The 72,089-nt window shown below is 40.8% G+C and overlaps 2 protein-coding genes and 2 gene segments (V, D, J or C); all 4 read right to left on the reverse strand.

The window, feature by feature from the left end:
- Positions 1-2,721: 2,721 nt before the first annotated feature.
- Positions 2,722-7,971, reverse strand: LOC133119546 (immunoglobulin lambda-1 light chain-like). The gene is made up of 4 exons (XM_061230056.1): positions 7,953-7,971; positions 5,794-6,153; positions 4,411-4,764; positions 2,722-2,732 (listed from the first exon to the last, which is right to left on the reverse strand). The coding sequence occupies exons 1-4, from the start codon at positions 7,969-7,971 to the stop codon at positions 2,722-2,724; spliced, it is 744 nt and encodes a 247-aa protein (XP_061086040.1).
- Positions 7,972-24,792: 16,821 nt separating this feature from the next.
- LOC133119547 (Ig kappa chain V-III region MOPC 63-like) lies at positions 24,793-28,576 on the reverse strand. The segment is given in 4 exon segments: positions 24,793-24,803; positions 26,445-26,795; positions 28,121-28,384; positions 28,552-28,576. Coding segments are annotated over 4 exon segments (651 nt in total).
- A 5,556-nt stretch (positions 28,577-34,132) lies between these two features.
- Positions 34,133-38,704, reverse strand: LOC133119548 (immunoglobulin lambda-1 light chain-like). The gene is made up of 5 exons (XM_061230057.1): positions 38,668-38,704; positions 38,441-38,553; positions 36,352-36,694; positions 34,652-35,005; positions 34,133-34,158 (listed from the first exon to the last, which is right to left on the reverse strand). Exons 1-5 carry the CDS (start codon positions 38,702-38,704, stop codon positions 34,133-34,135), a joined length of 873 nt encoding a protein of 290 aa, XP_061086041.1.
- A 6,607-nt stretch (positions 38,705-45,311) lies between these two features.
- Positions 45,312-47,896, reverse strand: LOC133119549 (Ig kappa chain V region K29-213-like). The segment is given in 3 exon segments: positions 45,312-45,337; positions 45,908-46,261; positions 47,659-47,896. Coding segments are annotated over 3 exon segments (618 nt in total).
- Between the last annotated feature and the right edge of the window lie 24,193 nt (positions 47,897-72,089).

Raw genomic sequence — 72,089 nt, forward strand, 5'->3', positions numbered from 1 at the left:
TTTATTGTTACGTTAACTGGTCGTTGTTATGCATACACTTTTACATGTTTTTCCGCAAACCTTGCGTTCCGCCTTTTCTCTCTCTCTCTCTCATCTCTCTCATCTCGTCTCTCTCTCCTCTCTCTCTCTCTCTCTCTCCTCTCTCTCTCTCTCTCTCGTTCTGTCCTTCACTCCCCTAATGTTTATATTTGTCTATTTACTAAAACTACTAACGCTAGATCAGGATGGGGAGAAACTAACAAGACTAATCATGTGTTCATGTTACCTTACGTTTCTCGTGCATGTCATTTACTAATTTACTAATGCTAGGGCCAGGATAGGTTTATTACTAACGATTACTAATCTCCTTGTTAAACTTGTCATCCATCGCACCTGTTTTCCATTTCCTTGCTACGCTCTAACTAATTGTCTACACCTGTCCACACCTGCATTCATAGCCCAGTCGCGCAACTGTTCACTGCGAAATTGTCTGCCTCTGTTTTCCACGCAACTCTTGAGCATTAGTTACTGTTTGATTACACGTTACGATCCACGCCTGTTACTGACCATCGATTATTGATTTCTGTTTTGTGACCTTCGTTTTGTTTATTGACTACGTCTCCCCGCCTACCGTTTTTGTACTTTTGCCCCGCTGATTGTTTCATGGTTTCGACTCCCGCTTCGCCCACGACTACGCCTCTGCCTGCCGTCCGCCTGTTCATCTGCCCCGCTGACAGCTCTCCTGCTACCGGACCTCCCTGCACGCCTACCGACTACGAGATTGCCTCTTCCCTCGGCACCGTGCTTTTTGTTTGTTTTGTATTTGTTTGGCTGGATCTTCGTGTATGGACTTTGCTTGTATTGGACTACGCTCCTGGGACTCGTCCCGAATAAAGCCCTAACGGGACTTTATTTTACTATTGTTTCTGAGTCGTGCATTTTGGGTCCAACCCCCACGCACCCGTCTCACAATCAAGAGTACACTTGATCTCAACACAGTCAGTGTATCAGCAATAGGTATGTCCATGGCATCTGGCATTTAGTCAAAAAGTCAGATTTTCTCTCCAGATCATCCTAAAACCACAAAAATGTACTTTGTATTTTTGGCAGATTTTCTGAAAATAATATGAATTTAGGTCATGAGAAGACAGTCAGCAGAAGGACTGAGGAGGATGGGCTCCCCCTTCAGTCTGGATCCATCCAAGCAACCAGAATCAAGTTCCTTGGAATGAATTTCTGTCAGCAGGGAGTTTTGTCTTGCCACTGGTGCCCTAGGTTTGCTCTCATGCGGCTTTAGGTCAGTTTTTTAAATGTGTGAATATAAATGCTTTGTTGCAGTTTCTATGAGCTACCTAGAAGCAGGATTTATTTTTAAAGTGTCGCACACATCTGGAATCAAAGTTACCCCAATGGCAGAGACACTCTTTCACAATCTCGCAAAGCACTGGTAGAAGTTAACCTGGAGTGAAAGACCAATTGGCTTAGCTGAGTACAGTATGTGCTTGTTTATTCAGTCTAATGAGTTTGACTCTGTGACATTTCTTTATGTGTTATAGTTCAATCTATGAAATGCAATCAAGAGTATGTTCAAAAACATAGAGAAATGTATTAACACTAAAATAACATGCAATTGAAATGTTTCCCATCTTATTTATGTGTGATGGCCATTATACCAGTCTTATACCAGTTATTTTGCACATGTAGAGTAAGAGTCAAAGGATGCTATAATCATGCTCAGCTCTATAAGGTAAATACTTTACTAAAGTCCATTCTGGCTAAGGGCGTTACTCTCTCCTTGTTCTCTAGATTATAAGCCCCTGTGAACACAGGACGTTATCTGCCACTGAGTCATTCAGTCAGAAAATGCGTCCAGTTCTTCTAGAACACACTGCGCAGCATCGATAACTGAGAACACAAGAAAGCTGTCGCTGTGCATACAGGAAGTGCTTTGGCGATTGAAGGTACAGAGAGGGCTCTGGCTGCAGGAGGCTTTAACTTCAGAAAGCATTAAACAAATATCAAACAAAAAAGCATGAACAATATTGAGCATAACAAATAATTATCCATTGAACTTCATAGAAATATATCATATTTTATTTCTAGAGAGTACTTTACAGAGGCATTTTCATAAAGATGCTTTCCAGTGGAGCCAGAAAAGGCCTTCTCAAAGGTATAAACGCAGTACATGACCTGAATGAGAGTCAGCTCCTCTTCCCTAATCACTGCAATACACTGCCGCCCTTAACTGTGTCAGATTTAGTAACATTGAACGACATTTAAACCTTGTGTTTTCTTTAGGGTGAAAAAAATTTGTGATGAGTGACAGATTGTTTCTTCATGCAAAATACATTTGGGGTTGAGGAGTTGAGTGAAAGTGGGCCATTTTTGCCTTAGGACAAGGGGAGTATGCAGAATCTAAAGACTGCACTAGGGTTAAAATGCAAGCACATCAGTGTACAATTTTTGAAGTTTTCATTTGTTTATTTGAAAAAACATTTAAGAATAAGCACCGCTCCAAGAGACTCTTTTAGTTTCTTATGGCAAATTTACAGTTTACAGATACTGCGAAGGAGGACATAAATTGTGATCATTCTTGTGACGAAGATTAATTCTGATGGAAAGCTTCACTCATGGTCTTTAAATGTCACACCTGAATAAACCATTTCTTTCTCTTCCTCCCTCTTCTTCCTCCTCACTTTGGGTTTCTTGGTGGTGAAAGTCAAAGCAGCGTAATTCATCGCTTCATCTTGATGCTAAAAGGAAACATGAGACACATACAGTTACTCCTCATTCCGATGATCATTTTACCAGGATATTCAACACAGAAATTGCTTTAGTTCATTAAAAATATGAAATATAATATTTGTACCTGTTCGCCCGACAAGGACACTTGGTTGTTTGATGCAGCCCCTGTTTGAGTAAAATTATTAATTCATTTATTTATTATTCATTTATTTTATTTAATCTATATTTAACCAGGATAGGCTCATTGAGATTAAGAATCACTATTTTCAAGAGCAACCTGACCAAAATAGGCAGCAGCAAGTCAAAAGTTACTGAAACAAATGCTAAAACAAATTACAATACATGACAACAAATTAAAAATAAGTATAAACCACTAGAGTCTGAAAATAATTGTTCAACTAATGCAACTACTTTAATTATGTGTAATCAACTATGTAAGCAATATTTCCTCTTATTTTTATTATTATTATTATTATTATTATTATTATTATGATTATTATTATTATTGTTATTATTGTAGGGGTGGCCTGTAGCGTAGTCGTTAAGATACATGACTAGGACACGCAAGGTCGGTGGTTCGATCCCCGGTGTAGCCACAATAAGATCCTCACAGCCGTTGGGCCCTTGAGCAAGGTCCTTAACCCTGCATTGCTCCAGGGGAGGATTGTCTCCTGCTTAGTCTAATCAATGGTACATCGCTCTGGATAAGAGCGTCAGCCAAATGCAATTAATGTAATGCAATGATTATTTTAACTGACAATATGTTATTTTATTCATGACAATAAGAGCTGTTTGTTTTCATATAGAGCATCATATTCACCACAGTAGGGATTAAAACTTTTGGTGGTCAGAATAATCTGCACTGTCTTCATACCTTTCGCTCAAGAGCCATTTTATTTTCACAATGAGGGACTGTCACATCACAGCTGCCTCACATATCAAGTGGCTATACTTTAGTTCATGCCAGCTGGTATATATTGGGGCCCATATCAGAAGCTGAAGTTTCATAAATTCAAGTGAGATTTGGCTTTTACATTACATGTGACACTGTATGACTAGATGTGCACATACCTACAGCACAAGTAGTGTGAGACAGTAATCTGTACCGATGGAGTAGCTTTACCTGTTGTTTTGCAGAACTGTACAGGAACTGCAGATAAATATTACTGCATGCTATTCACAAAATGGCCTGACAATATTGTACTCAATTTTCTTAAACTATTTTACACAATCACTTAACATACTGTATTTTCTAAATTCTCTCTTATTGAGTATTTGTAATATTGTCTATGCATCATACTTTTTGATGCAACACAAATTTCATTGTGTATAAGCTGTGAAATAATACATATTACATGTACCACACATTGATACCTTGGTCTCTTACCTTTGCAGTTCTCACAGTTTTTTCTCCTGCTCAGAGCGAGGACAATATGTAGGATCACACTCAACGCCAAAGCTCCCGCCAAGCAATAAAGGAACGCTTCATTTCCTGACGATTTAGAGGCAAAATTCAATTTTAGAATTCTTCACAAGTTGCATTAACCTTTCAAGATCGGAGATCACAAATACGTGATTAGAATGTCCTTAAGTGAACATTGTAATGTACAGTAGATGCACAATAACTCCTTTGTCTTCAATGTCTTTTAAAAACAAAATTTCCCAATGTGCCTGTTTTGTTCCTACCCTTGAAGTCCAGCTTGGTCCCGTTCCCAAACAGGATCTCCCCACAAGTGGCCACAGCACAGTAGTAAGTCCCAGCATCAGAGAGGCTGAGGTTCCTCTTGGGGAAGTTGTAGACACAGCTCTGTGTGGGAGACACAGTCCCAGAGCTCCTCTGGCACTCATCACTCCTGTGTCCATGGGTGTGAATGATTCCTGGAGGGGACTCTCCTGAGCCCGGTCTGAACCAGTGCACACTGTGTTCTCCTGCACAGGTCTCAGAGTGTACTGTACACTGCAGAGTCACAGAGTCTCCTGGCTGCACTGACTCAGACTCGGGCTGCTGCAGCACTACTGTCCTGCTCTGGGACTCTGGCCCTGTCAAAAGTTAGCACTCATTACACTCAATACAGAATTGTCCTTTGGATTCCACTGTGTAAGGTTTACATTTAAATGCAGTCTGGCTGTGTATTATTGTAGGTTATACAGAGAGCTGAAGATGACTCCACCAATTATAATATAAAGTGCAGCATGTTTTTGCACATATGTGTGATTCAGATGCAGTTTGTGCACTAGAAATGATCACGTCTATAAGCAATGTTATGTGAAAAAGGCTATTGATTAACTACATGCATTTTAGTATACTAGAAACTAAAACCATTGCATTAAATACATTTTTAAAATTATATTCAAATGAAGCAATTCATTTTTAATGCTTCAATGTTTTCCACTAATATCTCTACAAAAGATTACAGGGATACACTGCACACACTGAAACTTAATAAGATAAACAAGAAAGAAATGCAATTTCTTCAATCAGTTTTGAATGCTTTCTTTTTTATTCAAAAAATGTAAAAGCTATTAAATTTTCTAAAACTTCTTTGTAATATACAGCATGCAAACCATCATACATCATCAAACAATGTACATCACAAAATAAGAGTAATCAGTCCGATTCTATATTAGTCACAATAATTAATCCCACAAATCTTCAACATCTTCATCACTAGGGCAATTTCAGTGAATGCGTTTTGAGTGATTGATTTCATGTTCAAAGAAACAATGGGCTACAGCTGATGCGCCAGCAAAGAACAATGAGGAGAACCAACAGGACCCGACCGGACCCGGGTAGATTTTATATTTTTACTTTTTTATTCTTATTTTTCATATTTTCTCATTGTGACGTGTCATGGATTCATAGCTGAACGATAGATGAGTATTTCAATTTTCCAAATCTGCGCTTATCTCATTTTTGACCAAAATCGAATCAAACACAGGTTTTTTGTCAGATAAATTGAACCGATACTGAAGTATTGGAAAAAAGAAGCATAACTTCAATTTATAACGTAGAATGACAAATTACAATTTCGACAAGTTAAGCTAAGGAAAAATATAATTGATACTTACCCGTCACTATTAATGTACTTCCATTTCCAAAGCTGATTTCACCGAAGAAGTGAATAAAAGTGCAGTAGTATGTTGCTGAATCTGATGGCTCTACATTTGAGACAGTCAGGTTAAAGCTTCCCTCTGCTGTCTTAGCACTGAGACGTGGACTGTTTTTAAACTCATTGAAAAACACAGCATCTGTATCATAGTTCACCATCTTTGTGACATGCTGAGGCTTCTGTCCAAGTGGGTGCTTTATCCAGCTGATCACGGCTGCTCCTCTTCTATCAGAACAGAAACACGGGAGAGTCACGGTGTCTCCAAGCTGAGCTGTCACCACAGCGTTGGGCTGAACTACACTCTGCCCAAGCAGACCACCTGGAATCCAACAGAAAGCAATATTTCAACTTCACTGACAATGGGGGGAAAAAACAAAGCAGAAACACCCACCATTCTCTGTGTACTCTCTGTACACTGCTTAAAATGATTGTAAAATTATTTTTGTCAATAAGTCAGAAACAAGTATACACTTACGCAGTTTGCTGAAAAACATCAGAATAACACAGAGGGCTGCCATCGCTGTATCTGAGCTCTTCTGTCCTTGAGTCTCTCCTCTGGTTGAGACCCTGTTGTACCCTGCACTGTAAAACTCAAAGTGTACAGAGTAGGAGGACTTGAGCTGATCATTTTCCAGTAGGAGGTCACAAGTCAGGGGCAGATATAATTGGCTGTTAAAACATGTTTTGGGTGACAAAGTTTATGTGTGTATGTGTGTGTGTAAATATATGTGTGTGTGAAAGTTTGTGTGTGTGTTTGTGTGTGTGTGTGTGCGTATATGTGTTTATGTGTGTGTGTGTGTGTGTGTGTGTGCCTGTGTAGAGGTTCAAGAATGTATGTGTATGTGTGTGCACATTTGTGCGTTAGTGCGTGTTTATAGGTGTGTCTATGTGTGTGCATGTTTGTGCATGTGTGTGTGTATGTGTGTGTGTGCACATTTGTGCGTGTGTTTGTGCACATTTGTGCAGGTGTGTGTGTGTGTGTGTGTGTGTGTGTGTGTGCACATTTGTGCTTGTGTGTGTGCATATGTGTGTGTGTGCACAGTTGTGCATGTGTGTGTGTGTGTGCACGTTTGTGCATGTGTGTGTGTATATGTGTGTGTGTGCAAGTTTGTGCATGTGTTTGTGTGGGTGTGTGTGTGTGTGTCTGTGTGTGTGTGTGTGTGTGTGTGTGTGTGTTTATGTCATGCAGCACTATGGGCACGTGGCACAGATGAGGGAAGAGGTCGTGCGGTTGTAGTGGGAAAAAACGTTTAATTTTACAACAAAGGTAAAAAGTGGAAACAGTTGTGGTAGAAAGGTATACAGAGAGGTGTGCTGCATGGTGGAAGCAGAGCCAGCGTGCTGTCATGCCCATGAGTCTGTTAGTCCTCTCTGTCTGTGAGGGGGAGGCAAGTTCTGAAACTGAGTTCAAGAACTGCCTCTCTGGGAGGCAAACTGGTATTATCTCATACCTCTTTCACACTAAAGCAATGAATGAGGAACCTGTGTTTGCTATTGCTGTGAATGAGAAAAACCTGTGTCATTTGACCTGGGAGCCTAACCCTAGTCATGACCTGAGATTTATGTGGGTGCATAAGGCACATGACTGGGCTTTGGCATGAAAGGGGGGACATGGGTTGGGCTACTATACTAGGTAAAGTCAGTTAGTTGAACTGATCCTCAATCTTCTCGTGTTTAACTTGGGCAGAAATGATGTTCTGAAGCCTAAACATAATTTCTTCAGCAGTGACATGTTCAGTGGCGGCAGCTAGTTAAGATGAGCCCCAGTGCCCATGGACCCTCCCAAACCAGGGGCCCCAGTGCCCATGGACCATCCCAAACAAGGGGCCCCAGTGCCAATGGGCGCTCCCAAACCACGGTCCCCAGTGCCCACGGGCCCTCCCAAACCAGGGGCGCCAGTGCTTATGGCCCCTCCCAAACCAGGGGCCCCAGTGCCCATTGGCCCTCCCAAACCAGGGGCCCCAGTGCCCATGGCCCCTCCCAAACCAGGGGCCCTGGTGCCCATGGGCCCTCCCAAACCAGGGGCCCCAGTGCTTATGGCCCCTCCCAAACCAGGGCCCCCAGTGCCCATGGCCCCTCCCAAACCAGGGGCCCCTGTGCCCATGGCCCCTCCCAAACCGGGGGCCCCGGTGCCCATGGCCCCTCCCAAACCAGGGGCCCTTGTGGCGCTGCACCTTTATCACCACCACTGGACATGTATGAAAGTACACTTTGGGCACCTGGGTCTTGACTGAATGGTAAGGACCCCATTCTTTCCCAAGAACACAAGAGTTTAAATGGGCCAAACGCATGTTTCGGTACCTCATGTGATCCCTGGCTTTTGTGTCTGAAAGTGGGCTGTCCCGGCTTGAGGAGCAGGGTGCTGAAGTTTCTCCTGGTCCTGCAGGCACTATCCGTGGTTCTGAATGTCCCTGCTGTGGAAAGGAAGAGGAGGAAGCCATATGTGTTGTTGGCACCTCTTTAATCAGATGCCTTTGAAAAACCTACTGATTTAAAAGAAGAGTTTCATAGGAAATATTGATCCTGTCTCACGGTTGATGGCTGAGGACAAAAAAGGCCTTGCAGAGCATGTTGGCCCTAGTAGACCTACTTTGCTGGAACAGGAAGTGAGGTTTTCGAGGGTATTTAATTTCACATCCTGCTGCAGTTGCCCAGGGGTGAATTTTCTAGCATTTCTGAATAAGAGTAGATCAGAGTAATGTTCATCACAGTTTTGATCCTACTCACTGTAAAGGATCATGCAGGATGTCATGAGTTAGGTTTAGGTGTATTTTTAGTCTGCGTCGAAATAGGGGGAGGGATTCAGAGAGAGAGAGAGAGAGAGAGATAGAGAGAGAGAGAGGTATTGATATGATGAGTGATATTCATCATTGCAAGCAGTATATCTGAAGGATGCACACAAGCTTAAAACATTTCTCTAAAACAGCATAATCAGACAAAAATAGTGTCATTCTGAAAAGTTTTACATTGCACACATTTTAGAAGAAAACATATGAATGATGATGAATACAGAATATCAAAGTTAAAAGCCCTCTTTAATTATAGAGGGCAATACCAATCTATTGTCACTAGAATTTAAGCACGGTTTATGCAGGAACAGATTTTTCATTATTTGTATTTTGAAATGTTGTTTGTGCAATGTTTTAAAGCCACTCTTTTCTGGACAGTTGAAAAATGGAAAGGTGTGGTGCCAGTGTGGTTCCAGTGCTGAGAGAGGGAGGTGTGAACACAGCTCTGTAATGCAGGTCAGTCTTCCTGTGTAGCTCTGGTCTGAGTAAAGCTGAATATATAAGGCTGTGGGTGGAAAATAACTGAATCTCCCCTGTCACCACAACAGAACAGTCTGAAACAGACAAACACATTGTGCTACTGATGAAAAAGAGAGCTGTGTGTAAAAGATTTCTGTCAGTTTCTATGAGCTTTTTAGAAACAAGTAAATTTTTGCCTACAACCTAACCCCAATGTCTGCTTGACCCCCATGCTCTTTCTTGATAGCATAGTCTCTTATAACTGCTTGTGCTGGTACTTTTTTGAAGCATTTTTATGCTTCAATGTATCAAATTTAATCAAGAGTACACTTGATCTCAACACAGGCAGTGTATCAGCAAGATGTATCTCCATGTGACATTTACTGCCTGCCTTTTTTACTGTCACCATTTTTCTAGGGTGGTATTAATCAAATAGTCAGATTTTCTCTCCAGATCATCCTTAAAACCACAAAAATGTACTGTGTATTTTTGGGAGATTTTCTGAAAATTATATGAATTTAGGTCATGAGAAGACAGTCAGCAGAAGGACTGAGGAGGATGGGCTCCCCCTTCAGTCTGGATCCATCCAAGCATCAAGTTCCTTGGGATGAACTTCTGTCACCAGGGAGTTTTTTTCTTGCCACTGGTGCCCTAGGCTTGCTCTTATGGGGGTTTAGGTCAGAGTTTTTATAAATGTGTGAATATAAATGCTTTGTTGCAGTTTCTATGAGCTACCTAGAAGCAGGATTAATTTTTAAAGTGTCGGACACATCTGGAATCAAAGTTATCGCAATGGCAGACACACTCTTTCACAATCTCCTATAGCACTGGTATAAGTTAACCTGGAGTGAAAGACCAGTTGGCTTAGCTGAGTACAGTTTCTGCAGTCTAATGAGTTTGACTCTGTGACATTTCTTTATGTGTTATAGTTCAATGTATGAAATGCAATCAAGAGTATGTTCAAAAACATGTAGAAATGTATTAACACTAAAATAACATGCAATTGAAATGTTTGCCATCTTATTTATGTGTGATGGCCATTATACCAGTCTTATACCAGTAATTTTGCACATGAAGAGTAAGACTCAAAGGATGTTATAATCATGCTCAGCTCTCTAAGGTAAATACTTTACTAAAGTCCATTCTGGGTAAGGGCATTACTCTCTTTTTTCTCTAGATTATAAGACCCGGTGAACACAGGAAGGTATATGCCACTGACTCATTCAGTCAGAAAATGCGTCCAGTTCTCTGTGCAGCATCGATAACTGAGAGCACAAGAAAGCTGTCGCTGTGCATACAGGAAGTGCTTTGGCTATTGAAGGTACAGAGAGGGCTCTGGCTGCAGGAGGCCTTGTCTTCAGAAAGCATGTTCAGTAAAACATGCAGAAGAGTACACAGATTCACAGTGACCCTGGCTTAGAAGTGGCAGATTTTGTACTGTATGCCAGACGTGCTGGTGTGGATGTGCAAAGATACATTATCTCCACATGCCTCTCTGCTGTATGTGGAGTAAATATCCCTGTAAAACTTAAAATGAGTGGTATTTATACATTAAGGTGGATTGTGATAGGAATTATGTATGTACCCTGACTGTCTGATCTATGGAAATATCAAAGAAAAAAGCATGAACAATATTTACCATTACAAATAATTCTGCATTAAACTTCATAGAAATATATCATATTTTATTTGTATAGACTATTTTACAGAGGCATTTTCATAAAGATGCTTGGCAGTGGAGCCAGAAAAAGACCACCCCCACCAACAAAAACCTTCCCAGCAGGAATAAAAACACTCAAGTAGTACATGGCTGGGCATTGGCATGAAAGGGGGGACATGGGTTGAGCTACTATACCCGGTAAAGTTAGTTAGTTGAACCGATCCTCAATCTTTGAATGTTTGCACACCACTGTATTTCATGTCTATGATATTATATGAAAAGAGGTCAGGGCAGAATTTGACCTTTCATAAAGAGTTGTGAAATGACACTACTGTCCCCAGCAGAAACTAGGCATATTAACCCTAAAATAAATGGCTCTAGAACAGAATGTATTTTTATCATCGACTCTTTCCAACCCTCAAAAACTACATTCCTTTCTAATCAGTGAATCACTGATGACACATTAGCAGTCTGATCTTGTTTTGTCGTCCTAATGTTTCACTTTTCCATCTCTGTTTAAGATCACATTACTGGCGTTTAGTAGGCTCTTTTACCCAGAGTGACTTCCACAATTCAACATGTGTACAGTTTCATATTAAATATACACTGAAGTCATTCACGTTAACAGCCTTCTCAAAGGTACAAACGCAGTACATGACCTGAATGAGACTCACCTCCTCTTCCCTAACCACTGCACTACACTGCCGCCCTAAACTGTGTAAGATTTAGCAACATTGAACGACATTTAAACCTTGTGTTGTCTTAAGGGTGAAAAATGACCAACCACTATGTTTAATAGCAAATAAAACTCCCTAACTGTTCTTTTTTCAACTTAAAATTTGATGACAAAGTTTGTGATGAGTGACAGATTGTTTCTTCATTCAAAATACATTCGGGGTTGAGGGGTTGAGTGAAAGTGGGCCATTTTTTACCCTTAGGCAAGGGGAGTATGCAGAATCTTAAGACTACACAATGTTTAAAATGTAAGCACATCATTGTACAATTTTTGAAGTTTTAATTTGTTTCTTTGAAAAAACATTTAAGAATAAGCACAGCTCCAAGAGACTCTTTTTGTTTTTAAAGGAAAATTTACAGTTTACAGCTCATATACTGTAATGTGCACCGATGTGAAGGAGGACATGTTTGATAAATTGTGATCATCCTTGTGATGAAGATGAATTTTGATGGAAAGCTTCACTCGTGGTCTTTAAACGTCACACCTGAATAAACCGTGTCTCTCTCCTCCTCCCTCTTCTTCCTCCTCACTTTGGGTTTCTTGGTGGTGAAAGTCAAAGCAGCGTAATTCATGGCTTCATCTTGATGCTGAAAGGAAACGCACTTATGATTTCAGCACATATGATTACAGTATATTCACAGGAGAAATTTTTAATTTTAGGTTTTGATGCAGCCCCTGTTTGAGTAAAATAAAAAGTAAAAATACAAAATAATTAATGCAGTGATTTTTTAAATGAGAAATGATGATGATGAGTATAATTATTATAATAATAATAATAATTATTATTATTATTAGTTTTATTATTTTCCTTTTGTAATTGTTAGGCGTGAAAATGTGTGTAAATGGGGTCAATATTACTCAATGTTACTCAAATCAAGTCAAAATCTGAGAATGGAGTTGATTTAACAGTCCATACTACTGTGCAGAGGTCCCCAAGGCAAATGTTGAACACAGGAATATCATACAGCCTGACCATACTGTGTTAGCCCCTTGTAATACAATGCAGTATGCACTAAAAACAGTTCATGGGCATGCAGTTGTACAGTGTTTAAGTATGTATGCAGCTTACGTTCTGATCTTAGCTTGGCCTTCTGAAACGGTAGATGATGACACATATCATCACAGCGCCAAAAAGAACCCCGGTCCTCAGGATGGACAGCCAGGAAAGGATGGTCACACCTCCTGGGTGAAATAGCATTAACCAATGCATATGCACTTTTTGAAGTAGGATTGCTGTAAAAACTGTATACTGGATTTAAATACTGTATATTTAAAGCTGGGCGGCACGGATGGTGCCGTGGGCAGCACTGCCACCACACAGCAAGGATGTCTTGGGTTCGAATCCCGGTTGGTCGGGGCCTCTCTGTGTGGAGTTTACATGTTCTCCCCGTGTTTGTGTGGGTTTGCTCCGGGTACTCCGGTTTCCTCCCACAGTCCAAAGACATGCAGGTCTAGCTGATGGGAGAGTCTAAATTGCCCGTAGGTATGAGTGTGTGAGTGAATGTTGTATGTGCCCTGCAACGGACTCGCGACCTGTCCAGTGTGTATTGCTGCCTTTCGCCCAATGTATGCTGGGATAGGCTCCAGCCCCCCTGCAACCCTGTTCAGGATAAGCGGGTTAGGATAATGAATGAATTAATTAATTAATATTTAAGGCTTACCCTCAACATCCAGCTTGGTCCCGTTCCCAAACAGGATCTCCCCACAGGTGGCCACAGCACAGTAGTAAGTCCCAGCATCAGAGAGGCTGAGGTTCCTCTTGGGGAAGTTGTAGACACAGCTCTGTGTGGGAGACACAGTCCCAGAGCTCCTCTGGCACTCATCACTCCTGTGTCCATGGGTGTGAATGATTCCTGGAGGGGACTCTCCTGAGCCCGGTCTGAACCAGTGCACACTGTGTTCTCCTGCACAGGTCTCAGTGTGTACTGTACACTGCAGAGTCACAGAGTCTCCTGGCTGCACTGACTCAGACTCGGGCTGCTGCAGCACTACTGTCCTGCTCTGGGACTCTGGCCCTGTCAAAAGTTAGCACTCATTACACTCAATACAGAATTGTCCTTTGGATTCCACTGTGTAAGGTTTACATATAAATGCAGTATGGCTTTGTATTATTGCAGGTTATACAGAGAGCTGAAGATGACTGCACCTATTATAATATAAAGTGCAGCATGTTTTTGCACATATGTGTGATTCAGATGCAGTTTGTGCACTAGAAATTTTACTATACTAGAAACTAAAACCATTGTATTAAATACATTTTAAAAATTATATTCAAATGTGTTGTGTTCTGAATACTCGCCAGTAGGTGGCGAGAACGCAATATGCATCGTAAATATGTAATGCGCAGAAGGAGAGTGAGAGTTGGAGAATAGATAAAATGGAGAATGAATTACCCGTGTAAATTAACCGTGTCTGCATACTACGAAGCATGGCTCTTTCTACACCTTTTTTACACCGTTTTTGCAATGCCCTGGAGAACCTGCTCTGCCTTTCGATACATGGATGAAAATGTTCAACAACTACTTGCTAGTGGTAACAACTAATACAAAGGCATGGCCGGACATTCGTAAACGTGCACTTCTTCTACACTGCCTTGGGACAGCGGGACAGAGAATCTTTTACACACTGCCTGATCAAGGTGAGACATTGGAACAGGCTGTTGCTAGAAACATACTTTATTCCACGTCGGAACATAGTGGCTGAGCGCCATGCTTTCCGAAAACGTGCACAAGCTCCACATGAATCAGCGCTACAGTACATTGCAGCTACATATGAGTTTGCATCCAACTTCGATGAAATGCTGCGTGATCAGTTAGTGGAAAACGTAAACAATCCTCGCATACGTGAGCGACTTCTTTTTGAAACAGACTTAACCTTGCAGAGAGCCATCACATTAGCTACACAGATAGAAGCTGCTAGTGAGCAAGCTAGGTTCATTGCTAGCGATCGCTCAGCGCCTGTGCAAGCTGTGTCTGCTGCAACATCTACACGCCGCAACCCGCTTTTTTCGTCTGCACCGTCTTCATTACCGTCTACCGCTCCTTCTCGTCATACATCCAGCCGAACCTGCTACCGCTACGGAACTGAAAGACATCTTGCAAATGACCCATCCTGCCCTGCTGCCTCAGCTAAGTGTAAGAACTGTAATAAGATTGGACACTTTGCCAGAGTGTGCCGTTCAACACAGACTCGCTCTGTGCGCGAAATGGACGTGCCAGAGGTTCAGATTCTTTACTTACATGATTACAATGCGTCTGATAAAATTCGATGCACAGTTAACATTAAGGCTGCAACTGCTACTACAGTGCCAGAGGAGCTGACTGTGGACTCAGGCTCCTCAGTGTCTATTCTGCCCAAATGCCTTTCCCAAAAGCACTTAAAAGGTGGAGAACTACTACCTCCAACTGCTAAGTTAGTGACCTACTCCCATGCTCCTATTCCAGGTATTGGCTGTTTACCTGTTACTGTGTTCTGGAATAATGCTACATGCAAAACATCCTTCTTCATTGTGGAGTCTGGGACTCCTCTGCTTGGCATGGACTTGACCAATGGCCTGAGTCTGTGCATTAAAGGCTCTACTGTCCAACCTGCCACCCTGATGACCTCTGCTTCTGTGATGGCCACTGCTCCTCTGTCTGCGGCCACTCTTGGCTGCGCGAAAAGGTTTGTGCATGAAGTGAAAGTATCACAGACTGTCACACCTGTACGTCAGAAATTACGTCGCTTGCCCCTATCTGTGTGGAATGCTGTGAGTAGTGAAATCCAGCGTCTGATTGAGAGAGTAGATGCTTCTCCCTGGGTCTCCCCGATAGTGGTTGCACAAAAGAAATCAGGTAATATTCAAACGTGTGTGGACCTGCGTGAGCCCAACAAGGCTGTGATTGTGGACTCCTTTCCTCTTCCACACATAGACAAAATGCTGGGCCTGCTGCACTTAGCTACAGTGTTCTCCACCATTGACTTGGTGCCTACTTCCAGTTGCCATTGCACGAGGAAAGCCGTGACATGACCGCCTTCATTACTCACAAAGGACTTTTCAGATTTTGCCGCGTCCCATATGGACTGGCCTCTGCACCCTCTGCCTTTCAGAAGATGCTGGCCACCATTCTTAAAGGCCTGCCTGACGTTGCTAATTACTTGGATGATGTGATTCTGTGGGGTCATACACCAGCCAGTCATGATGAGACACTGGAAGCTGTGCTACAACAGATTAAAGATGCCGGGCTACAACTGAATACATCAAAGTGCCACTTCAACAGGTCAAGCCTGCGTCTCCTTGGACATACAGTGACTGCTCAAGGCATTCAGCCAGACGAGGACCACATCAAGGCTGTTCTACATGCCCCAGCTCCTACTGATGCAGGCAAGTTAAGGTCATTTTTGGGACTTTTATCATGGTACAACAAGTTTATTCCCAACTTTTCTACTGCTGTGGAGCCACTGCATAACTGCATTCGTCAGGACAGTGGGTTTCATTCATGAAACGTGAGCAGAACGAATTTGTGTGTAAAATGTAGAGGGAAATTTACGGGTTTTTGGCATTCATCAATATTTTAGTAGCTCCGATCTTTTCGTAGCTACTAACAAAATCTACACCTGCTGCTGACCACGCGTAGTGCTAATGTAAATTCAAGAATGCACATAAATAATGCTTGTCACTATTGGAAATTTACATTTTAATTCATATTGCGCTCTGTTATGTAAACAATACGCAGATGCCTTTGAAATACGTGATATGAACATGACAAACAATTAAAAATATGACACATTTAGTTAAATTAGTGGCAATTAGCAGGTTTAAGATCCAGATTAGGTTCATGATTGTGAATTATCTTTGTAAATCGACTCAATAGATTACACATTCTTTGTGATGCATTTGCTTACATAAACCGGAAAAACTTTCATTCCGTTAATGCGCAACTGATCTGTGATGCAAAGTGTATGTTGTTAAACGTTGTGGCACGGTGGCCTGGTGGGACACATGATGCATTTATCCTGCATAATAGCGCAGTTGGCACGCGTTTGGAGGATGGAGCTGTGAGGAACGGCTGGCTCATTGGTAAGAATATAGCCTGCCTATACAATTGCATGTGTGTTTTATATATGGACTTACCCTTCTATATCCATAGGGGATAGGGGTTACCCACTGACGCCGTGGCTTATGCCCCCACTGACCAACCCGCAGACACCACAGGAGCTGGCATACAATGAGGCACACGCTGCTACTCAGGCCGTTGTGGAGCGCACAAACGGGGTCTTGAAGGCAAGATGGATCTGCCTGGACAATAAAGGTGGTACCCTTCTTTGTGCAAAATAATATTAGCCTGTTGTGTCCTGCACAATGTGGCCATTAAACAGGGCCTTCCCCTGCCTGAAGTCCCCAATGCAGAGGAACGACTGCTTCCGGAACCAGCTCTTGGGCCTCGAAATGCGGCTGCTATACAGCGACTTGTAGAGCAATTTTAAGGTAAGTGTTGCTAAGACTGAATAAACTGCACATTTTAGGCCGACAAGCTTTGCAAAAAGTTAGTTTCATTTGTATTTTGTTTTATATTTATATACAACATCCTGTTTCAGTAGGCTACCTCAGTTCATTTTCATGTCATGCTCTTTAAAATGTATACAAATAGGCTATATTTAATTATCAGAGTAAAAGAGAGTAGCTTGATTATCTTGTAGTAAATAAGTGTTTTCCCAGGATAAACACAGACATCACACAATACTGACAACATAACACTTTATTGTTGAGGACGCAAAAGTGCCTTGCAGATTTCCTTCAAGCTGGTGTTAATTTCTTTATGAGGGACGTGTTGATTTGGTTGACTGCTGCAAGTAGACTTTCTTGATTCCTCAGGACCTCATCCGTAAGGACAGCCTCATCCGTAAGGACAGCTGGATCACCTCTTCGGCCTTGGTACCTGGGTGCAGCAGGAGCAGCAGCAGCAGGTGGTGGAGCCACATCATGGGAGGAGCACTCGCCAGCTAGAAATATGACACAACGTTTGTTTTTTTTGGTTTTATGTGTGGCTCTTTTTTCATTTGAAAGAAACATTAAATAAATCTTATTTGAAAAATGTTTAATTTACGTTGGCTGCAGACTGACTTATTTGGAGCTGTGCAGTATAAAACAGAGCTTTAGGCTATTAAGATTCAAATAATTTGAAGAATTGAATGTTATCCGTATCCTTTCTTGAAATGGCTCAACATTCCGACACTGATATCCATTACGCACCATTACGCACAATATAACATTACTGGTTTCCCGTTTCCACTTCATTCAATCCGAAGAGAAACCCCCACAAATGTTCTGTTTGTTTGGTGGGACTGTATGACCTAGGTTAAACTATACTAACCACTAAGCTATCAGTGATGGTTTTCAAAATGTATTATGATACAACAATTATCACCTTACCATCTGGGTTTGATGTTGTCTCCAGTGGAGGTATGTTGGTGTCTCCGTCAGGTATAATTCCTGACAGAGAGGTCTCCCCAATAATGCCAGCGATGCGCTCGTCAGCAGGTGATATTTGTGCCTGTGAGCCTCCTCCTCCTGTGGCTGATGCATGTTTTTTTTGTGCGCTTATGCATTTCTTTGCCTCCAGTTTCATGTCAAACCATTTACGTTTAACCTCGGATATGGTTCTATTGTCTACAGAGGCAACATTAACAGCATCTGTCACCTCCTTCCAGGCCTTCGCTTTGCCTGTCCCTGTCACAACACCACTACTGATAGAAGAAAATAAAATATTTTTTCTTGACTCCACTTCACCCAAGATGATTTCGATCTCCGCTTCGGAAAAGTATTTTTTTCTTTCCGTTTCCTTGTTTGCGCCATGATGACTGACCGGTCGACTGGATGCGTCTACACCTCCTTATATGGTAATCATTGTCTATTCATGGGCGGGGATTTATGCTAATTGCTGATTACCGGGAGCGCGCTTTCACTTTACGATGGATTGGCATTCATGATCATACACACGTGTTTACGATCAGATCTGAGTTTCCCGCGGCGTTCATGAATCCGGAGTAGGTTTTTAGTAGCGTGGACGTTTACTACTTGATTTACTAACGTTTCATGAATGAGACCCAGTGAGTTTAGCTGGTCAGAGGATGCACAGCGCAGCTTCCAGACTGTTCAACCCTGACCTCCCTACTATTGTCTCCACTGATGCCTCTGACTACGGCCTTGGTGCTGTTCTCCGTCAGATCCAGTCTGACCACACTGAGCCCACTGTTGCATTTGCAGTCCTGCTGAACGCAAATACTCAACAGTTGAGAAAGAAGCCCTTGGATGCGTTTGGGCTGTAGAGAAATGGATAACCTGCCTGTGGGGACGGCGAGTTTGTGGCACGGCCGTTGGGCCCTTGAGCAAGGCCCTTAACCCTACATTGCTCCAGGGGAGGATTGTCTCCGGCTTAGTCTAATCAACTGTACGTCGCTCTGGATAAGAGCGTCTGCCAAATGCCAATAATGTAAAAAAAAATGCATGTGAGATGTTTAAGGTCATGCATTTTGCTCTGTATTACTACTAATATTCTGAGTGCTAAGGTTATGCACTATTATCTACTAATCATTCTTATTGCTGGTGATATACACTGTTGTTAACCCCATGCTAGTTACTGGTAATATTGTTTACGTAAGGGGGGAATGTTGTGTTCTGAATACTCGCCAGTAGATGGCGAGAACGTAATATGCATAGTAAATATGTAATGTCCAGAAGGAGAGTGAGAGTTGGAGAAGAGATAAAATGGAGAATGAATTACCCGTGTGAATTAACCGTGTCTGTTTATTCATTAGTTTATGTATCTACAGTAGCCTAACTTTAGTTCAGTCTTTACACATGCAAACATAACAAAATTAAGCAATTCATTTTTAATGCTTCAATGTTTTCCACTAGAGCAGAAATGGTTAATATCTCTACAAAGGATGACAGGGACACACTGCAACTTAATAAGATAAACAAGAAAGAAATGCAATTTCTACAATCAGTTTTGAATGCTTTCTTTTTTTATTAAAAAAATGTAAAAATTTCTAATTTTCTCAAACTTCTTTGTAATATACATCATGCAAATCATCATACATCATTATTCAATGTACATCACAAAATAAGAGTAATCAGTCATCCAATTATATTTTAGTCACAATAATTAATCCCACAAATCTTCAACATCTTCATCACAAGGGGAATTTCAGTGAATGCATTTTGAGTGATTGATTTCATGTGCAAAGAAACAAAGGGCTGCAGCTGATGCAGCAGCAAAGAACAATGTGGAGAACCAACCGGAAATACGAGCGGACTCGACTAGATTTTATATTTATATTTTCATTTCATATTTTCTCAGTGTGACGTGTCATGGATTTATTGCCAAACGATAACATGTCAATCCTCCAAATGGACAGGCTACACCAGCAGAAGAAGTATTAAGTCTAAAAAAAGTCTATTCAAGTGCTCACTGACTATATACACGTAGCCTTTAAGATGTTCAGCAAATGGCAGCTCTGCTTTTGGTGAAAGCTTCACCATGAAGAGTTCATACTGTAAAAATCTATTTTATGGCAAGACTTGGCAAGCATAACTTCATTTTATAACGTAGAATGACAAATTAAAATTTCGACAAGTTAGGCTATGGAAAAATAAAATACGTTTCATGCTTACCCGTCACCATTAAGGTACTTCCATTTCCAAATCTGATCTCATTGAAGAGGTGAATAAAAGCGCAGTAGTATGTTGCTGAATCTGATGGCTCTACATGTGAGACAGTCAGGTTAAAGGTTCCCTTTGCTTTCTTAGCTCTGAGACGTGTACTGTTTTTAAACTCATTGAAAAACACAGCATCTGATTGATAGTTCACCATCTTTGCGACATCCTGAGGCTTCTGTCCAAGTGGATGCTTTATCCATCTGATCGTGGCCGCTCCTTCCATATCAGAACAGAAACACGGGAGAGTCACGGTGTCTCCAAGCTGAGCTGTCACCAGAGCGTTGGGCTGAACTGCAATTTGCCCAAGCAGACCACCTGGAATCCAACAGAAAGCAATATTTCAAATTCACTGACAATGGGGGCAAATAACAAAGCAAAAACATCCACCAATCTCTGTGTACTCTCTGTACCCTACTTAAAATGATTGTAAAATGATTTTGGTCATTAAGTCAGAAACAAGTATACACTTACAGAGTTTGCTGAAAAACACAAGAATAACACAGAGGGCTGCCATCGCTGTATCTGAGCTTGTCTGTCCTTGAGTCTCTCCTCTGGTTGAGACCCTGTTGTACCCTGCACTGTAAAACTCAAAGTGTACAGAGTAGGAGGACTTGAGCTGATCATTTTCAAGTAGGAGGTCACAAGTCAGGGGCAGATATTATTGGCTGTTCAAACAGGTAATTTATTGGGTGACAAAGTTCTGCGTACAAACATTCTCAGTGCAACAAGAGAAAACGCTATTTCCAGTTTGATTATTGTGATTATTTGTGAAAATACACAGTTAATACTTTACGATAATACTATGAATTAAAATTAACATGGTAATGAGAGTGGCTGTTGGTTCAGCCTTTTAACTGTAAAAAGGGCATCATCAGCTCCAGTGTGGTTGGATTAGAGGAGGGAGAAGTGTGTCTTTCACTGAAGCAACAGCTCCACATCCACCAAAGCTGGGCTTCCTCAGGCAGCTCATATGAGCCCTGATCAGACATAACCTGTGTGTATGTGTGTGTGTGTGTGTGCGTGTGTGCACGTTTGTGCATGTGTGTGTGTGTGTGTGTGTGTGGGCACATTTGTGCGTGTGTGTGTATGTGTGTGTGCACATTTGTGCGTGTGTGTGTATGTGTGTGTGTGCACGTTTTTGCAGGTGTGTGTGTATGTGTGTGTCTGCACGTTTGTGCGTGTGTGTGTGTCATGCAGCTCTATGGACACGTGGCCCAGATGAGACAAGAGGTAGTGGCACTTATGATGACGACTATATGTTTAGAACAGCATTCCATGTGTATTTTCCTCGTTATGGATGTGATGCTTTGACTTGTGGTAGAACCTATGCACTTGTAAGTCGCTTTGGATTAAAAGCGTCTGCCAAATGACAAAAATGTAAAATGTAAAATGTAGTGCGGTTGTAGTGAAAAAAAACCCATTTCATTTTACAACAAAGGTAAAAAGTGGAAACAGTTGTGGTAGAAAGGTATACAGAGAGGTGTGCTGCATGGTGGAAGCAGAGCCAGCTGTTAGGCTTCTCTGTCTGTGAGGGGGAGGCAAGTTCTGAAACTGAGTTCAAGAACTGCCTCTCTGGGAGGCAAACTGGTATTATCTAATACCTCTTTCACACTAAAGCAATGAATGAGGAACCTGCTATTGCTGTGAATGAGGAAACCTTTCTCATTTGACCTGGGAGCATAACCCTAGTCATGACCTGAGATTTATGTGGGTGCATAAGGAACATGGCTGGGCTTTGGCATGAAAGGTGGGACATGGGTTGGGCTACTATACTCGGTAAAGTTAGTTAGCTGAACCGATCCTCAATCTTGAAACAGTGTGTTTTTAGTCTGCGTCGAAATACAGGGAGGGATTCTGAGAGAGAGAGAGAGAGAGAGAGAGAGAGAGAGAGAGAGAGAGAGATGCATGCTATGGAAACCACAAAGGTGGAGCACAAGGGTTTTGTTTTGAGTCAATGGCCAGAGAGACAAAACCACAGAGCCAAGCATTCTTCCAGCAAGCAGGTCTCAGGATGTTATGAAGTTAGAAACAGTCTATAATTAACACTGCACTGACAATGCCCTGGAAATGGTTTTATTGTGATATTGAAAATGATATTCATCATTGCAAGCAGTATATCCGAAATCTGAAGGATGCACACAAGCTTAAAACATATGTCTAAAACAGCATAATCAGACCAAAATAGTGTAATTCTGAAAAGTTTTACATTGCACACATTTTTGAAGAAAACATGTGAATGATGATGAATACAGAATATTAAAGTTAAAAGCCCTCTTTAATTATAGAGGGCAATACCAATCTTTTGTCACTAGAATTTAAGCACAATTTATGCAGGAACAGATTTCTCATTATTTGTATTTTGAAATGTAGTTTGTGCAGTTTTTTAAAGCCGCTCTTTTCTAGACAGTTGAAAAATGGAAAGGTGGTCTGAGGCATGAGGGGGGAGTGCCAGTGTGGTTTCAGTGCTGAGAGAGGGAAGTGTGAACACAGCTCTGTACTGCAGTGCAATGTATCAGCAATAGGTATGTCCATGTGACATTTACTGCAGGTCAGTCTTCCTGTGTAGCTGTGGTCTGAGTAAAGCTGAATATATAAGGCTGTGGGTGGAAAATAAGTGAACCTCCCCTGTCACCACAACAGAACAGTCAGAAACGGAAAAACGCATTGTGCTACTGATGAAAAAGAGAGCTGCCTGTAAAAGATTTCTGTCAGTTTCTATGAGCGTTTTAGAAACAAGTTAATTTTTGCCTACAAACTTACCCCAATGGATAGCATAGTCTCTTATAACTGCTTGTGCTGGTGCTTGTTTGAAGCATCTTTGAAGCTGATATGCTTCAATATATCAAATTCAATCAAGAGTACACTTGATCTCAACACAGTCAGTGTATCAGCAATAGGTATGTCCATGGCATCTGGCATTTAGTCAAAAAGTCAGATTTTCTCTCCAGATCATCCTAAAAACCACAAAAATGTACTTTGTATTTTTGGCAGATTTTCTGAAAATAATATGAATTTAGGTCATGAGAAGACAGTCAGCAGAAGGACTGAGGAGGATGGGCTCCCCCTTCAGTCTGGATCCATCCAAGCAACCAGAATCAAGTTCCTTGGAATGAATTTCTGTCAGCAGGGAGTTTTGTCTTGCCACTGGTGCCCTAGGTTTGCTCTCATGCGGGTTTAGGTCAGTTTTTTAAATGTGTGAATTTAAACATTTTGTTGCAGTTTCTATGAGCTAGCTAGAAGCAGGATTTATTTTTAAAGTGTCGCACACATCTGGAATCAAAGTTACCCCAATGGCAGACACACTCTTTCACAATCTCCTATAGCACTGGTATAAGTTAACCTGGAGTGAAAGACCACTTGGCTTAGCTGAGTACAGTTTCTGCAGTCTAATGAGTTTGACTCTGTGACATTTCTTTATGTGTTATAGTTCAATGTATGAAATGCAATCAAGAGTATGTTCAAAAACATGTAGAAATGTATTAACACTAAAATTACATGCAATTGAAATGTTTGCCATCTTATTTATGTGTGATGGCCATTATACCAGTCTTATACCAGTTATTTTGCACATGTAGAGTAAGAGTCAAAGGATGCTATAATCATGCTCAGCTCTCTAAGGTAAATACTTTACTAAAGTCCATTCTGGCCAAGGGCGTTACTCTCTCCTTGTTCTCTAGATTATAAGCCCCTGTGAACACAGGACGTTATCCGCCACTGAGTCATTCAGTCAGAAAATACGTCCAGTTCTTCTAGAACACACTGCGCAGCATCGATAACTGAGAACACAAGAAAGCTGTCCCTGTGCATACAGGAAGTGCTTTGGCGATTGAAGGTACAGAGAGGGCTCTGGCTGCAGGAGGCTTTAACTTCAGAAAGCATTAACCAAATATCAAACAAAAAAGCATGAACAATATTGAGCATAACAAATAATTATCCATTGAACTTCATAGAAATATATCATATTTTATTTCTAGAGAGTATTTTACAGAGGCATTTTCCTAAAGATGCTTTCCAGTGGAGCCAGAAAAGGCCTTCTCAAAGGTACAAACGCAGTACATGACCTGAATGAGAGTCAGCTCCTCTTCCCTAATCACTGCAATACACTGCCGCCCTTAACTGTGTCAGATTTAGCAACATTGAACAACATTTAAACCTTGTGTTTTCTTTAGGGTGAAAAAAATTTGTGATGAGTGACAGATTGTTTCTTCATGCAAAATACATTTGGGGTTGAGGAGTTGAGTGAAAGTGGGCCATTTTTGCCTTAGGACAAGGGGAGTATGCAGAATCTAAAGACTGCACTAGGGTTAAAATGCAAGCACATCAGTGTACAATTTTTGAAGTTTTCATTTGTTTATTTGAAAAAACATTTAAGAATAAGCACCGCTCCAAGAGACTCTTTTAGTTTCTTATGGCAAATTTACAGTTTACAGATACTGCGAAGGAGGACATAAATTGTGATCATTCTTGTGACGAAGATTAATTCTGATGGAAAGCTTCACTCATGGTCTTTAAATGTCACACCTGAATAAACCATTTCTTTCTCTTCCTCCCTCTTCTTCCTCCTCACTTTGGGTTTCTTGGTGGTGAAAGTCAAAGCAGCGTAATTCATCGCTTCATCTTGATGCTAAAAGGAAACATGAGACACATACAGTTACTCCTCATTCCGATGATCATTTTACCAGGATATTCAACACAGAAATTGCTTTAGTTCATTAAAAATATGAAATATAATATTTGTACCTGTTCGCCCGACAAGGACACTTGGTTGTTTGATGCAGCCCCTGTTTGAGTAAAATTATTAATTCATTTATTTATTATTCATTTATTTTATTTAATCTATATTTAACCAGGATAGGCTCATTGAGATTAAGAATCACTATTTTCAAGAGCAACCTGACCAAAATAGGCAGCAGCAAGTCAAAAGTTACTGAAACATATGCTAAAACAAATTACAATACATGACAACAAATTAAAAATAAGTATAAACCACTAGAGTCTGAAAATAATTGTTCAACTAATGCAACTACTTTAATTATGTGTAATCAACTATGTAAGCAATATTTCCTCGTATTTTTATTATTATTATTATTATTATTATTATGATTATTATTATTATTATTGTTATTATTGTAGGGGTGGCCTGTAGCGTAGTCGTTAAGATACATGACTAGGACAGGCAAGGTCGGTGGTTCGATCCCTGGTGTAGCCACAATAAGATCCTCACAGCCGTTGGGCCCTTGAGCAAGGTCCTTAACCCTGCATTGCTCCAGGGGAGGATTGTCTCCTGCTTAATCTAATCAATGGTACATCGCTCTGGATAAGAGCGTCAGCCAAATGCAATTAATGTAATGCAATGATTATTTTAACTGACAATATGTTATTTTATTCATGACAATAAGAGCTGTTTGTTTTCATATAGAGCATCATATTCACCACAGTAGGGATTAAAACTTTTGGTGGTCAGAATAATCTGCACTGTCTTCATACCTTTCGCTCAAGAGCCATTTTATTTTCACAATGAGGGACTGTCACATCACAGCTGCCTCACATATCAAGTGGCTATACTTTAGTTCATGCCAGCTGGTATATATTGGGGCCCATATCAGAAGCTGAAGTTTCATAAATTCAAGTGAGATTTGGCTTTTACATTACATGTGACACTGTATGACTAGATGTGCACATACCTACAGCACAAGTAGTGTGAGACAGTAATCTGTACCAATGGAGTAGCTTTACCTGTTGTTTTGCATTTCTATTCATAAAATGGCCTGACAAAATTGTACTCAATTTTCTTAAACTATTTTACACAAACACTTAACATACTGTATTTTCTAAATTCTCTCTTATTGAGTATTTGTAATATTGTCTATGCATCATACTTTTTGATGCAACACAAATTTCATTGTGTATAAGCTGTGAAATAATACATATTACATGTACCACACATTGATACCTTGGTCTCTTACCTTTGCAGTTCTCACAGTTTTTTCTCCTGCTCAGAGCGAGGACAATATGTAGGATCACACTCAATGCCAAAGCTCCCGCCAAGCAATAAAGGAATGCTTCATTTCCTGATGATTTAGAGGCAAAATTCTATTTTAGAATTCTTCACAAGTAGCATTAACCTTTCAAGATTGGAGATCACAAATACGTAATTAGAATGTCCTTAAGTGAACATTGTAATGTACAGTAGATGCACAATAACTCCTTTGTCTTCAATGTCTTTTAAAAACAAAATTTCACAATGTGCCTGTTTTGTTCCTACCCTTGAAGTCCAGCTTGGTCCCGTTCCCAAACAGGATCTCCCCACAAGTGGCCACAGCACAGTAGTAAGTCCCAGCATCAGAGAGGCTGAGGTTCCTCTTGGGGAAGTTGTAGACACAGCTCTGTGTGGGAGACACAGTCCCAGAGCTCCTCTGGCACTCATCACTGTGTCCATGGGTGTGAATGATTCCTGGAGGGGACTCTCCTGAGCCCGGTCTGAACCAGTGCACACTGTGTTCTCCTGCACAGGTCTCAGTGTGTACTGTACACTGCAGAGTCACAGAGTCTCCAGGCTGCACTGACTCAGACTCGGGCTGCTGCAGCACTACTGTCCTGCTCTGGGACTCTGGCCCTGTCAAAAGTTAGCACTCATTACAATCAATAAAGAATTGTCCTTTGGATTCCACTGTGTAAGGTTTACATTTAAATGCAGTCTGGCTGTGTATTATTGTAGGTTATACAGAGAGCTGAAGATGACTCCACCGATTATAATATAAAGTGCAGCATGTTTTTGCACATATGTGTGATTCAGATGCAGTTTGTGCACTAGAAATGATCATGTCTATAAGCAATGATATGTGAACAAGACTATTGATTAACTACATGCATTTTACTAGACTAGAAACTAAAACCATTGTATTAAATACATTTTTAAAATTATATTCAAATGAAGCAATTCATTTTTAATGCTTCAATGTTTTCCACTAATATCTCGACAAAAGATTACAGGGATACACTGCACACACTGAAACTTAATAAGATAAACAAGAAAGAAATGCAATTTCTTCAATCAGTTTTGAGTGCTTTCTTTTTTATTCAAAAAATGTAAAAGCTATTAAATTTTCTAAAACTTCTTTGTAATATACAGCATGCAAACCACCATACATCATCATACAATGTACAGGACAAAATAAGAGTAATCAGTCACCCGATTCTATATTAGTCACAATAATTAATCCCACAAATCTTCAACATCTTCATCACTAGGGCAATTTCAGTGAATGCATTTTGAGTGATTGATTTTATGTGCAAAGAAACAATGGGCTACAGCTGATGCACCAGCAAAGAACAATGTGGAGAACTCGACTAGATTTTATATTTTTACTTTTTTATTTTTATTTTTTCATATTTTCTCATTGTGACGTGTCATGGATTCATAGCTGTATTTGAATATTCCAAATCTGCGTTTATCTCATTTTTGACCAAAATCGAATCAAACACAGGGTTTTTAAGTTTTCTGTAAAACTGAGAACTGCACGATGTTACCCCCTTGGTCTCACATTAATAACCACACATTACAACAGTGGTATGCAGAAGAGCATCTCTGAACACAACATGTCAATCCTCTAAATGGACAGGCTACACCAGCAGAAGACGTATTATGTCTAAAAAAAGTCTAGTCAAGTGTTCACTGAGTATATACAAGTAGCTTTAAGATGTACAGCAAATGGTTTTGGCGAAAGCATCACCATAAACAGTTCATACGCTAAATATCAATTTTATTATATTTTTTATTTTTTTATTATATTTCTTTTACTTTACTATTTCTTGTTTTTGCCAGATTAATTGAATCAATACTTCAGGATTGGAAAAATAAAGCCTAACTTCAATTTATACTTATTTATAACGTAGAATTTCGACAAGTTAAGCTACGTAAAAAATATAATTCATACTTACCCGTAACTATTAATGTACTTCCATTTCCAAAGCTGATTTCACCGAAGAAGTGAATAAAAGTGCAGTAGTATGTTGCTGAATCTGATGGCTCTACATTTGAGACAGTCAGGTTAAAGCTTCCCTTTGCTGTCTTAGCACTGAGACGTGTACTGTTTTTAAACTTATTGAAAAACACAGCATCTGTATCATAGTTCACCATCTTTGTGACATGCTGAGGCTTCTGTCCAAGTGGGTGCTTTATCCAGCTGATCACGGCCGCTCCTCCTATATCAGAACAGAAACATGGGAGAGTCACGGTGTCTCCAAGCTGAGCTGTCACCAGAGCGTTGGGCTGAACTACACTCTGCCCAAGCAGACCACCTGGAATCCAACAGAAAGCAATATTTCAACTTCACTGACAATGGGGGAAAAAACTAAGCAAAAACACCCACCATTCTCTGTGTACTCTCCGTACATTACTTAAAATGATTGTAAAATAATTTTTGTCAATAAGTCAGAAACAAGTATACACTTACGCAGTTTGCTGAAAAACACAAGAATAACACAGAGGGCTGCCATCGCTGTATCTGAGCTCTTCTGTCCTTGAGTCTCTCGTCTGGTTGAGACCCTGTTGTACCCTGCACTGTAAAATTCAAAGTGGACAGAGTAGGAGGACTTGAGCTGATCATTTTCCAGTAGGAGGTCACAAGTCAGGGGCAGATATCATTGGCTGTTAAAACATGTTTTGGGTGACAAAGTTTATGTGTGTATGTGTGTGTTTAAATATATGTGTGTGAAAGTTTGTGTGTGTATGTGTGTGTTGTGTGTGTGCGTATATGTGTTTATGTGTGTGTGTGTGTGTGTGTGTGTGCCTGTGTAGAGGTTCATGAATGTATGTGTATGTGTGTGCACATTTGTGCGTTAGTGCGTGTATATGGGTGTGTCTATGTGTGTGCATGTTTGTGCATGTGTGTGTGTATGTGTGAGTGTGCACATTTGTGCGTGTGTGTGTGCACATTTGTGCATGTGTGTGTGTGTGTGTGTGTGTGCACATTTGTGCTTGTGTGTGTGTATATGTGTGTGCGTGCACAGTTGTGCATGTGTGTGTGTGTGTGCACGTTTGTGCATGTGTATGTGTGTGTGTGTGTGTGTGTGTGCACGTTTGTGCATGTGTGTGTGTATGTGTGTGTGTGTGTGTGTATGTCATGCAGCTCTATGGGCACGTGGCACAGATGAGGGAAGAGGTAGTGCGGTTGTAGTGGGAAAAAACATTTAATTTTACAACAAAGGTAAAAAGTGGAAACAGTTGTGGTAGAAAGGTATACAGAGAGGTGTGCTGCATGCTGGAAGCAGAGCCAGCCATGCCCATGAGTCTGTTAGGCTTCTCTGTCTGTCAGGGGGAGGCAAGTTCTGAAACTGAGTTCAAGAACTGCTTCTCTGGGAGGCAAACTGGTATTATCTAATACCTCTTTCACACTAAAGCAATGAATGAGGAACCTGTGTTTGCCATTGCTGTGAATGAGGAAACCTGTGTCATTTGACCTGGGAGCCTAACCCTAGTCATGACCTGAGATTTATGTGGTTGCATAAGGCACATGACTGGGCTTTGGCATGAAAGGGGGGACATGGGTTGGGCTACTATACTCGGTAAAGTTAGTTAGTTGAACCGATCCTCAATCTTCTCGTGTTTAACTTGGGCCGAAATTATGTTCTGAAGCCTAAACATAATTTCTTCAGCAGTGACATGTTCCGTGGCGGCAGCTAGTTAAGATGAGCCCCAGTGCTCATGGACCCTCCCAAACCAGGGGCCCCAGTGCTTATGGCCCCTCCCAAACCAGGAGCCCCTGTGCTTATGGCCCCTCCCAAACCAGGGGCCCCAGTGCCCATGGCCCCTCCCAAACCAGGGGCCCCTGTGCTTATGGCCCCTCCCAAACCAGGGGCCCCTGTCCCCATTGGCCCTCCCAAACCAGTGGCCCAGGTGGCGCTGCACCTATATCACCACCACTGGACATGTATGAAAGTTCACTTTTGGCTCCTGGGTCTTGAGTGAATGGTAAGGACCCCATTCTTTCCCAAGAACACAAGAGTTTAAATGGGACAAACGCATGTTTCGGTACCTCATGTGATCCCTGGCTTTTGTGTCTGAAAGTGGGCTGTCCCGGCTTGAGGAGCAGGGTGCTGAAGTTTCTCCTGGTCCTGCAGGCACTATCCGTGTTTCTGAATGTCCCTGCTGTGGAAAGGAAGAGGAGGAAGCCATATGTGTTGTTGGCACCTCCTTAATCAGATGCCTTCGAAAAACCTACTGATTTAAAAAAAGAGTTTCATATGAAATATTGATTCTGTCTCACGGTTGATGGCTGAGGACAAAAAAGGCCTTGCAGAGCATGTTGGCCCTAGTAGACCTACTTTGCTGGAACAGGAAGTGAGGTTTTCCAGGGTATTTAATTTCACATCCTGCTGCAGTTGCCCAGGGGTGAATTTTCTAGCATTTCTGAATAAGAGTAAATCAGAGTAATGTTGATCACAGTTTTGATCCTACTCACTACAAAGGATCATGCAGGATGTCATGAGTTAGGTTTAGGTGTATTTTTAGTCTGCGTCGAAATAGGGGGAGGGATTCAGAGAGAGAGAGAGAGAGAGAGAGAGAGAGAGAGAGAGAGAGAGAGAGAGAGAGAGAGAGAGAGAGAGAGAGAGAGAGAGAGAGAGAGAGAGAGAGAGAGAGAGAGAGAGAGAGAGAGAGAGAGAGAGAGAGAGAGAGAGAGAGAGAGAGAGAGATAGAGAGAGAAAGGTATTGATATGATGAGTGATATTCATCATTGCAAGCAGTATATCTGAAGGATGCACACAAGCTTAAAACATTTGTCTAAAACAGCATAATCAGACCAAAATAGTGTCATTCTGAAAAGTTTTACATTGCACACATTTTAGAAGAAAACATGTGAATGATGATGAATACAGAATATTAAAGTTAAAAGCCCTCATTAATTATAGAGGGCAATACCAATCTATTGTCACTAGAATATAAGCACGGTTTATGCAGGAACAGATTTTTCATTGTTTGTATTTTGAAATGTTGTTTGTGCAATGTTTTAGCCGCTCTTTTCTAGACAGTTGAAAAATGGAAAGGTGGTCTGAGGAGTGCCAGTGTGGTTTCAGTGCTGAGAGAGGGAGGTGTGAACACAGCTCTGTACTGCAGGTCAGTCTTCCTGTGTAGCTCTGGTCTGAATAAAGCTGAATATATAAGGCTGTGGGTGGAAAATAAGTGAACCTCCCCTGTCACCACAACAGAACAGTCTGAAATGGACAAACACATTGTACTACTGATGAAAAAGAGAGCTGTGTGTAAAAGATTTCTGTCAGTTTCTATGAGCTTTTTAGAAACAAGTTAATTTTTGCCTACAACCTAACCCCAATGTCTGACACTCTTTCTTGACAGCATAGTCTCTTATAACTGCTTGTGCTGGTACTTTTTTGAAGCATTTTTATGCTTCAATGTATCAAATTCAATCAAGAGTACACTTGATCTCAACACAGGCAGTGTATCAGCAATAGGTATGTCCATGTGACATTTACTGCCTGCTTTTTTTACTGTCACCATTTTTCTAGGGTGGTATTAATCAAATAGTCAGATTTTCTCTCCAGATCATCCTTAAAACCACAAAAATGTACTGTGTATTTTTGGGAGATTTTCTGAAAATAATATGAATTTAGGTCATGAGAAGACAGTCAGCAGAAGGATTGAGGAGGATGGGCTCCCCCTTCAGTCTGGATCCATCCAAGCAACCAGAATCAAGTTCCTTGGGATGAACTTCTGTCACCAGGGAGTTTTTTTAGAAGAGTACACAGATTCACAGTGACCCTGGCTTAGAAGTGGCAGATTTTGTACTGTATGCCAGACGCACCGCTGGTGTGGATGTGCAAAGATACATTATCTCCACATGCCTCTCTGCTGTATGTGGAGTAAATATCCCTGTAAAACTTTAAATGACAGTATTTATACAGAAAGGTGGATTGTGATAGGAATTACGTATGTACCCTGACTGTCTGATCTATGGAAACATCAAACAAAAAGGCATGAACAATATTTACCATAAGAAATAATTCTGCATTAAACTTCATAAAAATATATCGTATTTTATTTGTTTAGGGCATTTTAAAGAGGCATTTTCTTACAGATTTTCATAAAAAACTTTGCAGTGGAGCCAGAAAAGGAACCCCCCCCCCCCCCCCCCGTAACTAGGGCAGCTCCGACCAAATAAAGGAAATAGCCCCAAAAACGAATAACCCAACCAAAATGAGTGCTAAAAGGCGAGCACTGCAACCCCGGACCGGGGATCCCAAAATAAAAGTACAACCCAGTATAAAAGACTAGGTAAGCAAAATAAAGAGCCGTGAGTCGCAGCTCAGGAAAACGCACAAACAAAAATACATACCGGGGACAACGTCCCTCACCCACAGGCTCACCCGAGCTTGAAAACAATAGAGAAAAACTCAAGAACCTATAGGAAGGCGTTCACAGTGTACACAGACAAGCGAGCAGAACACCTTCCTTACCTTATTTCCTTTTAAATGAAAGCAAAAACCCAAAACCAGCACAATACCTGACTCATATAATCACTGAGTCTACCGTGTGCTTTACCAGCTTGGTGACAGAGCGAACAGTGACACCAAAGCGTCGACCGATTGTCCGCGAGTGCTTTATATACAGCTTCAGCAGGTAAGGTACCCTTGGCACTAATGAGGGCCAGGTGAAAATAATAAAGCCTGGTATTACCTCCCAACCCTGACATCCTAATGTTTCACTTTTCCATCTCTGTTTATTATCACATTACTGGCATTTAGTAGGCTCTTTTACCCAGAGTGACTGACACAATTCTACAATTTATATTAAATATACACTGAAGTCATTCAAGTTAACAGCCTTCTTGCAGAACATGACCTGAATGAAAGTCACCTCCTCTTCCCTAACCACTGCAATACACTGCCGCCCTAAACTGTGTCAGATTTAGCAACATTGAACGAAATTTAAACCTTGTGTTGTCTTAAGGGTGAAAAATGACCCGCCACTGTATTTAATAGCAAATAAAACTGTTCTTTTTTCAACTTTAAATTTGATGACAAAGTTGATGAGTGACAGATTGTTTCTTCATGCTAAATACATTTGGGGTTGAGGGGTTCAGTGAAAGTGGGCCATTTTTGACCCTAAGGACAAGGGGAGTATGCAGAATCATAAGACTACACTAGGGTTGAAGTTTTATTTCATTTATTTGAAAAAACATTTAAGAATAAGCACAGCTCCAAGAGACTCTTTTTGTTTTTAAAGGCAAATTTACAGTTTACGGCTCATATACTGTAATGTGCATCGATGTGAAGGAGGACATGTTTGATAAATTGTGATCATCCTTGTGATGAAGATGAATTTTGATGGAAAGCTTCACTCGTGGTCTTTAAATCTCACACCTGAATAAACCGTTTCTCTCTCTTCCTCCCTCTTCTTCCTCCTCACTTTGGGTTTCTTGGTGGTGAAAGTCAAAGCAGCGTAATTCATCGCTGCATCTTGATGCTAAAAGGAAACGCACATATGATTACAGTATATTTTCCGGAGAAATGGTCCATTTTACGTTTTGACGCAGCCCCTGTTTGAGTAAAATAAAAAGGAAATTCATAACAAAATAATTAAAGCAGTGATTTTTCAAATGAGAAATGATGATGAGAATAATAATAATAATAATGATTATTATTATTATTATAATTGTTATTATTATTATGATTATATTATTATTCTTTTGTAATAATATGTGCAAATGGGGTCAATATTACTCAATGTTACTCTAATCAAGTTAAAATCTGACAGTTGATCTGGAGTTGATTTAACAGTCCATATTACTGTGCAGAGGTCCCCAAGGCAAATGTTAGACACAGGAATATCATACAGCCTGACCCTACTGTGTTAGCCCCTTGTAATACAATGCAGTATGCACTAAAAACAGTTCATGGGCATGCAGTTGTACACTGTTTAAGTATGTATGCAGCTTACGTTCTGATCTTAGCTTGGCCTTCTGAAACGGGAGATGATGACACATATCATCACAACGCCAAAAAGAACCCCCGTCCTCAGGATGGACAGCCAGGAAAGGATGGTCACAACTCCTGGGTGAAATAGCATTAATCCATGCATATGCACTTTTTGAAGTAGGATTACTGTAAATAATGTATACTGGATTTAAATACTGTATATTTAAAGCTGGGCGGCATGGATGGTGCTGTGGGCAGCACTGCCACCTCACAGCAAGGATGTCCTGGGTTCGAATCCCGGTCGGCCGGGATGGGATGAGTCTAAATGGGATGGGAGAGTCTAAATTGCCCTTAGGTATGAGTGTGTGAGTGAATGGTGTGTGTGCCCTGCGATGGACTGGCGACCTGTCCAGGGTGTATTCCTGCCTTTCACGCAATGTATGCTGGGATAGGCTCCAGCCCCCCTGCAACCCTGTTCAGGATAAGCGGGTTCGGATGATGAATTAATTAATTAATTGATTAATATTTAAAGCTTACCCTCAACATCCAGCTTGGTCCCGTTCCCAAACAGGATCTCCCCACAGGTGGCCACAGCACAGTAGTAAGTCCCAGCATCAGAGAGGCTGAGGATCCTCTTGGGGAAGTTGTAGACACAGCTCTGTGTGGGAGACACAGTCCCAGAGCTCCTCTGGCACTCATCACTCCTGTGTCCATGGGTGTGAATGATTCCTGGAGGGGACTCTCCTGAGCCCGGTCTGAACCAGTGCACACTGTGTTCTCCTGCACAGGTCTCAGTGTGTACTGTACACTGCAGAGTCACAGAGTCTCCTGGCTGCACTGACTCAGACTCGGGCTGCTGCAGCACTACTGTCCTGCTCTGGGACTCTGGCCCTGTCAAAAGTTAGCACTCATTACACTCAGTACAGAATTGTCCTTTGGATTCCACTGTGTAAGGTTTACATATAAATGCAGTCTGGCTTTGTATTATTGTACGTTATACAGAGAGCTGAAGATGACTCCACCGATTATAATATAAAGTGCAGCATGTTTTTGCACATATGTGTGATTCAGATGCAGTTTGTGCACTAGAAATGATCATGTCGAGAAGCAATGATATGTTAAAAAGACTATTGATTAACTACATGCATTTTACTATACTAGAAATTAAACCATTGTATTAAATACATTTTAAAAATTATATTCAAATGAAGCAATTCATTTTTAATGCTTCAATGTTTTCCACTTCAGTAGAAATGGTTAATAACTCTACAAAAGATAACAGGGACACACTGCACACACTGAAACTTGATAAGATAAACCAGAAAGAAAAGCAATTTCTTCAATCAGTTTTGAATGCTTTCTTTTTCTATTCAAAAAATGTAAAGCTTCTTTGTTATATACAGCATGCAAACCATCATACATCATCATACAATGTACATCACAAAATAAGAGTAATCAGTCATCCGATTCTGAATTAGTCACAATAATTAATCCCACAAATCTTCAACATCTTCGTCACTATGGCAATTTCAGTGAATGCATTTTGAGTGATTGATTTCATGTGCAAAGAAACAATGGCCTACAGCTGATGCACCAGCAAAGAACAATGTGGAGAACCAACAGGACCCGACCGGACCCGGGGAGATTTTATATTTTTATTTTTCATATTTTCTCATTGTGACGTGTCATGGATTCATAGCTGAACGATAGATGAGTATTTGAATTTTCCAAATCTGCGTTTATCTCATTTTTGACCAAAATTGAATCAAACACAGGGTTTTTAAGTATTCTGTAAAACTGAGAACTGCACGATGTTACCCCCTTGGTCTCACATTAATAACCACACATTACAACAGTGGTATGCAGAAGAGCATCTCTGAACACAACATGTGAAGCCTCTACATGGACAGGCTACACCAGCAGAAGACGTATTAAGTCTAAAAAAGGTCTAGTCAAGTGCTCAGTGAGTATATAAACGTAGCCTTTAAGATGTACAGCAAATGGCAGCTCTGCTTTTGGCGAGAGCATCACCATAAACAGTTCATACGCTAAATATCAATTTTATTATATTTTTTTATCTTTTTATTATATTTCTTTTACTTCAGAGTGTTTTTGTCAGATAAATTGAACCAATACTTAAGTATTGGAAAAAAGAAGCATAACTTCAATTCATAACATAGAATGACAAATGACAATTTCGACAAGTTAAGCTATGGAAAAAAATAATTCATACTTACCCGTCACTATTAATGTACTTCCATTTCCAAAGCTGACTTCACCAAAGAAGTGAATAAAAGTGCAGTAGTATGTTGCTGAATCTGATGGCTCTACATTTGAGACAGTCAGGTTAAAGCTTCCCTTTGCTGCCTTAGCACTGAGACGTGTACTGTTTCTAAACTTATTGAAAAACACAGCATCTGTTTCATAGTTCACCATCTTTGCAACAGGCTGAGGCTTCTGTCCAAGTGGGTGCTTTATCCAGCTGATCATGCCCGCTCCTTCCATATCAGAACAGAAACACGGGAGAGTCACGGTGTCTCCAAGCTGAGCTGTCACCACAGCGTTGGGCTGAACTACACTCTGCCCAAGCAGACCACCTGGAATCCAACAGAAAGCAATATTTCAACTTCACTGACAATGGGGGGAAAAACAAAGCAGAAACACCCACCATTCTCTGTGTACTCTCTGTACACTGCTTAAAATGATTGTAAAATGATTTTGGTCAATAAGTCAGAAAGAAGTATACACTTACACAGTTTGCTGAAAAACACAAGAATAACACAGAGGGCTGCCATCGCTGTATCTGAGCTCTTCTGTCCTTGAGTCTCTCCTCTGGTTGAGAACCTGTTGTACCCTGCACTGTAAAACTCAAAGTGTACAGAGTAGGAGGACTTGAGCTGATCATTTTCCAGTAGGAGGTCACAAGTCAGGGGCAGATATTATTGGCTGTTCAAACATCTTTTGGGCGACAACGTTTATGTGTGTATGTGTGTGTGTGCCTATATGTGTTTATGTGTGTGTGTGTGTCTGTGTAGAGGTTCATGAATGTATGTGTATGTGGGTGCACGTTTGTGTATGTGTCTGTGCACATTTGTGCGTTAGTGCGTGTTTGTGGGTGTGTCTATGTGTGTGTGCATGTTTGTGCATGTGTGTATACGTGTGGGTGCACATTTGTGTGTGTTTGTGTGTGCACATTTGTGCCTGTGTGTGTGTATGTGTGTGTGTGCACATTTGTGCCTGTGTGTGTGTATGTGTGTGTGTGCACAGTTGTGCATGTGTTTGTGTGTGTGTGTGTGTATATGCATGTGTTTGCACGTTTGTGCATGTGTGTGTGTATATGTGTGTGCGTGTGCACGTTTGTGCATGTGTATGTGTATATGTGTGTGTGTTTGTGTGTGTGTGTGCACATTTGTGAACGTGTGTGTTTGTATGTCATGCCGCACTATGGGCACATGGCACAGATGAGGCAAGAGGTAGTGCGGTTGTAGTGGAAGAAAAACGTTTAATTTTACAACAAAGGTAAAAAGTGGAAACAGTTGTGGTAGAAAGGTATACAGAGAGGTGTGCTGCATGGTGGAAGCAGAGCCAACATGCTGTCATGCCCATGAGTCTGTTAGGCTTCTCTGTCTGTGAGGGGGAGGCATGTTCTGAAACTGAGTTCAAGAACTGCCTCTCTGGGAGGCAAACTGGTATTATCTAATACCTCTTTCACACTAAAGCAATGAATGAGGAACCTGTGTTTGCCATTGCTGTGAATGAGGAATCCTGTGTCTTTTGACCTGGAAGCACAACCCCAGTCATGACCTGAGATTTATGTGGGTGCATAAGGCACATGACTGGGCTTTGGCATGAAAGGGGGGACATGGGTTGGGCTACTATACTTGGTAAAGTTAGTTAGTTGAACCGATCCTCAATCTTCTTGTGTTTAACTTGGGCAGAAATGATGATGAGTCCCAGTGCCCATGGGCCCTCCCAAACCAGGGGCCCCAGTGCCCAGGGGCCCTCCCAAACCAGGGGCCCCAGTGCCAATGGGCCCTCCAAAACCAGGGGCCCCGATGCCCATGGGCCCTCCCAAACCACGGTCCCCAGTGCCCATGGGCCCTCCCAAACCACGGTCCCCAGTGCCCATGGGCCCTCCCAAACCAGGGGCCCCAGTGCCCATGGGCCCTCCCAAACCAGGGGCCCTGGTGGCACTGCACCTGTATCACTGCCACTGGACATGTATGAAAGTTCACTTTGGGCTCCTGGGTCTTGAGTGAATGGTAAGGACCCCATTCTTTCCCAAGAACACAAGAGTTTAAATGGGCCAAAGGCTTGTTTCGGTACCTCATGTGATCCCTGGGTTTTGTATCTGAAAGTGGGCTGTCCCGGCTTGAGGAGCAGGGTGCTGAAGTTTCTCCTGGTCCTGCAGGCACTATCCGTGCTTCCGAATTTCCCTGCTGTGGAAAGGAAGAGGAGGAAGCCATATGTGTTGTTGGCACCTCCTTCATCAGATGCCTTTGAAAAACCTACTCATTTAAATAAAGAGTTTGATATGAAATATTCTGTCTCACGGTTGATGGCCGAGGACAAAAAGGCCTTGCAGAGCATGTTGGCCCTAGTAGACCTACTTTGCTGAAACAGGAAGTGAGGTTTTCCAGGGTGTTTAATTTCACATCCTGCTGCAGTTGCCCAGGGGTGAATTTTCATGCAGTTCTGAATCAGGGTACATCGCAGTAATGTTGATAACAGTTTTGATCCTATTCACTATAAATGATCATGCAGGATGTCCTGAGTTAGGTTTACCGGGAGAGGACTGCAGGTTCCACTTTCCAAATTCTAAAAGACAAAACTAGGGTCAGGACAACCCTATTACAACCCTATTACAATTGAAATTACATTTCAATGAACCCTGGAATGAACACTGTCATTGAATATACACACAGCTGGCACTTTATTAGGCATTTTAGACATAAGTCTTCTGCTGTTGTAGCCTGTCCATTTGGAGTTATGATGCGTTGTGTGTTCAGAGATGCTCTTCTGCATACCACTGTTGTAAAGTGTGGTTTCTGGCCTTTCTCTACTGACCTCTCTCATTAACAAAGTTTCAGCCCGCAGAACTACTGCTCACTGGATGCACCATTCAATGCATGCTTTTATGCATTCAGTTGTTGCCACATAAATATTTGAAATATTTGCATTAACACGCTGGTTTACAGGTCTGCCTAAAGTGATCACTGAGTGAACGTCTCTCATTTGGCAAAAACATTGCTCAGGCTGTAATTTTACACTGAAACCAGGGTGAGCTGCCAGTAGTTTGAGGATTTTGTAATCATAATTCAAAAACATAGCATTTTCTGAACAAGCATAATCAATGAAACAGAAATAACTTCTACCCATAATGCAGTTTGTCCATGACAAAGCACATGTGTCGTCATCAGAGGCCTGAGGGTCTGACACTTGATGACATCACAATGGCCGCCATTATGGGGACTTCCTCTTTCATCTCACTGGCCCTGTATCAGTGAAGCACCAGGAAGACACTAAAATAATAATCTTAATAACAATCATTATAAAATCCATAAGGATGTCTAAGATTTACGATTGCAGTTGAACAAAAAAAAAAAAAAAGAGTGTAATTAATGTTCATCTGAAAAGAGCATAGAGAGAGAGAGAGAGAGAGAGACAGAGAGAGAGAGAGAGAGAGAGAGAGAGATTTACATTTTAGTCATTTGGAAGAGGCTTTTAATCCAAAGCGACGTACAAGTGCATAGGTTATTCCACAAGCTAAAGCATCACATCCATAACTAGTAAAATACACATGAAGTGCTGTTGCAAACAAAACATACACTCATTGTAAGTGCAATTTTATTGGGATATCGGAAAGGCGGGGGGATCAGGAGGGAGGACTAAGTTACAGTTTGAAACAGTGTGTTTTTAGTCTGCGTTGAAATAGGGGGAGGGGGATTCTGAGAGAGCGAGAGAGAGAGAGAGAGAGATGAAACACCAGGTAGACATGTTATGTACGGCTCTGAGAACCCAAACGCAGAAAAGCAGAAAGGCAAACGGAACAAAAGGGCAAGGCAGGCTCGGAAATCAAAAGGCAAAGGGGTGTCTATCAAGAATCTCAAGAGTTGGGCTTACGAAGTATTCGGCACTAAAACTGATCAACGTTCTGACAAAGAACAATGCAGAGACTGAGGTTTAAATACATGAGGGAAGGTGACAATCTAGGCGGGGCTGGGAAAAAGGTGGGCTAAACAAATAGACAACAGGTGGGGAAACATAATAGGGTAATAACATAATAACGGGAGGGAGACGAAAACGCGGACGGGATGCAGGTAACAAAACATGTAAAACATACGGCTCCGGATTAGGGAGTAGACATTTGCATAGTTTGAAGACGTAGTGATAGTTAGAGACAGGTGTGAACACTTCGCTGAAACTAAACTAGTAATCAGGGATAGCATAGGGAGGCGGAGTTACAGAACAGTGCAGAAATACTAAGAGATTGCGTTAGTGAGTTAGTTACATGAATATTTCTAAACTACCCAATAAAAGTGATTGTTAGTTAGTTAGTTAGACAGACAGTAAGTGTATTAATCGGATTAGTACTGTACAAAACCTAGATTAGTAGTAGTTAGTAAGAATCGTGCTTTACAACATTTAACGACCAAGAAAAAGCAGGAAGTAAGAATCGCGAGTTTTAGAAGGAATGTTGAAAATCCGAAAACTACCGTAACCACCCGAATAGTGGGACATGCAGACAGGGGAGTGACTAGACTGGTAAACATTCAGACACAGACAAAACAGGGGATGACAAATGAGAACACTAACCAGTTTCAAAAATGAATAAATAACAAGAATAAACATGAATACACACAGGACAAATACAGGAACATTACAAGACATTAAAATAATCATCTTAATAACAATCATTCTAAAATCCATAAGGATGTCTAAGATTTATTATTGCAGTAAAAAAAAATGCATGTAATTACTGTTCATCTGAAAAGAGCATGCATAGTTCTGTGTGAAGGACTGTAGGAGATGAGAGATAGAGAAAGAGAGAGGGCAGAAAGAAGAGGGAGAGACTTTTGATGTTCCTTTATTGAAACACACAATCATCCAAAATTGCCTTGAAAACCACCTCAAAACCAAAAAAAAAGAAACAAAGAAACCAAAAATAAAGAGAGGAAGTGAGAAAGAGAGAGAGAGCAGAAAGAAGAGAGAAAGAAAGATAGAGAGAGGTGCATGCTATGGAAACCACAAAGGCGGAGCACAAGGGTTTTGTTTTGTTTTGAGTCAATGGCCAGAGAGACCAAACCACAGAGCCAAGCATTCTTCCAGCAAGCAGGTCTCAGGATTTTATGAAAATTTTGAAAATTATATTCATCATTGCACGCAGTATATCAGAAATCTGCACACAAGCTTAAAACATTTGTCTAAAACAGCATAGTCAGACCAAAATAGTGACATTCTGAAAAGTTTTACATTGCACACATTTTAGAAGAAAACATGTGAATGATGATGAATACAGAATATTAAAGTTAAAAGCCCTCTTTAATTATAGAGGGCAATACCAATCTATTGTCACTAGAATTTAAGCACAATTTATGCAGGAACAGATTTTTCATTAATTGTATTTTGAAATGTTGTTTGTGCAGTGTTTTAAAGCTGCTCTTTTCTAGACAGTTGAAAAAATGGAAAGGTGGTCTGAGGCATGGGGGGGGAGTGCCAGTGTGGTTTCAGTGCTGAGAGAGGGAGGTGTGAACACAGCTCTGTACTGCAGGTCAGTCTTCCTGTGTAGCTGTGGTCTGAGTAAAGCTGAATATATAAGGCTGTGGGTGGAAAATAGGTGAACCTCCCCTGTCACCACAACAGAACAGTCTGAAACAGACAAACGCATTGTGCTACTGATGAAAAAGAGAGCTGTGTGTAAAAGATTTCTGTCAGTTTCTATGAGCTTTTTAGAAACAAGTTCATTTATGCCTACACCCTTACCCCAATGGCTGACACACTCATTCTTGATAGCATAGTCTCTTATAACTGCTTGTGCTGGTGCTTTTTTGAAGCATTTTTGAAGCTGTTATGCTTCAATTCAATCAAGAGTACACTTGATCTCAACACAGGCAGTGTATCAGCAATAGGTATGTCCATGTGACATTTACTGCCTGCTTTTTTTACTGTCACCATTTTACTAGGGTGGCATTTAGTCAAAAAGTCAGATTCTCTCTCCAGATCATCCTAAAAAACATAAAAATGTATTGTGTATTTTTGGGTGATTTTCAGCAGCAGAAGCACTGAGGAGGATGGGCTCCCCCTTCAGTCTGGATCCATCCAAGCAACCAGAATCAAGTTCCTTGGGATGAACTTCTGTCAGCAGGGAGTTTTTTTTCTTGCCACTAGTGCCCTAGGCTTGCTCTTATGGGGGTTTAGGTCAGAGTTTTTATAAATGTGTGAATATAAATGCTTTGTTGCAGTTTCTATGAGCTACCTAGAAGCAGGATTAATTTTTAAAGTGTCGGACACATCTGGAATCAAAGTTACCGCAATGGCAGACACACTCTTTCACAATCTCCTATAGCACTGGTATAAGTTAACCTGGAGTGAAAGACCAGTTGGCTTAGCTGAGTACAGTTTCTGCAGTCTAATGAGTTTGACTCTGTGACATTTCTTTATGTGTTATAGTTCAATGTATGAAATGCAATCAAGAGTATGTTCAAAAACATGTAGAAATGTATTAACACTAAAATAACATGCAATTGAAATGTTTGCCATCTTATTTATGTGTGATGGCCATTACACCAGTCTTATACCAGTAATTTTGCACATGAAGAGTAAGACTCAAAGGATGTTATAATCATGCTCAGCTCTCTAAGGTAAATACTTTACTAAAGTCCATTCTGGGTAAGGGCATTACTCTTTCTTTTTTCTCTAGATTATAAGACCCGGTGAACACAGGAAGGTATATGCCACTGAGTCAGTCAGAAAATGCGTCCAGTTCTCTGTGCAGCATCGATAACTGAGAGCACAAGAAAGCTGTCGCTGTGCATACAGGAAGTGCTTTGGCTATTGAAAGTACAGAGAGGGCTCTGGCTGCAGGAGGCCTTGTCTTCAGAAAGCATGTTCAGTAAAACATGCAGAAGAGTACACAGATTCACAGTGACCCTGGCTTAGAAGTGGCAGATTTTGTACTGTATGCCAGACGCACCGCTGGTGTGGATGTGCAAAGATACATTATCTCCACATGCCTCCCTGCTGTATGTGGAGTAAATATCCCTGTAAAACTTAAAATGACAGTATTTATACAGTAAGGTGGATTGTGATAGGAATTATGTATTTACCCTGACTGTCTGATCTATGGAAATATCAAAGAAAAAAGCATGAACAATATTTACCATTACAAATAATTCTGCATTAAACTTCATAGAAATATATCATATTTTATTTGTATAGACTATTTTACAGAGGCATTTTCATAAAGATGCTTGGCAGTGGAGCCAGAAAAAGACCACCCCCACCAACAAAAACCGTCCCAGCAGGAATAAAAACACTCAAGTAGTACATGGCTGGGCATTGGCATGAAAGGGGGGACATGGGTTGAGCTACTATACCCGGTAAAGTTAGTTAGTTGAACCGATCCTCAATCTTTGAATGTTTGCACACCACTGTATTTCATGTCTATGATATTATATGAAAAGAGGTCAGGGCAGAATTTGACCTTTCATAAAGAGTTGTGAAATGACACTACTGTCCCCAGCAGACACTAGGCCTATTAACCCTAAAATAAATGGCTCTAGAACAGAATGTATTTTTATCATCGACTCTTTCCAAACCTCAAAAACTACATTCCTTTCTAATCAGTGAATCACTGATGACACATTAGCAGTCTGATCTTGTTTTGTCGTCCTAATGTTTCACTTTTCCATCTCTGTTTAAGATCACATTACTGGCGTTTAGTAGGCTCTTTTACCCAGAGTGACTTCCACAATTCTACATGTGTACAGTTTCATATTAAATATACACTGAAGTCATTCACGTTAACAGCCTTCTCAAAGGTACAAACGCAGTACATGACCTGAATGAGACTCACCTCCTCTTCCCTAACCACTGCACTACACTGCCGCCCTAAACTGTGTAAGATTTAGCAACATTGAACGACATTTAAACCTTGTGTTGTCTTAAGGGTGAAAAATGACCAACCACTATGTTTAATAGCAAATAAAACTCCCTAACTGTTCTTTTTTCAACTTAAAATTTGATGACAAAGTTTGTGATGAGTGACAGATTGTTTCTTCATGCAAAATACATTCGGGGTTGAGGGGTTGAGTGAAAGTGGGCCATTTTTTACCCTTAGGCAGGGGGAGTATGCGGAATCTTAAGACTACACAATGTTTAAAATGTAAGCACATCATTGTACAATTTTTGAAGTTTTAATTTGTTTCTTTGAAAAAACATTTAAGAATAAGCACAGCTCCAAGAGAGTCTTTTTGTTTTTAAAGGAAAATTTACAGTTTACAGCTCATATACTGTAATGTGCACCGATGTGAAGGAGGACATGTTTGATCAATTGTGATCATCCTTGTGATGAAGATGAATTTTGATGGAAAGCTCGTGGTCTTTAAACGTCACACCTGAATAAACCGTTTCTCTCTCCTCCTCCCTCTTCTTCCTCCTCACTTTGGGTTTCTTGGTGGTGAAAGTCAAAGCAGCGTAATTCATGGCTTCATCTTGATGCTAAAAGGAAACGCACTTATGATTTCAGCACATATGAATACAGTATATTCACAGGAGAAATTTTTTATTTTAGGTTTTGATGCAGCTCCTGTTTGAGTAAAATAAAAAGTAAAAATACAAAATAATGAATGCAGTGATTTTTTAAATGAGAAATGATGATGATGAGTATAATTATTATAATAATAATAATAATAATTATTATTATTAGTTTTATTATTTTCCTTTTGTAATTGTTAGGCGTGAAAATGTGTGTAAATGGGGTCAATATTACTCAATGTTACTCAAATCAAGTCAAAATCTGAGAATGGAGTTGATTTAACAGTCCATACTACTGTGCAGAGGTCCCCAAGGCAAATGTTGAACACAGGAATATCATACAGCCTGACCATACTGTGTTAGCCCCTTGTAATACAATGCAGTATGCACTAAAAACAGTTCATGGGCTTGCAGTTGTACACTGTTTAAGTATGTATGCAGCTTACGTTCTGATCTTAGCTTGGCCTTCTGAAACGGTAGATGATGACACATATCATCACAGCACCAAAAAGAACCCCAGTCCTCAGGATGGACAGCCAGGAAAGGATGGTCACAACTCCTGGGTGAAATAGCATTAGTCCATGCATATGCACTTTTTGAAGTAGGATTACTGTAAAAACTGTATACTGGATTTAAATACTGTAGATTTAAAGCTGGCCGGCACGGATGGTGCCGTGGGCAGCACTGCCACCACACAGCAAGGATGTCTTGGGTTCGAATCCCGGTTGGTCGGGGCCTCTCTGTGTGGAGTTTACATGTTCTCCCCGTGTTAGCGTGGGTTTGCTCAGGGTACTCCGGTTTCCTCCCACAGTCCAAAGACATGCAGGTCTAGCTGATGGGAGAGTCTAAATTGCCCGTAGGTATGAGTGTGTGAGTGAATGGTGTATGTGCCCTGCAATGGACTCGCGACCTGTCCAGTGTGTATTGCTGCCTTTCGCCCAATGTATGCTGGGATAGGCTCCAGCCCTCCTGCAACCCTGTTCAGGATAAGCGGGTTAGGATAATGAATGAATGAATTAATTAATATTTAAGGCTTACCCTCAACATCCAGCTTGGTCCCGTTCCCAAACAGGATCTCCCCACAGGTGGCCACAGCACAGTAGTAAGTCCCAGCATCAGAGAGGCTGAGGTTCCTCTTGGGGAAGTTGTAGACACAGCTCTGTGTGGGAGACACAGTCCCAGAGCTCCTCTGGCACTCATCACTCCTGTGTCCATGGGTGTGAATGATTCCTGGAGGGGACTCTCCTGAGCCCGGTCTGAACCAGTGCACACTGTGTTCTCCTGCACAGGTCTCAGTGTGTACTGTACACTGCAGAGTCACAGAGTCTCCTGGCTGCACTGACTCAGACTCGGGCTGCTGCAGCACTACTGTCCTGCTCTGGGACTCTGGCCCTGTCAAAAGTTAGCACTCATTACAATCAATACAAGTTGCCCCTTGGGGGCTGTTCTGTAGGTTTCTATATAGATATGACTTGTAGTATTTCAGGTTATACAGGTTAAGATGTATTAAGGCCTGTTTTTCATTTTCACATCTATACTGTTAATTGCATTTTTTGTTGTTCCCATAAGAATTATTTGTCTATGGGTACAGGATCAATGCAATTATCAGTGTCAATTACTTTTATTATTAAATTACAAATCTCTTATCAATACATTTTGTCAATATAATGTGTGTGTGTGTGTGTAATGTGTTACACCAGTGATGGAACAGCCCCCAGTCTATAATCTCAGAATCTTAGACACAAAAAACATGAAAGGTTAAAACTGTAAAGCAACTGACGGTTGAGGAGGCGCTTACAAGTGGAGGAGTAGAAGATGCCGAAGAGGTGAGCGATAACTGTAAGATAAGGCTGTTGCCCCTCTCTTTACCACTAGTTAAGCATCAGCAAATGCATTTTGTCTGAGTGAAAATCCAGCACTATATTGTCCATTGGACACTATAAATTATAATATAAAAAATAAAAAAACACCACTATGTACTAAGGTTGTTAACTGCACAACTATTGTATTTTAGTTGATAGTTTATCAATCATTTTTTCCATCATAGCAGAAACAGTTAATATCTCTAGGAAAAGGATCACCAAGATACAGTGAAGCTAGTACCTGCTTTTTTAATTGTTAAAAAATGTAAAAGCTACAAGATTTTAGTTATTTGGCAATGACAATGGCTTGGTTTTGTTTTCTATAGTTATTAACATAATGTAAATGATCGAATGATCCTACAGGCTTGAAATTGGTAATGGTTTCTATTTTTATGTTGCATTCAGTCTTTATCAATCTATATAATAACTTTCTTTTCTATATAATAACTTTCTTTTTTATTTTGGCGGAAAAAGCACAGGTACTGCTATTTTGTACTTAGGCTGAGCATATACTGATGGTTTAACAGAATGGGAGTGTTAAAAACATGATAAAATAGTGTACCCAATCATTTTCAGTCACCACCGTTGTGCAAATAACAAATTAAAGATCTGCTTTTCAGTGAAATATCACAAAAACTGTGATATACCTGTATGCGGTAAAACATTTGAGTGTCACATTTAAAGTTGAAGCGGTGCATTTTTCATTACATTTCTGTCACCATTTTATTTTTCTTGAGCGCTTTTGTTTAATGAATTTAATAAATTCTTCTTTTTTTCTGTGGCTTTCTTCAAATAAATGTACCAATAGCTTTTACGTGCGGGGTGTGTAATGGTTGCATCAGAAAGATGGTTTGGTTACCCCTGCTATAGAATGACGATTTACAATTACAATAGGCTTTGGAAAAAGGAATTAAGTTTCATATTTACTCAGCACCATTAAAGTAGTTCCATCTCCAATGCTCATGTCTCGGAAACGTGTAATAGCGCAGTAGTATGTGGCTGAATCTGACAGCTCTACATGTGAGACAGTCAGGTTAAAGGTCTCATTTGCTATCTGAGCACTAAGACGTTTACTGTTTTCAAACTCATTGAAAAATGTAGCTTCTGTTTGATAGTTCCATGTCCTTGCTAATATCTGAGGCTTCTGTCCAATAGATTGTTTCATCCAGCTGAAATTTGGCGATTCTTTCTCAAGATATAATAAACATGGGAGAGTCACGGTGTCTCCAAGCTGAGCTGTCACCAGTGCGTAAGGTTGAACTATGCTTCCAAGATGGCCATCTGAAACACAGAAAGCAATATTTCAACTTCACTGGTAATGAAAATACTAAGGAACTGGCTGATAAGGTAATAATAGTAATAAACTTACACACTTTGCTGAAAAACACAAGAATAACACAGAGGGCTGCCATCGCTGGATCTGAGCTCTTCTGTCCTTGAGTCTCTCCTTTGGTTGAGACCCTGTTGTACCCTGCACTGTAAAACTCAAAGTGTACAGAGTAGGAGGACTTGAGCTGATCATTTTCCAGTAGGAGGTCACAAGTCAGGGGCAGTTTTTATTGGTTGTTCAAACAGATTACTATGTGATGAAGATCCACAAAAAAACCCTCTCAGTGCAACAGGCAAAAAAAACAAAAACCAGTGAGGTCGTCATTGTAAAGGAGAATTTGTTCATAACAGACCATTCTGGTTAATCGGGGTCTATTAACAGTAATACATTTGTTTATTACGTATTGTAAACATGCTGAAATCTGCATGAAGTGTGAAATATTTTACAGTACATAGAGTATAAACACACATTTAGACCGTAATGACACTTATGTATAGATATCGTTACTTGTATTGTATTGTTGTTTTTATTGGCTGTTGTTGTATTCTAACTGCCAACAGTGGTATGCTAGTTTGAATGTTGATTGTACTCTTCAAGGGTTCTGAATTTCTGTATGTTTACACTAGGACTCGGAAATGTACTGTCCTCTCAGGTCTACTTTTGCACTTGTTCTTGTGATTGATTTGCACTTTGTTGTACGTCGCTCTGGATAAGAGCGTCTGCTAAATTCCACGTAATGTAATGTAACATTGGAAACTGCATTTCAATCCGTGTTACGTGACCCCTGCCAGGACATTCCACTGACTCCATTTTGTTCCTGCCTAAAGTATCAGGGTTTGTGAATTAACTCAGACAATGTAATGTGTTATATACTGTAAGCAACAGTAAAGATGTATTAATTAATGATTGGATAACCTTTGCCCTTGGATAAGGATTGGCTGAGCGTGCCAGGATAAATAGCACCACCCTGTGCATTTGGCGCGCTCTCAAGTTGAATGCCTAAAAAACATGCTCCTTGTCTGTTCTGCAAGTGTTGAGCATGAACCGTGCTTTTTGGGTTAGCAAATAAAAAGAACTAAGTAAAAGTTCCCATTGTGTCTCGTTACGTGTGTATATCGTCTGTCTCTTTCCTTCTGTTCCCTGCCAGATTGTTATGTGCCCTGCCTCCTGCTTGCCATATGCTCCAGCGGGGGTTCTCCTGTTTCCTGTTTCCTGTGTCACGACTTAGCTGTTCCTGTGCAAGGCTTACTTGTTCCTGTGTTCCTGTGTCCTGCTCCTGTGTTCCCGGTTCCTTACCCCTCCTCTCTCCAGCAGTCAGCCTCCTTTCCTCCTTCCCGCTCTTTCCCCGTTCCTGCCCCATTGGACTGACTTCTTGGTTTCAACTCTCGCTGGCTCTGGACCTTGTTCTGTCTGTTCTGCAGTGCCCTGTCTTCCCAGTTTCTGACCAGCGCCTGTCGCCTTCACTGCCTTGTCTGTGTTACTTCTGTTTGCTGGCTATTGAACTCAGGCTGTATAACCTTGAAACTAAATCTACCTGTTTTGCCATTTATGAATCCGCGATTGGTTTTGAGTGCCTTTTTTCTTACTGAAAATGTACCGTAACAACTTCATTAGAAGAAGATCAATTCAGAGGACAAGAACAGCATTTAGTTTAGTATTTTAACCAAAAGACGGTTAGGTCAGTCTTTCACTGAACCAGTGGCTCCACATCCACCAGCAAAGCTGGCCTTCCTCAGACGGCTCAGCTGATCAGACAGAGCCCTGCATAGCAACTGTGTGTGTAGGTGTGTGTAGGTGTCTGTATGCAAAAAAGAGAACAAACTCAAACTCAAAAAGATCTCCTGGGAAAACTAAGTTTCTAGTGGAAGTGGTGTTGGAGCCAGTAGGAGGCATTCTTCTCTCTGGTCAAAGAAATGCCCCTGTGTAGCGATGGGGACACTATGCTCTAGGAGATGCCGTCTTTCAGATAAGTCCTGACTCACAGAGGTCCCATGACAAAGAGCAAAGAGCAAGTGTTGAGTAAATTTCCAACCTGGCTCTCTCAGCCTGCCACCTAATCATCCCCTGATTTAATTGGCAACAAATAAATATCTCTCCTCTCCACCTTAGCTGACGTGTGGTGAGCATTCTGGTGCAAAATGGCTGCCATTGCATTTCCCAAGTTGGTGCTCCTGTAAATGTTGGTGGTGCTTGAGCCCAGCTTTCCTCTCATAAGATGATCATAATTCATTAAACAAAACCAGTTGAGCCCACTACTGGCCACATTACAGTCATATACAAAAATTTGGGCATCCTTGGTAAAAAAGCCTTGCAATTAATATCTTGGTGAATCGAAGCGAACCTGACCTCCAAGTGGTACAAAGTTAAACATGACACATTTCTTCAAAATCTAAAGCAAGTGGCTTTTTATTTAAATTTTTTACATTTTTTTTTACATATAAAAAAAAGAAGAAATAAAACGAATTTGGGAACCCTCTCAGTTAGTACTCCAAATATAACAGCTTGCAAACACTTCTTGTAGACAGCTAGGAGTCTTTCAATTATCCTGGCAGAACAACTCTAGCTCAGAAATATCCCTTGGCCTCCTGGCATTTTTGGGATCTTTCCACAGATTAATTTTTTTTTTTTCCTGGAGGTACTTCATGGTTGATTTTGAGGTATGCTTTGGATCATTGTCTGGCTGGAATACCCACCCTCTCTTCCACATCAGTGTCTATACTGACCTTCGAACATTAGCCTCTAGAATTACTTCAGATTAAAAAGTTCAGCCCCGGAGTTATATGCACTAAACTCACTGAAGCCCTAACAAGTAAATCACCTGGTCTGGGCCTTAGTAATCATCTTTTTTAAAAGTAACAAGGAATAATCCAAAAGGATCCCCAACCTTTTGCTCAGGGCCCTTTTCCTTTTTCATCAATTATAAACCGTAAACAATTTAAAGAAAAAGCAATGTTGTTTAAAAAAAGAAAGGTCTCAGTACAGATTTACAGATCAGGTTTGCTTCCCCTCACATACAGATTAATTGTATGGGACATTAAACCAGTGGTGCCCAAATATTTACACCCCGCTGTATATAGCATGCTGGGCCAGGCTTGCCCAGGTTTGCCACCTCAGCTAAAGACCCTTGCAACCCCAACACCGGCTTCCTGAAAGAAACTGACAAACAAACTGCAGAACCCAGCAGAACCCAGCAGACAGAGTAGGAGAAGCATCACAGTGTGTGTGTTTGTGTGTGTGTGTGTGTGTGTGTGTGTGCGTGTGTTTGTTACTGTTGCTGTGTGCACGTGCATCGATGTCCCTGTGTGCCTGTGTGCCTGTGTGTATTTCTGTGTGTGTGTGTGTGTTCATCGATGTGCCTGTGTGTATTTCTGTGTGTGTGTGTGTGTTCATCGATGTGCCTGTGTGTATTTCTGTGTGTGTGTGTGTGTGTGTGTGCATCGATGTACCTGTGTGCCTGTGTGTATTTGTGTGTGTGTGTGTGTGTTCATCGATGTGCCTGTGTGTATTTGTGTGTGTGTGTGTGTGTGTGTGTGTGTGTGTGTGCATCGATGTGCCTGCATATGCATGTCTGTGTGACTGTGAGTGAGTGTGTGTGACTGTGTGTATGTGTGTGTCCATCTATGTTCCTTTGTATATATGTGTGTGTGTTTCTGTGCATGTGTTTCTTCCAGTGGGTTTTTTTTTCACGTCTGCTGTATGTTTGCGTGTTTGTCTAGATGTCTTTGATGAGAAGTCATGAGGGCACATCCTGCCAAACCCCAGGCTGAGTAAATAAGTTTTGGCACAAATGAAATATAAGCCCCTCTGCCTTCTTGGATGCTCATTCCAAGTAAAAGTGGAACACTCACTGAGCACTTCATTAGGCATTTATTAGACTTAATTTTTTAGACTTATTGGTCTTCTGCTACTGCAGCCTATCCACTTAGAGGTTTGACGCATTGTGTGTTCAGAGATGCTCTTCTGCATACCGGTGTTGTAATGTGTGGTTTTTTGCAGTACTGTCACCTTCCTGTTAGCTTTGACCAGTCTGGCCCTTCTCCTCCAACATCTCTCATTAACAATGGGTTTTTGCCTACAGAACTGCTACTCATTGGAGGTTTTTTTGTTTTTCGCACCATTCTCTGAAAACTCGAGAGACTGTTGTGCATGAAAATCCCTTTTCAAAAACCTTCATCACTGCTTTCTGTGAACATTTTTTTTTTTTTTGTGGGGGGGGGGGGGGATTTTAGAGACTAAAACCAGGAAGAGACTACTCCTGTAATAACTACTGTACGTAATACATTCAGTATGCTGTGCTGCTCTCTACTGGTGAAACTCTGAACAGCACACATTTTAAAAGAGGATCATGATGGCCATGCAGTGTATCAAAAGGCAACTAAGAAGCTAATGATGAATATAGAATAGATTATAGAATAGAAATGTGAAATGTCCTCTTTAATTCCAGAGAGAAATGCTGACCTTTTGTCACAGCAATTCTGGGACTATATTTGTAAACAGCCTGTAGCGTAGTGCTGAAGGCACATGACTGGGACACGCATGTTCTGTGGTGTAGCCGCAATAGTGAGCAAGGCCCTTCACCCTGCATTGCTCCAGGGAAGGATTGTCTCCTGCATAGTCTAATCAACTGTACATCGCTCTGGATAAGAACGTCTGCCAAATGCCGTTAATGTAATGTAAACTTAGGGACAGATTTTTTATATTGTTTTTTTGAAATGTTTGTGCAGTGTTTTAAAGCCGCTCTTTTCTAGACAGTTGAAAAATGGAAAGGTGGTCTGAGGCATGAGGGGGGAGTGCCAGTGTGGTTTCAGTGCTGAGAGAGGGAGGTGTGAACACAGCTCTGTAATGCAGGTCAGTCTTCCTGCGTAGCTCTGGTCTGAGTAAAGCTGAATATATAAGGCTGTGGGTGGAAAATAAGTGAACCTCCCCTGTCACCACAACAGAACAGTCTGAAACAGACAAATGCATTGTACTACTGATGAAAAAGAGAGCCGTGTGTAAAAGATTTCTATCAGTTTCTATGAGCTTTTTAGAAACAAGTTAATTGTTGCCTACAAACTTACCCCAATGGCTGACACACTCTTTCTTGATAGCATAGTCTCTTATAACTGCTTGTGCTGGTGCTTGTTTGAAGCATTTTTGAAGCTGTTATGTAATGTATCAAATTCAATCAAGAGTACGCTTGAAAAACATGTAGAAATATATTAATGCTAAAATAACATGCAATTGAATGTTTACCATCTTATTTATGTGTGATGGCTACTACAGCAGTGTTATACTAGTAGTCTTCCACATGTACTGTAACAGTCAAAGGACAGTTGGAGGGTTATCGGTTCAATCCCTTGCCCTCGGTGTGTCGAAGAGCAGAGCAGGACACCTAACCTGACGAGTTGATAGACACATTTCATGGCAGTCTATCACCATTAGTGAATGAGCGACATCAATTGTAAAACGCTTTGGATAAAAGCGCCATATAAATTCAGATATTTACCATTTAAAACATATACAATGCAATACAGTAAGACGGATTGTGAAAGGAAAGTTTCATATTTAAATATCCTGACTCTGGGATTGGCAAAGCATACAAGCATTAACAAAATATTCCACATGAAAAGCAATTGTGCATTACAGCAACAGAGATATGTATTTTTATAGAGCATATTTACAGAGACATTGTCACAATGATGCTTTACCGTGGAAAACAGAAAATAAAATTTGTCAAAACCCTGATCTGAACCCCCCAGTAGGAAGAAAAACACCCAAACAGTAGTTAGAGAAATCTCAGGAGGAACCGGGCTATCCTCTGCTGGGTGACTTGGTGTAGTATTTACGCAAGAATGAGACTTCTTTTCACTCATAAAATCAACAAGACATGAAATTGGAGCAGGGTGGCACCACTTTTGACCACCGCTGTATGTGATGTCTATGATATTATATAAAAAGAGGTCAGGGCAGAATTTGACCTTTCATAAAGAGTTGGGAAATGACACTACTGTCCCCAGCAGAAACTAGGCCTATTAACCCTAAAATAAATGGCTCTAGAACAGAATGTATTTTTATCACCGACTCTTTCCAAACCTCAAAAACTACATTCCAAAACACTATGATCCTTTCTAATCAGTGAATCACTGATGACACATTTGCAGTCTGACCTTGTTTTGTAGTTCTAATGTTTCACTTTTCCATCTCTGTTTAACATCACATTAAAGGCGTTTGGCAGGGTGGGTATTTTACCCCGAGGGACAGTTTCATATTAGATAGCTAAGTATACACTGAAGTCATTCAGATGAAGAGCCTTGTCAAGGGTACAAGCGCACCACATCTTTTGAAAGTTTTACTTTGTTTATTAAAAAAACTGCTTAAATGTAAGTACAAGTACTGATCCAAGAGGCTCTTAGTTCCATACAGTATGTCAGTTACATATTACAATGCTCACCAATGCCAATGAGAAATGTTCAATGAATTATGATCATTCCTGTGACGAAGATGAAATCTTATGGAAAGCTTCAGTCGTGGTCTTTAAAACTCATATCTGAATAAACAGTTTCTCTCTCTTCCTCCCTCTTCTTCCTCCTCACTTTGGGTTTCTTGGTGGTGAAAGTCAAAGCAGCGTAATTCATCGCTTCATCTTGATGCTAAAAGGAAACGCATGAGACAACACATACGGCTAGTCCTCATTCCGATGATCATTTTACCAGGAAATTCAACACAGAAATTGGCTTGGATTCTTAAAAACGTAATATTTGTACCTTTTTGCTGGACAAGTCTTCTTTAAACAGTGGATTGTTTGATACAGCCCCTGTTTGAGTGAAATACAAATGTAAACCACCGCAGGTTGTCTGATGCATGCAGTGTAAGAGTATATAATCAAATAAGAAAGATGTTCTTCTTCTTTTCATTATTATTATTATTACTTGTATTATTATTGTTGTTGTTATTATTATTATTATTATTATTATTATTATTATTATTATTATTATTATTATTATTATTATTCATAGCAGTGGTGGTAGTGGTAGTTTTTCATGTATTACATCATAATCATCACATTGCTGCCCCAATGAGTACAATACTTGTAGGGAGAACATATGCTAACATTATAGTATAATCGCCAGGGAATAGGGCTCAGCTTCAATGGAGAGAACATATCTGTTGCAAAATATGTTAAGTTCTTTGGATGGCAGAAAATTCTGCTTACTCTGCACTCTCTTTTAGTGCCTTTTGCTCAAAAGCGATTTTAGGTAATTTTTTTGTAATTCCCATGACATATACCACACATTGATAATTTGTCTCTTACCTTTGGAGTTCACATTGCTTTTTCTCCTTCTCAGAGCGAGGACAATATGTAGGATCACACTCAACGCCAAAGCTCCCGCCAAGCAATAAAGGAACGCTTCATTTCCTGAAACTATTTTAGAATTCTTCATTAACCTTTCAAGATTGGAGATCACAAATACGTGATTAGAATGTCCGTAAGTGAACATTGTAATGTACAGTAGATGCACAATAACTCCTTTGTCTTCAATGTCTTTTAAAAGCAAAATTTATTGTGCCTGTTTTGTTCCTACCCTTAAAGTCCAGCTTGGTCCCGTTCCCAAACAGGATCTCCCCACAGGTGGCCACAGCACAGTAGTAAGTCCCAGCATCAGAGTGGCTGAGGATCCTCTTGGGGAAGTTGTAGACACAGCTCTGTGTGGGAGACACAGTCCCAGAGCTCCTCTGGCACTCATCACTCCTGTGTCCATGGGTGTGAATGATTCCTGGAGGGGACTCTCCTGAGCCCGGTCTGAACCAGTGCACACTGTGTTCTCCTGCACAGGTCTCAGTGTGTACTGTACACTGCAGAGTCACAGAGTCTCCTGGCTGCACTGACTCAGACTCGGGCTGCTGCAGCACTACTGTCCTGCTCTGGGACTCTGGCCCTGAAGAAATATGTTTCATAATTAAAATTATGAATAGATATGTGCTTGGATTCTATCATTATACATTCAGTTTCCGCTTAATTAGGTAGACCTGTACCCCAGATTGTAAATGCAAATATTTAATCAGCCAATCATACTAAATGCATAAAAGTATGCAGATGTGGTCAAGAGGTTCAGTTCTTTTTCAGACCAAATGGGAAAGAAATTTGATCTGAGTGACTCTGCCCGTGGAATGATTGTTGGTGCCAGACAGGGTGGTTTGAGTATCTCTTGGGATCTTCACGCATGTCTCTATAATTTGTAGAGAATGGTGTGAAAAACAAAAAACTTCCACTGAGTAGCAGTTCTGCTGGCAGAAATGTGTTTTTTATGAGTGAAGTCAGAGGAGAAGGGCCAGACTGGTTGAAGCTGACAGGAAGGTGATAGTAATGTAAATATCTATCATCATCTGATACACAGGTTTCAGCCCGTATCTCTGCTTGCCTGAGTGACATCCAGAGCTGGATGGACAACCACCATCTAAAGTTCAACCCAGGTAAGACTGAAATGATATTCATCCCTGCTAATACCTCTCCCCATCTGGATCTCTCCATTTCCCGAGGGGATACCTCACTGATGCCATCGCCCAGTGCAAGGAACCTCGGCGTGGTGATGGACAGCAGACTGTCCCTCTCCGAGAACATTGCGGCGGTGACCCGGTCATGCAGGTTCTTCCGATACAACATACGAAGAATCTGCCCCTTCTCACCCCCTACTCGCCCGAACTCCTGGTCCAAGCGATGGTTCTGTCCCGCCTGGACTACTGCAATTCCCTCTTGGCTGGCCTCCCAGCGTCTGCCATCAGACCCCTCCAACTTATCCAGAATGCAGCAGCTTGTCTGGTCTTCAACCTTCCCAAATACGAACAAACTCCCCGTTGAGGTCAGAACTGTAGAATCTCTCCCCACCTTCAAGCGCAAACTGAAGATGCACCTCTTCAAGCAGCACCTCTCCCCGTCTCTCCCTACCTCCCTGTGAACCTTAATTGTTGTCTTTCTGTGATTTATTTTTTTGTGTATCGGAATTTTTAGTTTGGCTAGGTAAGCAGTGTTAGGCTAGTTAAGTTAGGTCACTTTTGCTTTGTTTTGTTTGTTTTAAAAAATAAATTAATAAATAAATAAATAAACAAAAGAGAAAATCAAATAGGCCCTGGTCCTTATCCTTGTTGTACAGGTAGCAGTTGAAATTGTACTTCCCTCTAGGGTCTTTCAGCGCGCTTATCCCTGGTTAATGGGTATGCACTTTGTTATACGTCGCTCTGGATAAGAGCATCTGCTAAATGCCATAAATGTAATGTAATGTAAAAATAACCAATAATCAATGACTTTAGAAAATGAATTATGCAAATTAACATGTTTGGCTTAACACACAGTATAAGTAGTAACAAACCATAATACCATAATACTGTATATCTCAATTTCTTAACACTTACACAACCCAAGGACACACAAAGCAGAGTTTGAATGACACCCCAAAAAATATTTCCTTTCTTAGGGTAATTAAAATTTAAAAGGAATTTAAAGTTATTTATAATAAAATATTGATCAGGAGATTTCATAGATGTCTATATACATATGCATCAGTTCTATATGATTCCACTGGTAATGTGTCAGTGTGAAAGTAAATTGTTGAAAACTTGTACATGAAAAAACAAATGTAACTCATGAACTACATTTCATATTTACCCGTCACAATTAAAGTAGTTCCATCACCATAGATGATCTCTCTGAAGAATGTAAAAGTGCAGTAGTATGTGGCTGAATCCGATTTCTCTGCTTGCGAGACAGTCAGGTTAAAGATCCCCTTCGCTGTCTTAGCACTCAGGTGTGTGCTGTTTTTAAAATGATTGAAAAATTCAGCCTCTGATTGATAGTTCAATATCATTGCTACAAGCTGAGGCTTCTGTCCAAGCGGTTGCTTTAACCAGCCGACATATTTCACTTCACCGTCAGGATAGAAACACGGGAGAGTCACGGTGTCTCCAAGCTGAGCTGTCACCAGTGCGTTAGGCTGAACTACACTCTGCCCAAGCAGACCACCTGGAATCCAACAGAAAGCTATATTTCAAATTCACTGACAATGGGAGAAAAAAACATTAATTGCTGTATAAATAAGTTAAGAACACTTATACACTTACACAGTTTGCTGAAAAACACAAGAAGGGCACAGAGTGGTGCCATCATTGTGTCTGTATTCTCTTCTTGAGACCGTCCTCTCCCTATGCCCCTGAAAATCTAGCTGTACAGAGACGGAGGACTTGACATAATAGTTTCCAGTGATTCTCAGAACAGTAGGAGGTAAGTTGTCAGCAGCAGATTTGATTGGCTGTTCAAACAAGCAAAGTATTTGGGGCAAATATCAATAACTCAACACCCAAAGAACAAAAGAAAACCCTTATACTTGGAATCATTCCCACTTCACTTCAATGTGTTATGTCTATACAGTTGTTACTCATATATTGCAATCATCTGAACCTCCTAAAGTTTTAAATCGATTCCATTGAGAATGATTAGGCAATGGAAACTTCACCTCAGTCCCTACTGATATGTAACCACTGCTTTCATATTCCACAGGATCATTTGTGTACCAACTTATCATAAAACTTCAGGGGGCCGGGATTCATTCAAGTAAAGTAACCTGGAAGATGACAGATTGACCTCCTTACTTCTTACATGCACCATCAAAACTTTAATAGATTTAATACACAAAATTGATTAATTTATAAGATTATGAAGATAATGAGTGTGGATGTTGGTTTAGCCTTTTACATAAAAGAGGGCACCACCTGCAGTTCCGTATGTGCCTGTGTGTGTGTGTGTGTGTGTGGGTGCGCGTGTGCGTATGTGTGTGTGTGCGTGTGTGTGACAGGACTACAGCGGTCTGACACAGATGCGACTTCTGGGAGGAAAAAAAAAAAATGTGCAGAGACTGTGTGAGGAGAGTGAGAGGAGAGTGGTGGAAGCCATGTCAGGGTGCTGTCCTGACCATGAGTTTCTGTAAGGGCGAGGCAAGCAGACAGGTTTGTGAGTTCTGAAACCAAGATCGTCCTCTCTGGCAGGGAGCCAGCCAGTTATCTAAATTGGCTTCAGCCTGGTTCAGCAATAGTCCCTCATACAGCTGTCTCGGCTTGATGAGCAGGGTGCTGAAGCTTCCCCTGGTCCTGCAGGGTTTATTACATTGCATTACATTACATTACATTATTGGCATTTGGCAGATGCTCTTATCCAGAGGGATGTACAGTTTATTAGACTAAGCAGGAGACAATCTTCCCCTGGAGCAATGCACCCCTACAAATGTATCAATGGCACTGAATTTTCCTGCTGTGTAATGGGACAGTAGGAGTCAGCACAGCCTGTAGATGGACCGGAGAATATAGAATTCCCACAGAATATTGGACATTTGGATAAACCAATTTATCTACCATGAATAAATTCCATCCATCCATCATCTTAACCTGCTTATCCTGAACAGGGTCACTGGAGCCTAATACACTGGGCGAAAGGCAGGAATACACCCAGGACATCGCAGGGCACACATACCATTCACTCACACACTCATACCCACGGGCAATTTAGACTCTCCAATCAGCTAGACCTGCATGTCTTTGGACTGAGGGGGGAAACCGGAGTACCCGGAGGAAACCCACGCAAACACGGGGAGAACATGCAAACTCCACACAGAGAGGCCCCAGCCAACCGGGATTCGAACCCAGGACCTCCTTGCTGTGAAGCAGCAGTGCAACCCATTGCACCATCCGTGCCGCCCCTTAAATAAATTCCGCTGAAATAAATAAGTGCAGTACACAATATATTTACAAATCGTTCCTACATTTATAGTGCCTTTATTTACTACACTCATGGCCTTGCTCACAGCATAACTTTGTGCTCTTTTTGAAATGACATATAAGTTCAGAGGAATTATGAGCGCACATCCTGCCAAAACCCACAGATTCAGTAAATAGGTCTTGGCCCAAATTAAATGCAAGCCCCTGATTGGGTGAAACTTGCACATGTGTATTGCCGTAACCTTTTGCCTTGACCCAGATTTTTCACCATCAAATTTAGATTCTGACACAAGGTTTATAGCTGACGACAAAAATGTTCTTGGACAGGATGTTGAACCCAGAAGACGTACTTTGTGTAACAGCAAGTCATATTTTATTGCATTATTAGAGGCCCATATTTCTGAGCCAATTATACAAACAAAAAGATCACATATTATTTCATGAGTTACATATACTGGTAGAGTTACCAGAGAGGACTAGTGGAGTTACCATTGAGTACTAGATGATTTTCCAGGGAGTACTATAGGAGTTACCAGAGAAGACTAGAGGAGTTTCCAGCGTGGACTAGAGGTGTTACCAGTTAGTACTAGAGGAGTTACCAGGGAGTAATAGAATTGTTACCAGGAAGTACAAGAGGAGTTACAAAAGGAGACTGCATGTTACCCAGTTTTCAAATTGTCTGAGTTGGCTGAAATAAGAAATATTGGAGCAGACAGAGCTCAGAGCAACACAGTGTTTAATGAACAGGGAGACTGGCGTTTTCCCAAACTCCAGTGTTCTTTATGTCAGCCTAGTCCCTGTGAAATTGACTGTTCAGTTAAGAACATTCTAATTACACAGTTCACAATTCAAAAGGGAAACATTTTCCGAACATAGCATAAGCAATAAACCAGAAATAACTTCAGCAATTCTACCCATAATGCAGTTTGCCCATGACAAAGCACCTGTGTCAACATCAAAGCCCTGAGGTTCTGACACTCGATGACATCACAATTACCCCATTAAGGGAACTTCTTCTTTTATCGCAATGGGCCCTGTCTCAAGTCAATGATCATCAATCAATGGTGATTGTATTTAAAGCAAATGGCAAAGTAGACTAAAAATGACATGGATGAACTGTCGTTAAACTGCCCATTTGATTGAACATTTTAGCTCTGTAGATTGTGGTGTGCTGTCCCATCAGTACCCATGCATCCCAGCATCCTGGGGGTGAAGGAAGGCCATGGACCACACCGGTGGCCCCACTCACAGGCAGGCTGGGAGATGCAGCTCATTGGAATTATGCCAGCTGATATCCATTGCCTTCATTGAGCCTTAAAGGGATAATTCACTTTGGTGTAAAACAAATAATTTTGTGAGCTCAGCCCATTTTATTTGCATTGACTGAACACTGGCAGCATCATGCCGTCTCTGCCAACCGTTAACAATGTCGCTCTATTGCCCGGCTTGTTTTTACATTTTTGAGATGTCGCTGAAATAAATATTTACAAAGCACACAGTATCTATGGATGGACGATAAAAAAAGAATACCAAGCTCAAATAACGATGATGACGAAAATGCATCAGACATAAAAAAGAATAATAATAACATAATTGGTAGCCTCTTTTGTCGATCTATTACATTCTGTAGTTAGTACAATGATTAATGCGACCCCTCGAAAACGTGAGGATACCTCTCAAGGGGCTTATCCCGTTGCAATAAATGTCCTACATTTTGAGTGAATTGCGACATAAGGGAAATGCAGCGATAGCGATAACGGTCAGTAGGCACAGCTGATGTTCGTAGTGTTTAAGAAAGGGCCTTGTTCTCTAATACTGGGCGACTTTTTCTCCAAATGGATGCTGTTTTGTTTGAGGGTTTGTTTGTTGTGGCTGTTCTTTCAAAGTTCCGGGATTGTTGTATTTATGACTTCATTTCGGCTGGCCATCACGTGATTGTGGCCACACCCAGCGCTTCATCTCCAGGTCAATCAGGATGTAGGAAATGTGTTTGGTTTGTAGGAGTGTTTGGATGCTAACCTTACCATGGTTTACCAAAAATGCTCCAAAATGTGTACCTCTGTAAAATGTTCTACGCAAAAAGCCTTTTCAAGTCAAATTATGGTTTGAGAGAAACACATCAAATTGTGGTTTGAGCTGGGTAATTATCAACCTAATGGCCGAAGACTGCTTGTGGACAGCACAATAATAATAATAATAATAATAATAATAATAATAATAATAATAATAGAAAAACTGCATGTAGTCAGTGATTATTTCAAAAGCACAAACAAAGCTTTGACTCCCTGAAGTACTGCAGGAAACAAGAATGAGAAAGTGAGGAGTGTGAGAGAGAGAGCAGAAGAGAAAGAGAGTGAGCAAGTGAGAGAGAGAGCGAAAGAGAGAAGGAGAGAGGGAGATAGAGAGAGAGAGAGAGAGAGAGAGAGAGAGAGAGCAGGTAACATATCAAAGGGGGGCATGCTGTGGAAACCATAAAGGCAGAGCACAAGAGTTTTGTTTTGAGTCAATGGCCCGAGAGTCAGACCAAACCACAGAGATAGCTCCCGCCCCAGCATATATAAATGCCAACCATTTACCATTTTACATTTACCTTTTACACACATACGCACACATAGACACATACACACATATACACACATACACACACACATAGACACACACACACACACACACACACACATACACACATACACATACACACACACACACACACATACACACATACACATACACACACATACACACACACACACTTCCCCCTCACACATGCACTCACTCCTGCACACCATAGCAGGCTGATATTAGATGTCAAAAATACAAGGCAACATCGAAAAAGTGTTATTACCACAGTGTAAAATACATAATCATACAATTTATTTACTAATATTTACAGAAACAATCACCGAAAAATGTGGTGATTCTTGAACATTTTTTATCTTAATATCATAATTTATCATCACAATAATACAGATGCAATTACATAACTTTCAAATAATGTCATTACCATACTGTTCTGCCTCCCAGTGGCAACACTGTGAACTACTCATATTTGGGAAGAAGCTCACATGACATTCAGCGCATACAGAAAGGCAACAAATGTGTTTTAATTACAGGGTGTAATACTGACCTTTGGTCAGTGCGATTTATGCATTAAAAAAGGAAAATCCCATGATTTTGAGTCATTTACAGCCACATGCACTCACTGAGCACTGTATTAGGAACACCTACTAATTTGTGTGATTATCTAAACAGCCAATTGTGTGGCAGTAGAGCAATGCATACAATCATGTAGATACAGGTCAGGAGCTTCAGTAAAATCAGTCACTTTCACCATCTGTTATGTTCCTGTGTTCTGTCCTGTGTTAGTTCATCTTTGTTTATCATCATTATTCTTGTAATTTATTATTTTTCATATTTCATGTCTGGTGTTCTGTTTATAGTCATTCGTCTTTGCACTCGTCTTCCCCTGTGATGTCTGACTCTGAATGTTTACTCGCCCAGTCACTCCCTTGTCTGCGTGCCCCACTATTCGGGTGTTTAAGGTAGTTCTGGGGTTCAGTCTTCCTTCCAATCTTGTATTCTTTACTTCCTGCTTTCTCTCCATTTCATGTTTGTACATAGCACTAATATACTAATCCCAACTCACATAGAATTTGTACAGTACTAATTATACTAACACACTAATATGTTTGTCAAACTAACAAACTAACATTCACTAGTTTTCGGTATTTGTAATTTAAATCACTTAACTAACTTACTAATGCATCTCCAGTTTCAATTCTGTTCTGTAACTTCGCCTCCCTTTTCTATCACTGATTACTTGCTTAGTTTCAGCGAAGTATTCGCACCTGTCTCTCTGTATCTCTGCATCTCCTGATTCTCTGCAATTGTCTACTCTCTAGTCTGGAGCCGTTTGTATTACATGTGTGTCTTTGTGAATCCAGTCCGCATTTTAATTTCCCCCTTGTTATTGTCCTATTACCCTTTCATGTGTCTCACCTCATGTTTATTTGTTAGACCGCCCTCACTCCCATGGCCCACCTAGTTTGTCTCATTCCCCTATGTATTTATACCTGTCCTTTTCAGTTGCACGCTGCTAGTTCGTCTTGTCCTGTCTTGAGCCCACGGTTGTCCCCCGGTTCTAGCCTCCTTGTTCCCGAGTCCTTGCCCTTTTTTTCCCAGTATTTCCAGTTTTGACCCCTGCCTGCTTCCCCGGACTCTTCTTTGCTTGTTGGATATTTGTACCTCTGCCTTCTTGGACTGACCCCCTGGTTTTTGACCCTGGCCTGTTTTTTGACTCCGCTCTGTCTGCCCCTTTTGAAATTAAATCTGCCATTTTTCTGCACCACTGTCTGCTTTTGGTTCCTCTGTTCACCCCAGCATAACAACATCAGAATGGGGGAAAAATGTGACTTTGACCGTGGAATGATTGTTAGTGCCAGACAGGGTGCTTTGAGTATCTCAGGAACTGCTGATCTGGGAGTTTCACGCACAACAGTCTGTAGAGTTTGCAGAGAATGGTGCGACAAATAAAAAACATCCAGAGAGCAGTAGTTCTGCGGGCAGCAATGCCATGTTAATGAGGAGTTTAGAGGAGAAGGGCCTGACTGGACAAAGCTGACCGGAAGGTGACAGTAACGCAAATAACCACACATTACAACAGTGGTATGCAGAAGAGCACACACTGCCTCAAACCTATAAGTGGATAGGCTACAGCAGCAGAAGACCTAATCAGTCTAAAAAAGCAGTCTCATAAATACCGAATAAAATGCTCACTGAGTGTATAAGCCAAAGCAAAAGAGAAAATGTTGAAGATTTTGATAGAAAGCTTCACTCATGGTCTTTAAATCTCACACCTGAATAAACCATTTCTCTCTCCACCTCCCTCTTCTTCATCCTCACTTTGGGTTTCTTGGTGGTGAAAGTCAAAGCAGCGTAATTCATCGCTTCATCTTGATGCTAAAAGGAAACATGAGACAACACAGACGGTTACTCCTCATTCCGATGATCATTTTACCAGGATATTCAACACAGAAATTGCTTGAGTTTATTAAAAATATGAAATATAATATTTGTACCTGTTCGCCCGATAAAGACACTTGGTTATTTGATGCAGCCCCTGTTTGAGTAAAATTATTAATTAATTAATTTATGATTCATTTATTTAATTTATTTAACCAGGATAGGCTCATTGAGATTAAGAATCACTTTTTTCAAGAGCGACCTGGCCAAAACAGGCAGCAGCAAGTCAAAAGTTACTGAAATATATGCTACAACAAATTACAATACATGTAACAACAAATTATGAATAAATATAAACAACTAGAGTCTGAAAATAATTGTTCAACTAATACAACTACTTTAATGATGTGGAATGAAATATGTAAGAAATATTTCCTCTTCTTTTTATTATTATTATTATTATTATTATTATTATTATTATTATTATTGTAGGGGTGGCCTGTAGCATAGTAGTTAAGGTACATGCAAGGTCTGGGACATGCAAGGTCGGTGGTTTGATCCCCAATGTAGCCACAAAAAGATCTGCACAGCCATTGGGCCCTTGAGCAAGGCCCTTAACCCTCTCATAGCTCCAGGGGAGGATTGTCTCCTGCTTATTCTAATCACCTTTACGTCGCTCTGGATAAGAGCATCAGCCAAATGCTATTAATGTCATGCAATTATTATTTTAACTTTAAATTCTGCACTCTCTTCATACCTTTCTCTCAAGAGCTATTTTATTTTCACAATGAGGGACTGTCACATCACAGCTGTCTTACATATCAAGTGGCCATACTTTAGTTCATGCCAGCTGATCTATATTAATAAATTATCAGCAGCTGAAGTCATAAATTCATGTGAGATTTGGCTTTTACATTACATGTGATACTGTATGAGGAGAGGATGTGCACATACCTACAGTACAAGTAGTGTGAGACAGTAATCTGTACCGATGGAGTAGCTTTACTTGTTGTTTTTCAGAACTGTACAGGGTCTGTATATGAGTATTTCTGCATGCTATTCACAAAATGGCCTGCCAATATTGAACTCAATTTTGTCAAACTACTTTACACAAACACTGAACATACTGTTCTCTCATATTGAGTGTAATTGTGTATAAGCTATTAAATAATCCATATTACATGTACCACACATTGATACCTTGGTCTCTTACCTTTGCAGTTCTCACAGTTTTTTCTCCTGCTCAGAGTGAGGATGATATTCACAATCACACTCAACGTCAAAGCTGCCACCAAGCCATATCGGAGGACTTCATTTTCTTATATTTTAAAACAAGATTTAGTTTAGAGTACTTAACGAGTAATATTAACCAATTAATAAGTGAGCTCACATATTGTATGTGATTAAACTGTTATTAACTGAACAGTTAATGCTGATGTCACAATCATTACAAATAATGGAAGGCAATATAATTCTAGAACATTGACTTGGAATTTTTTGGGAAAAAAGAAAAACTTCAATAAGATCATAATAAGACAGTGACAAAAATAACCAGTCCAAAGAATTGATCTGCATAATAATAAGATGGAGGATATGAAAACTATTACAAAGTGAGAAAAAAAAAATTTCAAAAATGTTAAACAATGATCTAATGACATCTGATGAATGTTCTAATAATTTATACTAAATATTAATAAATTGTTTTGCTCTAATCTCACAAGATGAATGCATGAACGTTTTAAAAACTGAATGTACTCAGAAAGTTTTCATTTCATGATTGAATTTGTTCCTACCCTTAAAGTCCAGCTTGGTCCCGTTCCCAAACAGGATCTCCCCACAGGTGGCCACAGCACAGTAGTAAGTCCCAGCCTCAGAGAGGCTGAGGATCCTCTTGGGGAAGTTGTAGACACAGCTCTGTGTGGGAGACACAGTCCCAGAGCTCCTCTGGCACTCATCACTCCTGTGTCCATGGGTGTGAATGATTCCTGGAGGGGACTCTCCTGAGCCCGGTCTGAACCAGTGCACACTGTGTTCTCCTGCACAGGTCTCAGTGTGTACTGTACACTGCAGAGTCACAGAGTCTCCTGGCTGCACTGACTCAGACTCGGGCTGCTGCAGAACTACTGCCCTGCTCTGGGACTCTGGCCCTGTCAAAAGTTAGCACTCATTACAATCAATGAAGAATTGTCCTTTGGATTCCACTGTAAGGTTTACATATAAATGCAGTATGGCTTTGTATTATTGTACGTTATACAGAGAGCTGAAGATGACTCCGCCGATTATAATATAATATAAACTGCAGCATATTTTTGTACATATGTATTGATTAACTACATGCATTTTACTACACTAGAAACTAAAACCATTGTATTATTTCTTCAATCAGTTTTGAATGCTTTCTTTTTTTATTCAAAAAATGTAAAAGCTATAATATTTTCTAAAACTTCTTTGTAATATACAGCATGCAAACCATCATACATCATCAAACAACGTACATCACAAAATAGGAGTAATCAGTCATCCGATTCTATATTAGTCACAATAATTAATGCCACAAATCTTCAACATCTTCATCACTAGGGCAATTTCAGTGAATGCATTTTGAGTGATTGATTTTATGTGCAAAGAAACAATGGGCTACAGCTGATGCACCAGCAAAGAACAATGTGGAGAACTCGACTAGATTTTATATTTTTACTTTTTTATTTTTATTTTTTCATATTTTCTCATTGTGACGTGTCATGGATTCATAGCTGTATTTGAATATTCCAAATCTGCGTTTATCTCATTTTTGACCAAAATCGAATCAAACACAGGGTTTTTAAGTTTTCTGTAAAACTGAGAACTCTCACATTAATAACCACACATTACAACAGTGGTATGCAGAAGAGCATCTCTGAACAGAACATGTCAATCCTCTAAATGGACAGGCTACACCAGCAGAAGACGTATTAAGTCTAAAAAAAGTCTAGTCAAGTGCTCACTGAGTATATACAAGTAGCTTTAAGATGTACAGCAAATGGTTTTGGCGAAAGCATCACCATAAACAGTTCATACGCTAAATATCAATTTTATTATATTTTTTATTTTTTTATTATATTTCTTTTACTTTACTATTTCTAGTTTTTGCCAGATAAATTGAATCAATACTTCAGGATTGGAAAAATAAAGCATAACTTAAATTTATAACGTAGAATTTCGACAAGTTAAGCTATGGAAAAAATATAATTCATACTTACCCGTAACTATTAATGTACTTCCATTTCCAAAGCTGATTTCACCGAAGAAGTGAAAAAAAGTGCAATAGTATGTTGCTGAATCTGATGGCTCTACATTTGAGACAGTCAGGTTAAAGCTTCCCTTTGCTGTCTTAGCACTGAGACGTTTACTGTTTTTAAACTTATTGAAAAACACAGCATCTGTTTCATAGTTCACCATCTTTGCAACATGCTGAGGCTTCTGTCCAAGTGGGTGCTTTATCCAGCTGATCATGCCCGCTCTTTCCATATCAGAACAGAAACACGGGAGAGTCACGGTGTCTCCAAGCTGAGCTGTCACCAGAGCGTTGGGCTGAACTACACTCTGCCCAAGCAGACCACCTGGAATCCAACAGAAAGCAATATTTCAACTTCACTGACAATGGGGGGAAAAACAAAGCAGAAACACCCACCATTCTCTGTGTACTCTCTGTACACTGCTTAAAATGATTGTAAAAAGATTTTGGTCAGTAAGTCAGAAACAAGTATACACTTACACAGTTTGCTGAAAAACATCAGAATAACACAGAGGGCTGCCATCGCTGTATCTGAGCTCTTCTGTCCTTGAGTCTCTCTTCTGGTTGAGACCCTGTTGTACCCTGCACTGTAAAACTCAAAGTGGACAGAGTAGGAGGACTTGAGCTGATCATTTTCCAGTAGGAGGTCACAAGTCAGGGGCAGATATAATTGGCTGTTAAAACATGTATTGGGTGACAAAGTTTATGTGTGTATGTGTGTGTGTAAATATATGTGTGTGAAAGTTTGTGTGTGTGTGTGTGTGTGTGTGTTGTGTGTGTGCGAATATGTGTTTATGTGTGTGTGTGTGTGTGTGTGTGTGTCTGTGTAGAGGTTCATGAATGTATGTGTATGTGGGTGCACGTTTGTGTGTGTGTCTGTGCACATTTGTGCGTTAGTGCGTGTTTGTGGGTGTGTCTATGTGTGTGTGCATGTTTGTGCATGTGTGTATACGTGTGTGGGTGCACATTTCTGCGTGTGTGTGTGTGCACATTTGTGCATGTGTGTGTGTATATCTGTGTGCGTGCACAGTTGTGCATGTGTTCGTGTGTGTGTGCACGTTTGTGCATGTGTGTGTGTTTATGCCTGTGTTTGCACGTTTGTGCATGTGTGTGTGTATATGTGTGTGCGTGTGCACGTTTGTGCAAGTGTGTGTGTATATGTGTGTGTGTTTGTGTGTGTGTGTGCACATTTGTGAACGTGTGTGTTTGTATGTCATGCACTATGGGCACGTGGCACAGATGAGGGAAGAGGTAGTGCGGTTGTAGTGGAAAAAAAACGTTTAATTTTACAACAAAGGTAAAAACAGTTGTGGTAGAAAGGTATACGGAGAGGTGTGCTGCATGTTGGATGCAGAGCCAGCGTGCTGTCTTGCCCATGAGTCTGTTAATCTTCTCTGTCTGTGAGGGGGAGGCAAGTTCTGAAACTGAGTTCAAGAACTGCCTCTCTGGGAGGCAAACTGGTATTGTCTAATACCTCTTTCACACTAAAGCAATGAATGAGGAACCTGTGTTTGCCATTGCTGTGAATGAGGAAACCTGTGTCATTTGACCTGGGAGCACAACCCCAGTCATGACCTGAGATTTATGTGGGTGCATAAGGCACATGACTGGGCTTTGACATGAAAGGGGGGACATGGGTTGGGCTACTATACTCGGTAAAGTTAGTTAGTTGAACCGATCCTCAATCTTCTTGTGTTTAACATGGGCAGAAATGATGATGAGTCCCAGTGCCCATGAGCCCTCCCAAACCAGGGGCCCTGGTGCTTATGGCCCCTCCCAAACCAGGGGCCCTGGTGGCGCTGCACCTGTATCACCTCCACTGGACATGTATGAAAGTACACTTTGGGCACCTGGGTCTTGACTGAATGGTAAGGACCCCATTCTTTCCCAAGAACACAAGAGTTTAAATGGGCCAAAGGCTTGTTTCGGTACCTCATGTGATCCCTGGCTTTTGTGTCTGAAAGTGGGCTGTCCCGGCTTGAGGAGCAGGGTACTGAAGTTTCTCCTGGTCCTGCAGGCACAATCCGTGGTTCTGAATTTCCCTCCTGTGGAAAGGAAGAGGAGGAAGCCATATGTGTTGTTGGCACCTCCTTCATCAGATGCCTTTGAAAAACCTACTCATTTAAATAAAGAGTTTGATATGAAATATTCTGTCTCACGGTTGATGGCCGAGGACAAAAAAGGCCTTGTAGAGCATGTTGGCCCTAGTAGACCTACTTTGCTGAAACAGGAAGTGAGGTTTTCCAGGGTGTTTAATTTCACATCCTGCTGCAGTTGCCCAGGGGTGAATTTTCATGCAGTTCTGAATAAGGGTACATCGCAGTAATGTTGATAACAGTTTTGATCCTATTCACTATAAATGATCATGCAGGATGTCATGAGTTAGGTTTACCGGGAGAGGACTGCAGGTTCCACTTTCCAAATTCTAAAAGACAAAACTAGGGTCAGGACAACCCTATTACAACCCTATTACAATTGAAATTACATTTCAATGAACCCTGAAATGAACACTGTCATTGAATCTACACACAGCTGGCACTTTATTAGGCATTTTAGATATAAGTCTTCTGCTGTTGTAGCCTGTCCACTTGGAGTTATGATGCGTTGTGTGTTCAGAGATGCTCTTCTGCATACCACTGTTGTAAAGTGTGGTTTCTGGCCTTTCTCCACTGACCTCTCTCATTAACAAAGTTTCAGCCCGCAGAACTACTGCTCACTGGATGCACCATTCAATGCATGCTTTTATGCATTCAGTTGCTGCCACATGATTGGCTGATTAAATATTTGCATTAACACGCTGGTTTACAGGTCTGCCTAAAGTGATCACTGAGTGAACGTCTCTCATTTGGCAAAAACATTGCTCAGGCTGTAATTTTACACTGAAACCAGGGTGAGCTGTCAGTAGTTTCAGGATTTTGTAATCATAATTCAAAAGCATAGCATTTTCTGAACAAGCATAATCAATGAAACAGAAATAACTTCTACCCATAATGCAGTTTGTCCATGACAAAGCACATGTGTCGTCATCAGAGGCCTGAGGGTCTGACACTTGATGACATCACAATGGCCGCCATTATGGGGACTTCCTCTTTCATCTCACTGGCCCTGTATCAGTGAAGCACCAGGAAGACACTAAAATAATAATCTTAATAACAATCATTATAAAATCCATAAGGATGTCTAAGATTTACGATTGCTGTTGAACTAAAAAAAAAAAAGAGTGTAATTAATGTTCATCTGAAAAGAGCAGAGAGAGAGAGAGAGAGGGTTATACCACAAGCTAAAGCATCACATCCATAACTAGTAAAATACACATGAAGTGCTGTTGTAAACAAAACATACACTCATTGTAAGTGCAATTTTATTGGGATATCGGAAAGGCGGGGGGATCAGGAGGGAGGACTAAGTTACAGTTTGAAACAGTGTGTTTTTAGTCTGCGTTGAAATAAGGGGAGGGGGATTCGGGGATTCAGAGAGCGACAGAGCGAGAGAGCGAGAGAGCGAGAGAGAGAGAGAGAGAGAGATGAAACACCAGGTATGTTATGTACGGCTCTGAGAACCCCAACGCAGACCACAGGATAATTGAAAATTGTGTTTAATAGTCCGAAATCGTAGCCAGGAGATCCAATACAAAGACAAAAACTAAAGGCAAAAGAATAGTCGAAGAACAGGCGAGGGGGTCAAAAATCCAGAAAATCAAAAGGCTAAAGTACAAATGGACAAAGGCAAGAATCAAAACCAGAGAACAAAGCAGAATGTCGAAAAGCAGAAAAGCAGAAAGGCAAACAAAACAAAAGGGCAAGGCAGGCTCGGAAATCAAAAGGCAAAGGGGTGTCTATCAAGAATCTCAAGAGTTAGGCACTAAAACTGATCAACGTTCTGACAAAGAACAATGCAGAGACTGAGGTTTAAATACATGAGGGAAGGTGACAATCTAGGCGGGGCTGGGAAAAAGGTGGGCTAAACAAATAGACAACAGGTGGGAAAACATAATAGGGTCATAACATAATAACGGGAGGGAGACGAAAACGCGGACTGGATGCACGTAAC

This window comes from Conger conger, unplaced genomic scaffold (genome assembly GCF_963514075.1).
Source record: "Conger conger unplaced genomic scaffold, fConCon1.1 SCAFFOLD_66, whole genome shotgun sequence".
In the NCBI taxonomy this organism is placed as follows: Eukaryota; Metazoa; Chordata; class Actinopteri; order Anguilliformes; family Congridae; genus Conger; species Conger conger.

Coding starts and splice junctions, on each gene's coding strand:
- LOC133119546 (XM_061230056.1), bottom strand. Junction 4,765..5,793: donor AAGTACATTAATAGTGACGG/GTAAGTATCAAT, acceptor AACTTTTGACAG/GGCCAGAGTCCCAGAGCAGG.
- LOC133119548 (XM_061230057.1), bottom strand. CDS start 38,704: ATGCTCTGCAAGGCCTTTTTGTCCTCGGCCATCAACC. Junction 38,554..38,667: donor TTTGTCCTCGGCCATCAACC/GTGAGACAGAAT, acceptor TCCTTTCCACAG/CAGGGAAATTCGGAAGCACG. Junction 34,159..34,651: donor GACCAAGCTGGATGTTGAGG/GTAAGCTTTAAA, acceptor CTCCCGTTTCAG/AAGGCCAAGCTAAGATCAGA.